This window comes from Staurois parvus, unplaced genomic scaffold, assembly GCF_062004578.1.
Source record: "Staurois parvus isolate SC_StPar_1 unplaced genomic scaffold, SC_StPar_1.0 ptg001583l, whole genome shotgun sequence".
NCBI lineage: Eukaryota > Metazoa > Chordata > Amphibia > Anura > Ranidae > Staurois > Staurois parvus.
This window is the reverse complement of record NW_028319379.1, coordinates 215,890-287,978: the sequence shown is the minus strand read 5'-3', so window position 1 is coordinate 287,978 and position 72,089 is coordinate 215,890. Positions and strand designations below refer to the sequence as shown.

At 48.4% G+C, this 72,089-nt stretch overlaps 2 protein-coding genes and 1 pseudogene across 2 annotated transcripts in view; all 3 read left to right on the top strand.

Moving 5' to 3' along the window:
* The window catches only part of LOC149435218 (V-type proton ATPase catalytic subunit A), a 35,772-nt gene extending 33,954 nt beyond the window's left edge, over positions 1-1,818 (top strand). The window contains exon 8 of the mRNA XM_089662895.1: positions 1-1,818. This exon is cut by the window's left edge and continues 3,622 nt beyond it. The gene's annotated coding sequence lies outside the window, so the exon portion shown is untranslated.
* Positions 1,819-15,176: 13,358 nt separating this feature from the next.
* Positions 15,177-18,898, top strand: LOC149435217 (uncharacterized; annotated as a pseudogene).
* Positions 18,899-46,151: 27,253 nt separating this feature from the next.
* LOC149435216 (cystatin-A1-like) lies at positions 46,152-59,383 on the top strand. Its single transcript, XM_089662892.1, has 3 exons — positions 46,152-46,245; positions 55,741-55,842; positions 59,094-59,383. The coding sequence occupies exons 1-3, from the start codon at positions 46,171-46,173 to the stop codon at positions 59,220-59,222; spliced, it is 306 nt and encodes a 101-aa protein (XP_089519018.1). The 5' UTR covers positions 46,152-46,170; the 3' UTR covers positions 59,223-59,383.
* Positions 59,384-72,089: the final 12,706 nt, after the last annotated feature.

Genomic DNA, 72,089 nt, shown 5'->3' with positions numbered 1-72,089 from the left:
AATTTGCATTTTGTAATTGAATTTGCTGTTTTTCGAGAAAAAAAAATGGCCTGCTATTGTTCCAGGTACATGCTTGCCACATGTAGACTTCTGGACATGTTTGGGACTGTTCTGCTCTACTTCTAGCATGTTCTTCAGCATGCACAGGTGTCTTCAGACAATGCCAGACAAAGCAGACACCCAAAATCCAAAAAGTGTGGGAACGAGGTGCTGGATCACCTGATTAGACCTCTCCCTACACAAAAAGGGCCTCAAGACCGTCTTTGGTAAATACAGGAAGGTATAGGTGCCACAATAAAGGTTTAGGAGTCTAAGTATTCAAGAGGGAAACTTGCCATGCCAAAGGATGAGGAGGTAACAAGTCAACACATTTCAGAGGCTCCAAATTCCCCCTTCATTAGGGCTTCAAGTGCTGAGGCAAAGTGACTGACTTAAGTTGGCCACAGATGGATCGAAATTCGGCCAGTTCAGCAGAGACCAGCCAAATTTGGATCCAACTATGGGCATTCCCACTCGACAGAAGTCGAATTAGCGATTGATGGCTATAGCCTCGAATCTGTTTACTCTGACAGCAGAGAGCCCCACTGCCAGAATACTATTCCCCAGTAGGGAGGATTCCTTCATCCACCTCCACCAAATTATCTATGGCCAGTTTAATGGGTTTATCTCTTCCTCCACTCTTCTCCTTCAACAACCGGTTGGGTGTCCCCAATTGATTCGCCCTCCGTTGACCCATACAAGTCCACCACTTTATTTCATACCAGCTCTTGAAAACCTGATTAAGGAGGAGTTTGTAGCTGCAAACGCATTGGATTGTTACCTTTTGAATCTTCTGTAATAAAAGAAATACTCTTGGATGCCTAACAATTTGGCATGATACTCTGATTTTCCATATATCTTCTTGTATACCCCCAAATGGGCGGACTCACACCTCAAGGGGCCCCCGGGCAATAGAGGATCATGGGGCCCCTGTGTCCTCACCCACACTCAAATCACACCCAAAAAAGCCTATGAAAGGTACCAGGGGCATCTCATGGAGCCCCCTACTGACCCTGGGCCCTCGGGCAGTGCCCGAGTGCCCAAATGGTCAGTCCACCCTGCCCCCAAATCAAGGAAGGTGACTAAAAATATAAGATCAACCAAGTGGACATAACCCAACATTATGTTTACTGCGGATTTTGGTTTTGACTGAAGTTCTTCTAATATCAGGAAGTCATGTGCTAGAACCAATAGTAACCAATTGGATCATTTTTTTAAATCACCGTTCTAATCATAAGCTTCTCTCTGTTTGGCTGATGATATCTATAAACGAGTCCAAACTGTGCGGCTTCTCTTCAGAATCTCTATCCCATCTAAACTCCTTAACTTGACTGTATTTGAGTAAGTGCTTAAGAATTCACTGTAGAAACCCATTTTCCCTGTGTGGATCCATTTGTCATTGTTTATTGTGTCGTAGAATCCTCAACCCTAAAGTGAAATGTTCCTTAAAAAAAAATAATATATCCCTTTGGGGGGCTTATTGATCCTCGATGCAGGTGTGTAAAGAAAACCATGTATTTATTGTACTGTTGCTGGGCCTCCTGCGGGGGAGGCATCGGATAATGCAGCTTCTGGATCATTTCTCTTTGTTTTGGTGTTTTTCTGTTGTAAGTGTTGAGCTTTTTTTTTCACTGTATCATTTTTATTTTTTTTTCTTTTGAGCTGTAAAAGTTATGGAAGGAGAGATTTAAAAATAAAAAAGAGCACTCTGATTTTATGACTTGAAAATTGTGTAAAGTTGTTAAAATTCTTGAAAATAAAATATAAATTTAAATGTAATATTTGTCATTCCTAATGTACTCTGATGTCTTTGTAGGGTATTATTAAAAGCTATACCTACACTATATGGCCAAAATTTTCAGGACATCTGACCATCATACCTACATCGTATGGCCAAAAGTTGGTGGGTATTTGACCATCACACCTGCACTATATGGCCAAAAGATGTTGAACATCTTACCATCAAACCTACACTATATGGCCAAAAGATGGTGGACATCTTACCATCACACCTATATCGTATGGCCAGAAGTTGATGGATATCTGACCATCATACCTACACTATATGGCCAAAAGATGGTGGACATCTTACCATCACACCTACACTATATGGCCAAAAGATGGTGGACATCTTACCATCACACCTATATCGTATGGCCAGAAGTTGATGGATATCTGACCATCATACCTACACTATATGACCAAAAGATGGTGGACATCTTACCATCACACCTACATCGTATGGCCAGAAGTTGATGGATATCTGACCATCACACCTACACTATATGTCCAAAAGATGGTGGACATCTTACCATCACACCTACATCGTATGGCCAGAAGTTGATGGATATCTGACCATCATACCTACATTGTATGGCCAAAGGGGGCTGAATACAAATGCACACCACACTTTTCAGATATTTATTTGTAAAAAATGTTGAAAACAATTTCTCAATTTCCTTTCACTTCACAATTATGGGTCACTTTGTGTCGGTCTATCACATCAAATCCCAAAAAAATACGTTGACATTTTTTGGTTTTAGCATGACAAAATGTGGAACATTTCAAGGGGTATGAATACTTTTTCAAAGCACTGTAAATATGATATACAGATATACTACGATAAATACATATACTATATTACATATGCAACTCACACCTACACACGGGCTATATTGTTATATTTTCTGAACCTCAGGCAATTAACAAAAAAAAAAAAAAAGGAAAAGGTCAAATGTTTTTTTAATTCAAGCTAATGTGTGAAACTTGCTTCAAACTCACTGTTAATAACCCGATTCACTTTCAAGTTGATGGGAGGGAGGGAGAAAGGGAGGGGGGAAGGAAATTGATGGAGGGTGGAAGGAAGGAAGGGGAAGGAATGAATGAAGGAAAGAAAGAAATGGATGGAGGAAGGAAGGAAATGGAAGGAGGAAGGAAATAAGGGAATGGATGAAGGAAAGAAGGGAGGGAGAAAGGAAGAAAGGAATGGGCAGACTCACATGGATGGTCTCCAGCTCACTGGATAAGTCATAAGAATCACAGAACTGCCCGCTGCTCTGTATACAATTTCCCGCCCACACATCCCCTTCTCAGAAACTGCACAGAATGGAGTGTGGGTGGGCAGAGGTGAAGGCAGAGCAGATCCAGCCTCTCTCCTCTCCCATTGGTGCAGAGGATGGGAGGAGGAGCTGGGCACTGTGTGAGAATGCAAGAGAAGATGGACATTTAACAACAGATATGAGGCATTAGAGACCTGGGGGGAGGGCCCAGCCAATCCCCCTAAAATCCGGCCCTGAGGAGCACACGGGGGGGGGGGGGGGGGGAAGAAAGGAAGGGAAATTGACCCCTATAGTGATATCACTGACACCGGCAGGGGTGAACTGAGCAAAGCAAACAGGTACTTGTGGTTGGTAGACAGGCAGAGTGGTTCATTGATGGTCCAGGTACAAGGCAGGCAAGGTTCAGGGTAGTCCAAGTCGGATTTGTAGTCAAAAGGCAGGCAGAGTTCAGGGAGTAGTCAAAATCTGATCAGAGGTTGTCAACAAGGGAATCCAATCTAGCAGAGCAGGGCAGACAAACAGGCAGCTTGGGCACATGTAACAAATGGAGTAATATCACGCAGGAGACTGCAGGCTTGGCTGGCTTATATCAGGTTTGGTCTCCACCCAGAAAGCGGCCACATCAATTGCCTTGCAAGGTGGACAGGCAGGGTGAATGTATCACAGCCAAGACCAGGATGCTGGAATGAGACCAGCAGCTGTGATGGATCAGGAGTGCTTGACTCTCCTGGCAAGGCGACTGTGGTGGTGGGGTCCTTATAGCTGCTTGGATCACTTTTACTTTGAAAGAAATCGCCGGCTGTAGAAAAATGATATCCAATCACTGCTGCAGCCACAGCAATAACTGAGATATCGCCCTTCTCATCTGAGGACATATATGTACATACAACGGATGGGAAGTGGTTAAATATGTATGCCATTGAAATTATTTTGCCTGTCAAGGTTTCGGAAAAGAGCACTGGTTACAGCTTGTAGGAGTTTTAATTTTGCTCTAGGAGGATGCAGAATCTCTGACCTCTGTCTGGACAGTGCTGATTGGCCCTCTGCTGATCACATGCACTCTGCCAAAGAAAAAAAAAAAACTCTAGCAATACACACTAAATTGAGCATGAGCAGAAGGACTCCTAGAGCTCTGTACTATCAGCAGAGGAATTGGGGACAGTAGAAGAAGGGGAGGATGAGAGAAGACAGGATGAAGCAGCCTTTATACACAATGCCGAGGATTAACCCCTTAGGTCCCACAGTGAGTATAACAAGCACGCTTTCCTGCATCTACAAACTGATTCTACTGTTGTGGGTTCAGTAACTCTTTCAGGAGTGGTGAGCTGCAACATTATTATTATTATTATTATACAGGATTTATATTATTATCAGGGGCGGACTGACAACTCATGGGGCCCCCGGGCAATAGGGGATCATGGGGCCCGTGTCCTCGCCCACACTCAAATCACACCAAAAAAAGCCTATGAAAGGTACCAGGGACATCTCATGGGGCCCCTACTGACCCTGGGCCCTCGGGCAGTGCTCGAATGGCCAGTCTGCCCTTGATTTATATTATTATTATACAGGATTTACAGTCAGGTCCATAAATATTGGGACATGGACACAATTCTAACATTTTTGGCTCTATACACCACCACAATGGATTTGAAATGAAACGAACAAGATGTGCTTTAACTGCAGACTGTCAGCTTTAATTTGAGGGTATTTACATCCAAATCAGGTGAACCGTGTAGGAATTACAACAGTTTGCATATGTGCCTCCAACTTGTTAAGGGACCAAAAGTAATGGGACAGAATAATAATCATAAATCAAACTTTCACTTTTTAATACTTGGTTGCAAATCCTTTGCAGTCAATGACAGCCTGAAGTGTGGAACGCATAGACATCACCAGACGCTGGGTTTCATCCCTGGTGATGCTCTGCCAGGCCTCTACTGCAACTGTCTTCAGTTCCTGCTTGTTCTTGGGGCATTTTCCCTTCAGTTTTGTCTTCAGCAAGTGAAATGCTCAATCGGATTCAGGTCAGGTGATTGACTTGGCCATTGCAGAACATTCCACTTCTTTCCCTTAAAAAACTCTTTGGTGTCTTTTGCAGTCTGCTTTGGGTCATTGTCCATCTGCACTGTGAAGCGTCCAATGAGTTGTGAAGCATTTGGCTGAATATGAGCCGATAATATTCCCGAAACACTTCACAATTCATCCGGCTGCTTCTGTCAGCAGTCACATCATCAATAAATACAAGAGAAGCAGTTCCATTGGCAGCCATACATGCCCACGCCATGACACTACCACCACCATGCTTCACTGATGAGGTGGTATGCTTAGGATCATGAGCAGTTCCTTCTCCATCCTCTTCTCTTCCCATCACTCTGGTACAAGTTGATGTCGGTCTCATCTGTCCATAGGATGTTGTTCCAGAACTGTGAAGGCTTTTTTACATGTCGTTTGGCAAACTCTAATCTGGCCTTCCTGTTTTTGAGGCTCACCAATGGTTTACATCTTGTGGTGAACCCTCTGTATTCACTCTGGTGAAGTCTTCTCTTGATTGGTGACTTTGACACACATACACCTACCTCCTGGAGGGTGTTCTTGATCTGGCCAACTGTTGTGAAGGGTGTTTTCTTCACCAGGGAAAGAATTCTTGGGTCATCCACCACAGTTGTTTTCCGTGGTCTTCCGGGTCTTTTGGTGTTGCTGAGCTCACCGGTGCTTTCCTTCTTTTTAAGAATGTTCCAAACAGTTGTTTTGGCCACGCCTAATGTTTTTGCTATCTCTCTGATGGGTTTGTTTTGTTGTTTCAGCCTAATGATGGCTTCACTGATAGTGACAGCTCTTTGGATCTCATCTTGAGAGTTGACAGCAACAGATTCCAAATGCAAATAGCACACTTGAAATGAACTCTGGACCTTTTATCTGCTTATTGTAATTGGGATAATGAGGGAATAACACACACCTGGCCATGGAACAGCTGAGAAGCCAATTGTCCCATTACTTCTGGTCCCTTAACAAGTGGGAGGCACATATGCAAACTGTTGTAATTCCTACACCGTTCACCTGATTTGGATGTAAATACCCTGAAATTAAAGCTGACAGTCTGCAGTTAAAGCACATCTTGTTCGTTTCATTTCAAATCCATTGTGGTGGTGTATAGAGCCAAAAATGTTAGAATTGTGTAGATGTCCCAATATTTATGGACCTGACTGTATATTATTATTATTATTTATTATTATTATTATTATTATACAGGATTTATTATTATTATTATTATTATACAGGATTTATATTATTATTATTTATTATTATTATACAGGATTTATATTATTAATATTATACAGAATTTATATTATTTATTATTATTATTATTATTATTATTATTATACAGGATTTATATATTATTATTATTATACAGGATTTATATATTATTATTATTATACAGGATTTATATATTATTATTATTATACAGGATTTATATAATTATTATTTATTATTATTATACAGGATTTATATATTATTATTATTATACAGGATTTATATATTATTATTATTATACAGGATTTATATATTATTATTATTATACAGGATTTATATATTATTATTATTATACAGGATTTATATTATTATTATTTATTATTATTATACAGAATTTATATTATTTATTATTATTATTATTATTATTATTATTATTATTATTATACAGGATTTTTTATTATTATTATTATTATACAGGATTTATATTATTATTATTATTATTGTTATACAGGATTTATATATTATTGTTATACAGGATTTATATATTATTATTATACAGGATTTATATTATTATTATACAGGATTTATATATTATTATTATTATACAGGATTTATGGCGCCAACAGTTTGCTGAGCGCTTTACAATATAACGGGAGACAATACAGCAACAATACATTTCAATACAAGAGGGATAGGAGGGCCTGATCCTGGGAGCTTACAATCTAGGAGACATTCCATTTTTGCTCTCTAGGTACAGGTTAAGCCAAGAACAATTCTAATAATTCTGTTCATCCAGCAGGACAAAGCATCGTCTCGCCATCAATAAATATCTAAAAAAGAAAAAAAAAAGAAAAAAACAATTTGAGCGTTAGTCAAAAATCTGGAAATTCTCATTATTTTTATAAGCAGAATCCTTTTCTGAGAACCTAAAATTAAACCTTCTTTTTATTTTCTGCCGTTACTTTGTGTTGAAAACAATCTCTCCTCCTGGGGAAATGATCGCAGCGTCGCGAGGAAATACAATCCGGTGTGAAGGCTCATTTACGGCCTGACTGCGTCCAAATGAGATTTTAACCGTCGACCCTGGAGCCGATCTCGCAGCGCTGTGAAACGTCTGGCACCGAAGGGAAGAAATTTTGGCATCCGTGTCGGAGGGGAAGCTGTAAAGATGAAGATCCGTGAAAGGCGCTGATGGCTTGCATGGCTTGTTTCAGAAACGTCCCCGGCTTGAACCCAGGGGCCCCGCGAATTACACCCACACAGATTTCCAAGTGCAGAGTTTATGAAGTTGGATATACGTGTCGGGACAGGAGCCATCGAAGGGAGCTGATACTGAGCCAAATCTGGGCTATGTCATGGGCCGAACTTCTTCCTCATCCATCGAGGGACACAAGAAGTCTTTCAGCTTTCGGTTATACTGCCACCTACAGGAAGAGTGCAAAACGAAAAACTGTAGGCCAGCCGGGATAACTCAACCTACTATCAACGTGTCGGTTTTGCTAGTGTCCTAGACCAGTGGTCTCCAAACTGCAGATGTGGCCCTTTGCTTGCCTTTATATGGCCCTCGGGGCACTTTTCCTCCCACTGATGCCACAGTATTTCTTTCCACCCACCAACAATGGGGCATAATTACTGCTACTGACGTCATCAATGAGGCACTATTTATCCCATTGACACCAACGATGGGGTACAATCCCTCTCACTAACACCATTGATGGGGCACTATTCCTCCCACTGACACCATTGATGAGCCACTATTCCTCCCACTGACACCAATGATGGGGCACTATTCCTCCCACTGACACCATTGATGAGCCACTATTCCTCCCACTGACACCAATGATGGGGCACTATTCCCCCACTGATACCAATGATGGGGCACTATTCCTCCCACTGATACCAATGATGGGGCACTATTCCTCCCACTGACACCAATGATGGGGCACTATTCCTCCCACTGACACCAATGATGGGACACTATTCCCCCACTGACACCAATGATGGGGCACTATTCCCCCAACTGACACCAATGATGGGACACTATTCCCCCCACTGATACCAATGATGGGGCGCTATTCCTCCCACTGATACCAATGATGGGGCACTATTCCTCCCACTGACACCATTGATGAGCCACTATTTCCCCCCACTGACACCATTGATGGGGCACTATTTCTTCCATTGACACCAACGATGGGGTAGTATCCCTCTCACTGACACCATTAATGGGGCACTATTTCCCCCCACTGACACTAACAATAGGACACTTCCTGCCACATACACTAATGATGGGGTACTATTCCTGCCACCGACACCAATGATGGGGTACTATTCCTGCCACCGACACCAGTGATGGTGCACTATTTCCTCCCAATGATGCCAACAATAGGACCCTATTCCTCAAACTGACACCAATGATGGGGTACTATTCCTGCCACCGACACCAATGATGGGACACTTTTTCCTCTCAATGACACCAACAATAGGACCCTATTCCTCAAACTGACACCAATAATGGGGCATTATTTCATCCCAATGGCACCAATAATAGGACCGTATTCCTCAAACTGACACCAATGATGGGGCACTATTCTTCCCACTGACACCAATGATGGGGCACCATTCCTCCCACTGATACCAATGATGGGGCACTATTCCTCCCACTGATACCAATGATGGGGCGCCATTCCTCCCACTGACACCAATGATAGGGCACTATTCCTCCCACTGACACCAATGATGGGGCACTATTCCTCCCACTGATACCAATGATGGGGCACTATTCCTCCCACTGATACCAATGATGGGGCACTATTCCTCCCACTGACACCAATGATGGGGCACTATTCCTCCCACTGACACCAATGATGGGGCACTATTCCTCCCACTGACACCAATGATGGGGCACTATTCCTCCCACTGACACCAATGATGGGGCACTATTCCTCCCACTGACACCAATGATGGGGCACTATTCCTCCCACTGATACCAATGATGGGGCACTATTCCTCCACTGATACCAATGATGTGACACTATTCCTCCCACTGACACCAACGATTGGGCACTATCCCTCCCACTGACACCATTGATGGGGCACTATTCCTCCCACTGACACCAATGATGGGACACTATTCCTCCCACTGACACCAACGATTGGGCACTATCCCTCCCACTGACACCAATGATGGGGCACTATTCCTCCCACTGACACCAATGATGGGACACTATTCCTCCCACTGACACCAACGATTGGGCACTATCCCTCCCACTGACACCATTGATGGGGCACTATTCCCCCCCCACTGACACCAACAAAAGGACACTATTCCTGCCACCGACACCAATGATGGAGCACTATTTCCTCCAAATGACACCAACAATAGGACCAGTGGTGTATTTAGGTGTCGTGCTGCCCTAGGCAACACAAAAATTGGCTCCCCCACACAGAGAGACCCTGACGCCAAGCAGCACCCCCCACCCCACAAAGAGAGCCTGACATTGACCAACAACACCCCAGCCCTCCACCCCCACCCAAGGAAGCCTTCCACTACCACCGCCCCCCATACACTGGCAACACCCCCCCTAACCCTGCGAGAGAGAAGACACTCACCTTCACAGCTCTGGACATCCCCGGGAACAAAAGTCAGGCTCTGCATACACCATCAAGCAGCCCGCAGCCTCTCTCAGATCCCACCTGGTCCCCATGCTGCTTCTTTCATCCCTTCCTTTGGGGGACGGCGCTGCCCCCCTGAAAAATGCCGTTGCCGCCCTAGGCAAATGCCTTGCGGTAAATACACTCCTGAATAGGACCCTATTCCTAAAACTGACACCAATGATGGGGCACTATTTCCTGCCAATGACACCAACAATAGGACCCTATTCCTCAAACTGACAACAATGATGGTGCACTATTCCTGCCACCAACACCAATGATGGGGGACTATTCCTGCCACCGACACCAATGATGGGGGACTATTCCTGCCACCGACACCAATGATGGGGGACTATTCCTGCCACCGACATTAATGATGGGGTAGTATTCCTCCCACTGACACCAACAATAGGACCCTATTCCTCAAACTGACACCAATGATGGGGCACTATTCCTCCCACTGACATCAATAATGGGGCACTATTCGTGCCACCGACACCAATGATGGGGGACTATTCCTGCCACCGACACCAATGATGGGGTACTATTTCCTCCCAATGACACCAAAAATAGGACCCTATTCCTCAAACTGACACCAATGATGGGGCATTATTCCTCCTGCTGACACCAACAATTGGGCACTATTCCTCCTACTCACACCAATGATGGGGCACTAATCCTCCTCCTGACACAATTGGGCACTATTCCTCCTACTCACACCAATGAAGGGGCACTATTTCTGCCCCAAATACCAAAGATGCATTGTTTACTTCCACTGATGCCGGGACAATTTCTGCTCCCAATGGCCGCAGTTCCGGCCCCCCGAAAGTCTGATGGATAGTAAACTGGCCCTATGTTTAGAACGTTTGGAGAGCCCTGTCCTAGATGGTTGGATGTCTTCTCTTCAGCTCTCCTGTGTGGAAGACTAGCGTATTTCTGCTTGCACCTATTTTTTATTCTCTTCAAAATTTCTTCTTCTTCAGTCAGGACTCTTCTCTACACAGGGGCGGACTATTTGGATACTCGGGCACTGCCCAAGGACCCGGGGTCAGTAGGGGGGCCCATGAGATGCCCCTGGTACCTTTTTCATAGGATTTTTTTTAGTTTGGGCAAGGACATAGGGGCCCCCATGATCCCCTATTGCCCGGGGGCCCCATGAGTTGTCAGTCCACCCCTGTCTCTACATCACTGCTGGAATTTGCTTCCTCGGTTGCAGCGATTCTCCGCAGCCATCCTCAGCTTGGCTTTTAGAATGGCCAGACCTCACCTGATGAGACGTGGTGGGGATGGCCTGGAAGTCCCCTTTGGTTCTGGGTTTCACGAAGGACACTTTCCAAATTTTGTTTTGGTAAAAAAGGTTCTTTCCAGGTTCAGGGTCACTGGTGTTACCACAGCTCTTGCCCTATCTCAGACGTTTCGGAGTAAGAACTTGTCCACACATGCAGGCAGGGTTTACAAAAAAGCAGGTGGTTGAGCTATGGTTTTACTGCCTCTTCAACCACCAACCTAATGGGGACACCAGATGTAAAGGGGCCTTCTGATGGGGACACCTGATGTAAGAGGGACTCTTATGGGGACACCAGATGTAAGGGGGCACTCTGATGGGGACACCTGATGTAAGGGGGCACTCTGATGGGGACACCTGATGTAAGGGGGCACTCTGATGGGGACACCTGATGTAAGGGGCACTCTGATGGGGACACCTGATGTAAGAGGGACTCTTATGGGGACACCAGATGTAAGGGGGCACTCTGATGGGGACACCTGATGTAAGGGGGCACTCTGATGGGGACACCTGATGTAAGGGGGCACTCTGATGGAGACATCTGATGTAAGGGGGCACTGTGATAATGTCCACCAGATGTAAGGGGGCACTCTGATAGGGACACCTGATGTAAGAGGGACTCTTATGGGGACAGCAGATGTAAGGGGGCACTCTGATGGGGACACCTGATGTAAGGGGGCACTCTGATGGGGACACCTGATGTAAGGGGGCACTCTGATGGAGACATCTGATGTAAGGGGGCACTGTGATAATGTCCCCTGATATAAGAAAGCACTCTGATGGGGACACCTGATGTAAGGGGCACTTTGATGGGGACACCAGATGTAAGGGGCACTTTGATGGGGACATCTAATGTAAGCGGACTCTCATGGGGACACCAGATGTAAGGGGGCACTCTGATGGGGACATCTGATGTTAGGGGGCACTCTGATGGGGACACCTGATGTAAGGGGGACTCTGATGGGGACATCTGATGTAAGGAGGCACTCTGATGGGGACATCTGATGTAAGAGGGACTCTGATGGGGACACCTGATGTAAGGGGCACTCTGATGAGGACACCAGATGTAAGGGGGCACTCTGAATAGGACATCTGATGTTAGGGGACACTCTGATGGAGACACCTGATGAAAGGGGGCACTCTGATGGAGACATCTGATGTTCGGGGGCACTGTGATGGTGTCCCCTGATATAGGAAAGCACTCTGATGGGGACATCTGATGTAAGGGGGCACTGTGATGGGGACACCAGATGTAAGGGGGCACTGTGATGGTGTCCCCTGATATAAGAAAGCACTCTGATGGGGACACCTGATGTAAGAGGGACTCTGATGGGGACACCAGATGTAAGGGGGCACTCTGAATAGGACATCTGATGTTAGGGGAAACTCTGATAGGGACACCCGATGAAAGGGGGCACTCTGATGGGGACATCTGATGTTCGGGGGCACTGTGATGGTGTCCCCTGATATAGGAAAGCACTCTGATGGGGACATCTGATGTAAGGGGGTACTCTGATGGGGACACCAGATGTAAGGGGGCACTGTGATGGGGACACCAGATGTAAGGGGGCACTGTGATGGGGACACCAGATGTAAGGGGGGCACTGTGATGGTGTCCCCTGATATAAGAAAGCACTCTGATGGGGCCCCTGATGTAAATGGGCACTGTGATGGGGCCCCTGATGTAAAAAAGCACTGTGATGGGGCCCCTGATGTAAGGGGGCACATATTCTGTTTAATCATCTTAATCTAATGACAGCCTAACACATACTAGTGTTTCCCAGGTCATGACACAGTGGGGGGAGATTTACTAAATCTGGAGCACTGTGCATGGGAGCCAATCAGCTTCTAACTTCAGCTTGTTATATTAAGCTTTTGACAATAAAACCTGGAAGCTGATTGGTTTCTCTTCAGAGCTGCACCAGATTTTGTACCATGCAGGTTTAGTAAATAACCCCCCTATGTGACAGACTGACAGTGGCTCACACACGGCGATGACATTCTGCCCCCTGACCTTTTTTACTGCACCCCAGATTAGGAAGGCTAGATCCGGCCCTGCATGATCGACTTCTGTATAACCAGCCTGTCGGGATTTTTCCTGATCGATCAGATCGATGATGGCAGGGAAGTCTCCCAGTTCTCAGAATACAAGAGAACAGAGGGAGGGATTTCCCCATCCACATCGAATATGTGGATGGGGGAATCAGAAAAACGATTCATGTATGCGCTGCCATTGGACATCTGCACACGGGAAATTTCGGTTTCATTTCGGAAGAAATTTTGTTTCGTCATATTCGTTAAGTCGAACCGATTCATTTTCGGGATTTGTTTTGTATCTTCGGCATTCTTTTTTCGTATATTCGTCAGTCTAAGTGCATTCAAAATCTTTTGCAGTTTTTTTAAAGATACATGAAAACTATTTGGAAGGATTCGATATTTGTGGATGGAACGGGATTCCCCTTGTGACAGCAGAATGTAAACAAGTAGGGGCATTAAAAAATATTTTTGAAAAACAGTGTGAGAGGTCCTTCAGGTCTGGAATGGATTTTGAGGGTGAACCGCATGCCCAAAATAAAAAAAAAAAATGCCTGGGGTTCCCCTCCAAATCCATACCAGACCCTTAGATATCGTCATGGCCAAAAATATTGTCGTCCCTCCAGTAATGCCCGTAGCGAAAAAAAGGAAAGGAAAATTAGCGCAGGGCAGGCATGACTAGGCCTAGAGTGGGAAGGAGAATAAGAAAGGGTTAATGATGTGCCAGGGGGGTGTGGAAAAGTATAGCTGGGTGTGCTGGTTGGTGGAGAGAGAGCGTGGGTGGGCTCTGCCGCACCTTAGGGTGGGGTGTCCCGGGGGGGGGGGAGGCATCATTTCGGAGCTGGACGTTGGTGAGTGAGATTCATTCCTTCCCAACGCCAGCATATTGTTAGGGCCTTTTTCCCTGGGGGTCTCGTTGCGGTCTTTGGGGGGCTGTCATGGAGGGCTTGGTGGCCCAGCTGCGTGAGGCGGCAGCCTCTCATGGGATGGACTGGCTGCAGAGCCGGGTCTCTGCCTTCCTGCAGGACCCGGGCGAGTCCCTGGACCCGGGCTTATCGCAGGGCCCGGGCTCATCACCAGAGGGAGGGGGGCGGGTGCGCCCACGTGCTCGGGGGTCTCGGCCTCCGGAGCGCTGTAGTCCGGGCTCCCCTCCCCCAGAGCTCAGCGCCGGGTGTCTGCCTTCCTGCAGGACCCGGGCTTGTCCCAGGACCTGGGTCTTTCACAGGACCCGGCCTCATCACCAGCGGGAGAGGGGCGGGTGCGCCCACGTGCTCGGAGGTCTCGGCCTCCGGAGCGCTGTAGTCCGGGCTCCCCCTCCCCCAGAGCTCAGCGCCGGGTGTCTGCCTTCCTGCAGGACCCGGGCTTGTCCCAGGACCTGGGTCTTTCACAGGACCCGGCCTCATCACCAGCGGGAGAGGGGCGGGTGCGCCCACGTGCTCGGAGGTCTCGGCCTCCGGAGCGCTTTAGTCCGGGCTCCCCCAGAGTTCAGCGCCACACTGGGAGCCCCGTTCGGGACCCTCCGGCCCCGCTGGCAGGGCGCTCCATTGCCTCTGCTCGCGGGGAGGCCGGGAGGAATCCGCAACGGCGGAGCTCGGCGGGCGGGGTCTCGCGGGGAGGAAGCCCCTCCCCTCCCGCCCGCGCGGCTGAGGAAGCAGGATGTCACCGGCTCCTCCACTGACCAGGTGCCTGTCAGGGAGGGAGCCCAATGAGGGAGACGCAGCGCTGCGGCTGCCGGGCTGTCCCCTGCTGCAGCCGGCAGGCCCCATGGGAAGCGTGGAGCGGCGGCTCCGAAGAGCCACAGGCTGGATGAGAGTGCTGCCGGGGGCGTGTCTGGTCGGACCCCAGGGACGTCGATGGGCGTGGCTGGTGCCGGGAGGCGGAGCCAGCAGAGGCACAGCGCTCGAGGATCCGTGGCTCCTGGGACTGGGAGGCCATCCGGCCGTCGAGGGGAGGACGTGAGATCGGAGGGCGAGCTCTGTCGGAACCCGATGCGGGGGCGACAGCTGGCCGCTCGGCATCGCTGGACGTGGGTCGCGCGGCTGATGGGACGTCTCCTGGGCAGCCTGGTGAGTTACCTTTTTCTTCGGCGCTAGGGGACCTGTTGGGGGGCGGGGCCTCGGCGGTGCGGGAGGTCGGCGTTCCCGATTCGGGTCTCGGGGGGGGGGCTCTGCGATTTGATTTCAGGTTTGCGTAACTTGTTGCAGCGCCTTGAGCGGGGCGGTAGTGGGGTCCCTGGGCCTGCTGCGGCGTGGCTCCCGCCGGCTGGTGGGGACGGTTTACAGGTCCGAGTGCAGGACGGGGGGGCCGTGCGGAGATCGGTGGTTTCTCCTCCCTCTGGTTCTGGGCCTGCGGTGGTTGCGGCGGAATCTGATGCTTTGGGTTCCACGGCTTTGGATGGGGGTGCGGGGGTGTCCGGAGCGGTCGGCTTGGCGGACTCGGCCAAGTGCGAGGTATACGTGTGCTTCGAGGGCCCTTTAGGTGCGCACTTGCCATTGGAGGTTCGGGAGCGGATTTGGAGCGGGGAGTATGTGGAGATCTTCACGCTCTTGCCGTTGGAGCGTTTTCCTTTAGAGGGGTTGCGGGTTGACGAGGGCAGGCGGGAGGAAGCGGAGAAGCGGCGTTTTCGCTTTATCCCGCGTACTTTTGCAAATTGGATGCAGGCGTTTGCGATCATGGCCAGTGTTATTGGGGAGAAGGCTCCTGAGCATTGCTCGGCGCTCTTTTGTTACCTTGACGCCATTAGCGAGGCTCACAGGGTTTACGGTGGGACTGCGTGGCTTCGGTATGATGAGCAGTTTCGGCAGTGGCGGGCTGTTCGCCCTTCATTGCGTTGGGACCATAAGGACATTGGCCTTTGGATGCGCCTCATGACTCCAGCGAGGCCTCCTGGTCCGTTTTTTCAGGGGGGGGCCGGTGGTTCATTCTCCCCCGGACAATCGGCCTCAAAGCGTAGGGGCTTCTGTTGGCAGTTCCAGGAAAGCGCTTGTCGTTTCGGAGGGTCCTGCCGTTTTAAGCAAGTGTGTCTCGGTTGCGGCGGCTCCCATCCGTTGTCGCGCTGTTTCAAGCGGGGCAGAGGCCCTTCCGGCGAGCATGCGGGTAAGAGGGACGACACCGGTGAGGGTGGAAAGGATGCAGCCTTTCCTAGATAGATATCCTGATCGGGCAGCCGCTGTGCTGCTGGCGGCAGGGTTTTCGGAGGGTTTCCACATCCCGTGCACTTTGACTTCCGTTCCCCCCTTGGCTCGGACTTTGCGGTCGGCCTTGCGGCATGCGGAGGTTGTTTCGGTTAAGTTGCAAAAAGAAGTGGGGTTAGGTCGTATGGGCGGCCCATTTTCTTGCGCCCCGTTTTCGGATCTGGTGGTTTCCCCCTTGGGGGTGGTGCCCAAGAAGGAGCCGAATTCGTTTCGGTTAATTCATCACCTGTCTTTTCCAAAAGGGGGGTCGGTGAATGACGCTATCGATCCGCAGTCCTGTTCGGTTTCTTACACGTCGTTTGACGCAGCGGTTTTCTGGGTTCGTCGTTATGGGCGTGGTTCGCTTATGGCGAAATCGGATGTTGAGTCCGCATTTCGATTGTTGCCGGTACATCCGGACAGTTTTCGTTTCTTGGGTTGTCATTGGGAGGGCTCGTTTTACGTTGATAAGTGCCTTCCCATGGGGTGTTCCATATCTTGCGCTTTGTTTGAGCAGTTCAGTTCGTTCGTGGAGTGGGTGGTGCGGGATGTTTCCGGGGTCAATTCTGTCATCCACTATTTGGATGATTTTCTTTGCGTGGGTCCGCCAGCTTCCAGAGTGTGCGCAGTTTTGCTGGCCACTTTGCAACACGTTGCTGAACGTTTTGGGATTCCGCTGGCTTTGGACAAGACGGAGGGCCCGGCTTCGGTCATTACTTTCCTGGGTATCGTTTTGGACTCTGATGCTATGGAGTGCCGGCTGCCTGGGGACAAGCTTTTGGCCCTGCAAGGGGAAATTGGTGGGGTGCTCGGCAAGCGAAAAATTCAACTGCGGGCCTTACAGTCGTTGTTGGGTAAACTGAACTTCGCTTGTCGCATCCTGCCAATGGGTCGGGTGTTTTGCCGCCGGTTGGCGGCGGCGACGGCAGGGATTACTTCCCCTTTACATTTTATTCGTTTGACTAGGGAGCATCGGGAGGATTTGCGGATTTGGCACAATTTTTTGACTTCGTTTAACGGACGGGCTTTGTGGATGTCTGGCCCGGTCAGCAATTTTGATTTGGACTTGTGCAGCGGCTTCCGGGGGTTATGGGGCCTTTTTTCAGGGACGGTGGAGTGCGGCTCCGTGGCCTCCTTCCTGGGTGGCGGCGGGTTTCCTTCGTAACCTGGTTCTGTTGGAACTTTTTCCGGTGGTCTTGGCGGTTGAGGTTTGGGGTGCAGATTTTCGGAATCAGAAGGTTCGTTTTCATTGCGAAAATTTGGGGGTGGTTCAGGTCATCAACCGGGTGTCGGCTGCCTCGCGGCCGGTGGTTGGCCTGCTTTGCCATTTAGTGTTGCGTTGCCTGCAGCTGAATGTTTTTATCCATGCGGTGCATCTCCCTGGGGTGGACAACACTTTGGCTGACGCTTTGTCTCGTTTTCAGTGGGACAAATTCCGGGAGTTGGCGCCGGCTGCGGAGCACCGTGGGGTTCCTTGTCCCGACTGGCTGTGGGAGATTGCCTTGGGGTCGTATCCGGCTGGATCCGGCGGTCGGTGAGTGAGGCGACATGGTCTGCGTACTCGACGGTTTGGCGGGAGTGGCTGGACCTGTTACAACAGGTCGATCTTGATCCCTGGGGGCCGGAGGTGCGTGTGGCATTGCTGTACTATTTGGCGAGGAATTTGGAGCGGGGGGTGTCTGCTGCGGCGGTGGATCGGCGGTTGGCTGGTTTGGCCTTCTTTTTTAAGTTACAAGGGTGTCGGGATTTTACCAAAGATTTCTGGGTGCGTCAGGCTATTCGGGGTTACCGTAGGGCTCATCGCAGTAGGGATTCTCGTCGCCCGGTGTCCTTCGAGTTGTTAGGATCTTTATTTACACATTTGCGGTTTGTTTGTTCTTCGGACTTTGAAGTGGGCTTGTTTAGGGCGGCTTTTGCGGTGGCCTTCTTTGGGGCGTTGCGTATTGGGGAGCTTGTTAGTCCATCCAAATCGGTGCTTGGGGGGTTGTTGGTGGATGATGTTGTGTGCTCGGGCGACTGGGTGGAGGTGTTCATCCGTCGGTCTAAGACGGACCGCTGGGGTCGTGGTGCGCGGGTTCGGTTTCTTGCCCTTCCAGGATCACTAGTGTGCCCGGTGCATGCGGTTCGAGAATTTTTGTCCCGGCGTCCGGTGGGGCAGGGGTTCTTTTTGATGCATGCTGATGGGTCCCCGTTAACTCGTTTTCAATTTGTGTCGGTTTTTTCGGAAATGTTTACGGGATGTTGGTTTGGATGCGTCTTTGTATACTTCACACTCGTTTCGTATTGGGGCTGCTACTGAGGCCGCCCGGTGGGGTTTGTCGGATGAGGCGGTAAAACGGATTGGTAGGTGGGATTCGCAGAGATTTCGCCTGTACGTTCGCCCGCATCTGCTGGGGGACTAAGGGTGGTTTCCGGGTTTTTTGGTTGCTGGGGCTGGGGGAGTTTGTCCTGTCTCTGTGATGTTGTTGGTTCTTGTGGTAGTTTTTGTTCTTTTATTTCAGATGGAGCAGTTTGCCTGGTCTGGATCCTGGGGCACTCCTACGTTTTTTGGGGGGCTCGGCGGGCGGATGTGCGGCCTAATGGCCGGCAGCTGGGATTGGCTAGGCAAGCGGCTTGTGTCTGATGGATAGGTGTGCCGGGGATGTTGTGGGGTCGTGTGGTACCTGAGGTGCGGCGTTTTGCATGCCTGGATAGACCGCCGGATGTTTTGGTGATTCATGCGGGTGGCAACGATCTAGGGGTTCGGTCCATGCGGGAGCTGGTGCGGGATGTTAAGCTGGATTTTCATCAATTACGTCGGGATTATCCCGAGATGGTGTTGGTGTGGTCGGACATGGTAGCCCGCACCTCTTGGCGTTTGGCGCGGTCGGTGGAGCGGCTCAATAAGGCTCGGATCAAGGTCAACAAGGAGGTGGGGCGCTTCTTTGTTCGGAATGGGGGGTTGGTGGTCCGGCACGTTGAGTTGGAGGTTGATACTTGGCGGTATCTGCGGAGTGATGGGGTTCATCTCAATGCCGTTGGCACGGATTTATGGGCTCTGGGTTTGCAGGACGGAGTTCAGAGAGCTGTTCGTTTGTGGTGGGGCACGCATGGGTAAGGGATTACCCAGCGTGCTGTGGCGGTTGTTGGTCTTGGAGGCGGTTCTTATCTTGGAGGTACTGATAATGGTGTGGGACCCATCCGTGGTATGGTGTGCCCGGGGACATTCCAGTTAACCAAGGTTTAACTGGAAGGTGGTGGTGCTGCACTGCGGACGGTATGGTTGTCTCCGAGCTGGTTGGTTGCGGCTGGAGGCCTTTGTGTAATATGGTTATCCGCAGGTGCATTTCAGATCATTTTTGTGGGGTGCCTTCGAAGACCAACAACAACAACTCTGTATGTTTCTGTTATAAGGAATGGTTGGTGTTAAAAATGTTTGTTAATAAAAGGCCATGTTGGTTTTTTACTCCAAAATTGGTGTCATGGTTTTTATTTAAGTATAGTAAGGGGGGGATTTGGATGACCCATCTCTGGTGCTCTAGTCAAGTAATGCCCGTAGCGAAAAAAAGGAAAGGAAAATTAGCGCAGGGCAGGCATGACTAGGCCTAGAGTGGGAAGGAGAATAAGAAAGGGTTAATGATGTGCCAGGGGGGTGTGGAAAAGTATAGCTGGGTGTGCTGGTTGGTGGAGAGAGAGCGTGGGTGGGCTCTGCCGCACCTTAGGGTGGGGTGTCCCGGGGGGGGGGGAGGCATCATTTCGGAGCTGGACGTTGGTGAGTGAGATTCCCTCCCGCCCTCCCCTGTTATAGGGAGTTTTGTGTTCCTCTCGGGGGACAGGGGGTTGTTTCGGTCTTAGGCGGTTGTTGGTCTTGGAGGCGGTTCTTATCTTGGAGGTACTGATAATGGTGTGGGACCCATCGGTGGTATGGTGTGCCCAGGGACATTCCAGTTAACCAAGGTTTAACTGGAAGGTGGTGGTGCTGCACTGCGGACGGTATGGTTGTCTCCGAGCTGGTTGGTTGCGGCTGGAGGCCTTTGTGTAATATGGTTGTCCGCAGGTGCATTTCAGATCATTTTTGTGGGGTGCCTTCGAAGACCAACAACAACAACTCTGTATGTTTCTGTTATAAGGAATGGTTGGTGTTAAAAATGTTTGTTAATAAAAGGCCATGTTGGCCATTTACTCCAAAATTGGTGTCATGGTTTTTATTTAAGTATAGTAAGGGGGGGATTTGGATGACCTATCTCTGGTGCTCTAGTCATGCATTTCTGTCCGATATTGCCCCACTTCACCCAGAAAATTGCTGCCATGACAAATGTTTCGGCATTCTCATGTTTATTTCTTTGGTTTGTATTGGTGACACAAAAAAAGTGGAGAAACAAAAAGCCAAATCTGACACATTCCACCCAAAACCCCAAAAACGTACTGAACAAAATTATTGGCACATTTTCAAAATTGTAAGAAATAATTGCACTCCAGGTTTGTGATGTTACTGTAATTTGTCATTAAACTCCCCTATATCCATGACCAGGTGCTGACAACATAGACATCACACCGACAACCAGGGACAATGGTGGAAAATGGCCTCCACCTTTCTGTTGGGTGTCTCTGTGTGCCACATGGAGCATGGAGGAGAGAAAGAGCAGCAAAGAATTGTCTGAGGATTTGAGAACAAAATTTGTGAAAAAGCATGGACAATCTCAAGGCTACAAGTCCATCTCCTGAGATCTTAATGTTCCTGTGTCCACTGTGCACAGCATTGTCAAGAAGTTTACAGCCCATGGCACTGTAGCTGATCTCCCTGGACGTGGACGAAAGAGAAAAATTGATCAAAGATTGCAACAAAGGATTGTTGGAATGGAGGCTAAAGAACCTCAATCAACTTCCAGACAAATTCCAGCTGACCTTCAGGCACCGGGTACAACTGTGTCCACTTACAGTATACATCACCATCTGAATGAAAAGGGACACTATGGTAGGAGACCCAGGAGGACCCCACTGCTGACACAGAAATATGGAGAGAGGCCCAGGAGGACCCCACTGCTGACACAGAAATATGGAGGGAGATCCAGGAGGACCCCATTGCTGACACAGAAATATGATGGGAGACCCAGGAGGACCCCACTGCTGACACAGAAATATGATGGGAGACCCAGGAGGACCCCACCGCTGACACAGAAATATGGTAGGAGGCCCAGGAGGACCCCACCGCTGACACAGAAATATGGTAGGAGGCCCAGGAGGACCCCACCGCTGACACAGCAATATGGTAGGAGGCCCAGGAGGACCCCACCGCTGACACAGAAATATGGTAGGAGGCCCAGGAAGACCCCACCGCTGACACAGAAATATGGTAGGAGACCCAGGAGAACCCCACCGCTGACACAGAAATATGGTAGGAGACCCAGGAGGGCCCCACCGCTGACACAGAAATATGGTAGTAGACCCAGGAGGACCCTACCGCTGACACAGAAATATGGTAGGAGATCCAGGAGGACCCCACCGCTGACACAGAAATATGGTAGGAGGCCCAGGAGGACCCCACCGCTGACACAGAAATATGATAGGAGACCCAGGAGAACCCCACCGCTGACACAGAAATATGGTGGGAGACCCAGGAGGGCCCCACCGCTGACACAGAAATATGGTAGTAGACCCAGGAGGACCCCACCGCTGACACAGAAATATGGTGGGAGACCCAGGAGGGCCCCACCGCTGACACAGAAATATGGTAGTAGACCCAGGAGGACCCCACCGCTGACACAGAAATATGGTAGTAGACCCAGGAGAACCCCACCGCTGACACAGAAATATGGTAGGAGGCCCAGGAGGGCCCCACCGCTGACACAGAAATATGGTAGGAGATCCAGGAGGGCCCCACCGCTGACACAGAAATACAAAAAAGCCAGATTGTAGTTTGCCAAAACTTACCTGAGGAAGGCAAAATGCTTTTGGGAGAATGTGCCGTGGACAGATGGAACAAAATTCCAGCTTTTTGGTAAAGCCCATCATTCTACTGTTTTTAGAAAAGCAATGAGGCCTTCAAAGAAAAGAATCCAGTCCCTCCAGTCACACATGGTGGGGGGGTCACTGGTGGTTTGGGGTTGCTTTGCTGCTTCAGGCACTGGATGTCTTGACCGTGTGAATGGCATTATGGAATCTGAAGACCACCAAAGAATTATGGGGAGCAATGTAGGGCCCGGTGTCAGACAGTTGGGTGTCCATCAGAGGTCATGGGTCTTCCAGCAGGACAATGACCCAAAGCACACGTCAAAGAGCCCCCAGAAATGGTTTCAGACAAAGCGCTGGGGAGGACTGAACTGGCCAGCAATGAGTCCAGATCTCCATCCCATAGAGCTCCTGTGGAGAGATCTCAGACCAGCAGTTGGGAAAAGGAACCTTCCAATCTGAGAGACCCGGAGCAGTTGGTGGAAGAAGAGCGATCCAAAATTCCAGTAGAGAGATGGAAGAAACTCATTGATGGTGACAAGAAGTCATTGATGTCAGTTATTTTTTCCAAGGGGTGTGCGACCAAATATTACATGGAGGGTGCCAATAATTTTGTCCAGTCCAGTATTGAGGTTTTGGGTGAAATGTGTCAGATTTGGCTTTTTGTTTCTCCACTTTTTTGTGTCACTAATACAAACAAAAGAGAGAAACATGAGAATGCGGAAACATTTGTAATTTTAGGATAAATAGGACATTTTTCATGGGACCGTTTAGGAACAATAAACATTTCTACATTTTCTCTATAATAAAGTTTAGGTCCATTTTAAAATTTCCTTCACTTTTTATGAAGCTGAACGTTAAAAGCTAAAATCCACGGATAGTTCTTTGCAGTGAATATTCTTTTATAGTTTGCTGCTCTCTAGTGGTTTGTTTTCACAATTCGTTCATATATTCTGTATATATCCAATCATCAAAATCGCTTAACATGTTCATTTCAGATGCCATATTATTATTATTTTTTTTACTCATTAAAACCATCCTTGGTGATGCTGTCGTGGAGGTCTTGGTTTATACACTTTCTGTTATAGGGTGACAACGCTTTGTCGTGGTCTCCCAGTTGTGCTCTTGTGTTGGTGTCAGTGGGCAGAATAGTGCCTTATCATTGGTGTCGGTGGGAGGAATAGTGCCCCATCATTGGTGTCGGTGGGAGGAATAGTGCCCCATCATTGGTGTCAGTAGGAGGAATAGTGCCCCATCATTGGTGTCAGTGGGAGGAATAGTGCCCCATCATTGGTATCAGTGGGAGGAATAGTGCCCCATCATTGGTGTCAGTAGGAGGAATAGTGCCCCATCATTGGTGTCAGTGGGAGGAATAGTGCCCCATCATTGGTATCAGTGGGAGGAATAGTGCCCCATCATTGGTATCAGTGGGAGGAATAGTGCCCCATCATTGGTGTCAGTGGGCAGAATAGTGCCCCATCATTGGTGTCAGTGGGTGGAATAGTGCCCTATCATTGGTGTCAGTGGGAGGAATAGTGCCCCATCATTGGTATCAGTGGGAGGAATAGTGCCCCATCATTGGTGTCAGTGGGAGGAATAGTGCCCCATCATTGGTGTCAGTGGGAGGAATAGTGCCCCATCATTGGTGTCAGTGGGAGGAATAGTGTCCCATCATTGTACAGCGCTGAGCAAACCCTTTGGCGCTATATAAACTCGTAGTAATAATAATAATAATCATTGGTGTCACTGGGACTAATAGTGCCCCATCATTGGTGTCAGTGGGAGGAATAGTGCCCCATCATTGGTGTCAGTGGGAGGAATAGTGCCCCATCATTGGTGTCAGTGGGAGGAATAGTGCCCCATCATTGGTATCAGTGGGAGGAATCGTGCCCCATCATTGGTATCAGTGGGAGGAATAGTGCCCCATCAGTGGTGTCAGTGGGAGGAATAGTGCCCCATCATTGGTGTCAGTGGGAGGAATAGTGCCCCATCATTGGTGTCAGTGGGAGGAATAGTGCCCCATCATTGGTGTCAGTGGGAGGAATAGTGCCCCATCATTGGTGTCAGTGGGAGGAATAGTGCCCCATCATTGGTGTCAGTGGGATGAATAGTGCCCCATCATTGGTATCAGTGGGAGGAATAGTTACCCATCATTGGTGTCAGTGGGAGGAATAGTGCCCCATCATTGGTGTCAGTAGGAGGAATAGCGCCCTATCATTGATGTCAGTGGGAGGAATAGCGCCCCATCATAGGTGTCAGTGGGAGGAACAGTGCCCTATCAATGGTTTCAGTAGGAGGAATAATGCCCCATTATTGGTGTCAGTGGGAGGAATAGTGCCCTATCATTGGGAGGAATAATACCTCATTATTGGTGTCAGTGGAAGGAATAATGCCCCATTATTGGTGTCAGTGGCAAGAACTATGGTCCTGTGTGGCTGATGGTGGGGAGATTAATGCCCCAAGGGCCAGCTAAAAGCAAGCAAAGGGCTGCATCCAGGCCCCAGGCTGCAGTTTGGAGACCACTGGTTTAAAGTATCATCCAGGACTACAGAATGGAGATGCAAATGGCCTATTAAAAAGACCTCATGGATGTCTGCACCTATTGTTGGTGTCATTGGGAGGAATTGTGCCCAATCATTGGTGTCATTGTGAGGAATTGTGCCTCATCATTGTTGTCATTGGGCCCGATCATTGATGTCATTGGGTCAAATTGTACCCCTTTATTGGTGTCAATGGGGGGAATTATGTCCCATTGTTGGTATCAGTGGATGAAATTATGCCCCTAGGGCCAGATAAAAGCAAGCAAAGGGCAGCATCTGGCCCCCGGGCCGCAGTTTGGAGACCAATGCTTTGAAGCACGGAAATGTAGTTTTCCAGTCACTACATGGTGAGGATGGCCATCTGCGCTCCAATAAATCTATATGTCAGGCTAGAGACTGATTCTACTGGCCTTGCATGAAACAAAATGGGGAGCATTATTGCCTATCATAGGGCAAACGGAGAGTGCTGGACCAATGAAACTTGTCTGTATTGGCTTCCTATCAGGGGCGGACTGACAACTTATGGGGCCTCTGGGCAATAGGGGATCATGGGGCCCCTGAATCCTTGCCACACTCAAACCACACCCAAAAAAGCCTATGAAAGGTACCAGGGTCATCTCATGGGGCCCCCTACTGACCCCAGGCCCTGGGGCAGTGCCCGAGTTCCCAAATGGTCAGTCCACCCCTGCTTCCTATGTATTGAACCAGATGAATGAGGAAACAGTAATATGCTGGTGGTAATAGACCCCCTCACTAGATATGTACAAGCCTTTCCTACCTGCAATCACAGGAATATCACATTTGCAATAATATATGTCAAGAAATTCTTCATTCACTATGGCCGGCCGAAGGGAATTATTCAAATTAAGAATTGACTTCGAGTGCAAACGTGTAGCTCTTGGCTATAAGAAAGGAGAGTGAGAGAAACACTGGCTGCAGCTGCATTCCTATTAGTACTGAACTGGTTAACAGCTACGCATGTCAGCCAGAGGAGGGAACTGCTGAGCAGGAGGAGTTCAATAGATCCAGTCAGGCAGCACTGCATTGTGGGAACTGTAGTGCAGAGGAGTAATCAAGAGCTTTTGACCTGCATTTCCTAGAGAGAGATTTCCAGGGGGAGGGGGAAGGGCTGCATTTTCTCAGGCTGTACAGAACACAGCTTTCTCTTGCCCTGAGGGAGACTGGGGGGTGCACATCCCTGTCCAGTGTGTGTGCCATCACTGCTGTATATCAGAATCCTCAGAGGGATCCGGAGTACTGAATTCAGGGGTTGCGGACAGCCAATCACCTGGGTGCAGAGCAGAGAGTGGATTAATCACTGCGTGCGACCAATGATGAGCTGCAATATCGCTGAGACTGGTGAGCCACTGCTGTAGTGATTTACTATCTGTTGCTAGAAAAATACTGCCCATACAGCCATCTATTATCATTGTTTCCGCCAACCAGACTTGCTGGGATAATTCTCATGTGCACCAATGGTACAATTGGGCCCCAACGCTAGCGGGGCTGAACAGTCAGGACTAGAGACTGTCTCTCTACAGATGCCACACAGAGACCTTTGCTTATAGCCTATGTTAAGAGGTACTTCTCAGGGAACTTTGCACCATGTCCTAGTCTAGCCATCGCACTCTAACCCCCCTGGAGGTATTCCCGAGTGTAGCTCGGGGTAAAGTTTCAGCACCACAAGCGGTAACCCCCCCGAGCTACACTCGGGAATACACTGCAGCGTTGCTCCGGGATCTCTTCTTCACTTACCTTGTCCTGCGCTCCTGCGATGTCCCTCCTGCAGTGTCCCCGGCCATCTCCTCCAGCCGATGCCGGCATCTGTCTTCCGGGTTCCGTTCCCTGCGACGTCAGGACGTACGGGGGATGGAACTGGCGGGAAATTTGAAAATGACAAAAAGTGACATTCACTCAATACACTAAAATCACATAGTATAACATTCCTGTATCAAACCATTTCACATACATTTTGTCCCGAGTGCTTTGTCCGGCGCCCTGCCTGCATTGTTACTGTTCTTTCTGCCTGGAAACTGAGAAACGTCCATGGCGTCCAAAAAGCGTCCCTTTAGGTCAGACGCGGTTTTAGACCGGCTAGAGAACAGCGATAGTAAATCAGAACCACTTGCAGAATTGAGTGATAATGATTGGTGGGGGAAATTCCTCATCAGACACTGAAAACGATTCTGCGACTGAGCTCAGCGATGTGCGAACTTGGCGCTCTATTTCACATTTCAGTGTTTTTGGTTTGATTATATTATTGAATTAAATGTATTATTATCATATTATAATTTTTTATGATTATTTATTGAATTATAATTTATGATTTCGTGTTTCAAATTTTATCCTCCCCGGGATGTTTACTAGACTCTTGTTCGGACATATTTCAGTGAGTTATTCCTAAACATTACAGCCTACAATAAAAAAAATACATATTTCCATGCAAAATAATGTACCACTTTGAGCACAGAAATATGGACATAATCACACCGCTAGGGAGGTTAAGGAACTTCTCTTACTCCAACATGAAAAATATCTTCGAAGGGCCAAAGCTACTTATTACACCCAGGGTAATAGGGCCGGTAGGCTGTTGGCCTCTTTCATTAAAACTAAACAGGCGAAAGCCAAAATCCCTTCTATGATAGACTTTGCTCAGCGATGTGAACTTGGCGCTCTATTTCAAATTTCAGTGTTTTTGGTTTGATTATATTATTGAAATAAATTTATTATTTTTTATATTATTTATTAAATTATAATTTATGATTTCGTGTTTCAGATTTTATCCTCCCCGGGATGTTTACTAGACTCTTGTTCGGACAGATTTCAGTGAGTTATTCCTAAAAATTACAGCCTACAATAAAAAAAACTACACATTTCCATGCAAAAAAAATGTACCACTTTGAGCACAGAAATATGGACATAAGCAGACCTCTAGGGAGGCTACACTACTCATAGTATCACCGATCTCATAGGAGAAGCAGGGAGGGCAGGTGGGTATTCGGGGGGCCACGGTGCGTGTAAGAGCCGGGTCTCCTGTTAAGTGTTGCACCTCTCCAGCCAGTATGGGCTGTGTCACGTTCGTGGAAACCAGCCTGGAACGCAAAAGATGGCCGCCGGGCGGAAGTGACGCCAGGACGAAACGTGGAGCTGCAGGAACGGGGAAGCTTTGCGCTTCTTCATCAGACCTAATTGGCCACTGAGGCAGGCCATTTAAATAGGGGACGGAGGGGGCGGCAAGTGGCTGTATGGGGCGGGTCAGTAACGAAAAAACGGGGGATAAACACGTACATAATTACAGTAACGAAAAAATGTGGGGAAAAAAAAGGAGGAATGGGGAATATTAATAAAATAACAAAACAAAATGAGCAATGTGGATTAATGGTGAATGCTGCGATATGAGGAAAAAGGAGGAGATACTAAACAACAATAATGTGTGGTGCAGAGTCTACGCAATGGCAATTATCAGTGTAGAAAGAAAAATTAAAATGACATATATATATAAAAAATGCATATTAGATATATGCGCAAGAATGCAGCCAGAGAGAAGGAGAAATGATTGCTTTTACAGCCTTTATTGGTGTAAAAGCAATCGGTGTAAAAAAAAAAGAAAAAATCTTCATCACCCTCCACAAGTAGTACAGTGTCACCATGGTGACAGTATACTGCTAGGGTGACAGTATGTAAAAAACAAAACAAAACATAAATAATAATAGAATAACATAACAAAAAATTTAAAAACATTTTTTGAAAAATTATAATTTTTGGTTATAAACTAATTTGTTTTTTTACTAAAAAGATAACGGAATACATTTTGGCCAAGATTTATGATGAAATATTATTTATTTGCAAAATGTTATAAGCAAAACACTTTATTTCAAAATTTTTGGACTTTTTCATTTATATAATAAAATAAAATAGAAAATCCCAGTGGTGAATAAATACCACCAAAATAAAGTTTTATCTGTCTAAAAAAAAATACAAAAAAATTCATATGGGTACAGTGTTGCATGACCGCGCAATTGTCATTCAACGTGTGACAGCGCTGAAAGCTGAAAATTGGCCTGGATAGGAAGGGGGGAAAGTGTCCGGACTGGAGGGGGGGAAAGTGTCCAGACTGGAAGGGGGGGAAAGTGTCCGGACTGGAAGGGGGGGAAAGTGTCCGGACTGAAGGGGGGGAAAGTGTCCGGACTGGAAGGGGGGGAAGTGTCCGGACTGGAAGGGGGGGAAAGTGTCCGGACTGGAAGGGGGGAAAGTGTCCGGACTGGAAGGGGGGGGGAAAGTGTCCGGACTGGAAGGGGGGGAAAGTGTCCGGACTGGAAGGGGGGGAAAGTGTCCGGACTGGAAGGGGGGTAAAGTGTCCGGACTGGAAGGGGGGGAAAGTGTCCGGACTGGAAGGGGGTGAAAGTGTCCGGACTGGAAGGGGGTGAAAGTGTCCGGACAGGAAGGGGGGGGGGGAAGTGTCCGGACTGGAAGCGGGTGAAAGTGTCCAGACTGGAAGGGGGTGAAAGTGTCCGAACTGGAAGGGGGTGAAAGTGTCCGAACTGGAAGGGGGTGAAAGTGTCCGAACTGGAAGGGGGTGAAAGTGTCCGAACTGGAAGGGGGTGAAAGTGTCCGAACTGGAAGGGGGTGAAAGTGTCCGGACTGGAAGGGGGGGAAAGTGTCCGGACTGGAAGGGGGTGAAAGTGTCCAAACAGGAAGGAGGTGAAAGTGTCCGAACTGGAAGGGGGGGAAAGTGTCCGGACTGGAAGGGGGGGAAAGTGTCCGGACTGGAAGGGGGGGAAAGTGTCCGGACTGGAAGGGGGTGAAAGTGTCCAAACAGGAAGGAGGTGAAAGTGTCCAAACAGGAAGGAGGTGAAAGTGTCCGAACTGGAAGGGGGTGAAAGTGTCCGGACTGGAAGGGGGGGAAAGTGTCCGGACTGGAAGGGGGTGAAAGTGTCCAAACAGGAAGGAGGTGAAAGTGTCCGGACTGGAAGTGGTTAAGAAACAATGGTTACATAAAAATATTAAGTAATCAAAGGTCCTCCTGCGCTGTAAATGGAGAAAACTAGCCAATAGCTGCCAACACTCACCAACTGATACCTAGCACAGTGTAAAATAACATAAATAAAATAGTGTAGCGCTCAAAATAAATAAGTGGCCAATTCATAAAGTTTAATGTGATCACAGGATCCCTTCATAATGAACAATAAATAATGAACTTCCAATAAACGACTCCTTTATTTAGACATTCAAGGGTAACCCTTCTCAGGAGGAAGTCACGAGCAGATAGTGACGTAACGCGTAGGTTCGCGAGTCCACAGTTTCCGGTGCGTGGTGACGCACTTCGGCGTGCGACGCCATCTTGCTACACTCAGGAAGTCCCATACGCATGCAGTGTACCCACACATCGGTGAGGAGGGAGGACTGCGGGGAATGTGAGTGTTACCCTTGAATGTCTAAATAAAGGAGTCGTTTATTCTAAATACTACACTTAGAGGTCTTCTCTTTTTTGGCTCACTGGATGAGTGAGCCATTGTCCTTCAGAGACACCTTGGCTGAGTAGGGGAAATAGGAGCCCCATAAAGAGATCCGCTGAAGGAAGGAAGCTGCTGACCTGTATGAATTAAGGATCCAGGGTGATCCTGCAAGCCTGTTGGCCCCTAGGGGTCATTGGGAGGAGGTGAGGAGGCAATTTAGCCACCGTAAGGAGAAGAATCTGGCACAATCACGAATATATTTATAACCACTACACATTGCATGATTACGTTTATCACCAGAAGGACATTATTTGAATTGCTTTTTGATAGAGTGGACACTTGTTTGCACGTTTTTTTTGGCACTATAGCACTTTTATCCTAAAAGGTTTTTATCATCTGATTACTTTCTAATAAGTGTGGAAGCACGATATGCAATTTTTTACACACTGCATTTTTAAACTATTTATTTATATAGTGTGTATATATCTAATATTTAATATGGTTATGTATTTTTAGTTGACATTATTTATATCACCTTTATTATTACTATTAAGGATTTCTGATTATGAAGGGATCCTGTGATCACATTTAACTTTATGAATTGGCCACTTATTTATTTTGAGCGCTACACTATTTTATTTATACATAAAAATATTATATTGCACTCCCATGTATAGAACGGCATCGGTGTTTTCAGCTTGTAAAATTCTAAAAATGGCCGCCATGCACGCCAAGCCTTGTTCTTACTCTGCTTGGACGTTCCCGGACCCGGAAGTGACGTTATGACACTCCGATGTACGTTTCGCCCAGTGGTGTCTTTAGGTAGTGGCGACCGCCATATCTGGGGAGGTTTATATAAGACCTCCTAGTTCCTGATTGGATACCAGTCGGCAGAGACACAGGGGGATAGTTAGATGGCTCCAGGAACATGGCTGATCGTACAGATCGGTCTAGGCATAGTGATTATACTGTCTAGCGGACTGTGCCTGAACCTACCTTCTGTGTGCTCATTTATGCTCAAACCGCCATTTATCCTACAGTGCTCAGCATAAATGAGTACACCCCAACAGATTTGTCAGAAAACCTTTACTCTCCTTTCAGAATCCACATTTTCTACAAAATCCTCCCACAAATGCCGGCCATTGATTGCAAACAAGATTTGTCCATTGGCACAGACAAAAAAGTATTTTTCCTAACAAATTCATCCAAGACCATGTTGCAAAAATGAACACACCCCAATGAAAGTCTTAGAAGCAAAGCTAAATTTTGAACAACCAAATCTTAATTAGCAAGAATTGAACTACAGGTGAGTCTAATCATTCATTAAACAGATGTCCGGCAGACAGTTGATTATAAAAGGGCGTTACTTAACAAAGAAAACCCCGCCCATTTCATGCGGTCAGCGATGGCGCAACATGGAAGAGAAATGTCACAAGGCCCGAGAAAGAAAATAATTTTTTTTACACAAAAAAGGTGAAGGCTACAAGAAGATCAGCAATGCTTTACTTATCAGTCAGAATACTGGAGCAAAAGTGCTAAAAATGTAACAAAGATGGAACTGCAACCATCTCACAGAGAAGTCCAGACCGTCCATGGAAGTTAACACTTTGACAGGAGCGTCTTCTGATGAGAAGGGTTGAAGAATATCACCATGCAAGTTCACTGCAGTTAGCTAAAGAAGTAGAAAGCCAAACTGGGGTGATGGTTTCCCGTGACACAATACAGCGTATACTGCAGAGGAATGGCATGCATGGGTGTCGTCCACGAAGGAAGCCTCTACTAAAGCCTATGCACAAGAAAGCCCACCCAGAATTTGCCAGGCCCGATGCTGCAAAAGAAGAAGACTACCTGGACTCTGTACTCTGGAGTGATGAGACCAAGATAAATGTTTCTGGAACTGATGGCTTCAAAACTGTATGGCGTCACAAAGGTGAGGAGTACAAAGAAAAATGCATGGTGCCTACTGTGAAACATGTTGGTGGCAGTGTCCTTCTGTGGGGCTGCATGAGTGCTGCTGGTGTCGGGGAGTTGAATTTCATTGGCGGTGTCATGAATTCACAGATGTACTGCTGTATATTGACAGAAAAAGATGCTCCCATCACTCCGTGCCCTTGGTCGTCATGCACTTTTCCAACATGACAATGATCCAAAACACACATCTAAGGCCACTGTGGCATTTCTGAAGAAGAACCGGGTGACAGTGATTCAGTGGCCAAGTATGTCTCCTGATCTAAACACCTATGGGGAATTCTGAAGAGACAAGCTGATCATCGCTCTCCATCCAGCCTACAGGCTCTAAAAGAGGTCATTCTTGAAGAATGGAAAAAGATCGATGCTACAATACGTCTCCTACTTGTTCATTCCATGCCTAGAAGACTTACAAAAGCACCAGAAATTATGCAAAAGAGTTACCACCTTATTTTTTTATTTATCACCTTTTTTGAAAATTTTGTTCCCTGTCAAGTTATACAGCCATCACTCCAGCATTGAGAGACCTCCCTGTTCCAGAAGCAGCTCCTGCTTTTCCTGGATATTGTGTTGAGAAACAATAGGCCTCCAAAGAGACTCATTTATGATGCTGCAGGGCATAAGACTTGAAAAGGCGTGACTGCTGCTCATAGAACCGTCTACACCTGTTCCCTTATCCATCTTTTTTTACTGGTGACACCTTGCTTAGTCATGTTTTCTGATGGTGACACCCTATTCCACACACCAATTTAATAATTACATAGTCTGGCTGAAAAAAGACAAAAGTCCATCCAGTTCAACCATTAAAAAAAACCAAAGTTATAATCCTCCACCCACAGTTGATCCAGAGGAAGGCAAAAACCCAGCAAAGCACAACCCAATTTGCTCCAGCAGGGAAAAAATTCCTTCCTGATCCCCCGAGAGGCAATCGGATATTCCCTGGATCAACTTTCCCTATAAATGTTATATCCAGTTATATTCTGTGTATCCAAGAAACAATCCAGGACTTTCCTACAGCAATCCACTGAGCTGGACACAACCAACTCTTGAGGGAGTCTATTCCACATTCTCACAGCTCTTACTGTGAAGCAGGGGCAGACTGACAACTCATGGGGCCCCTGTGTCCTTGCCAAAACTCAAAAAAGCCTATGAAAAAGGTACCAGGGGCATCTCATGGGGCCCCATACTGACCCCGGGCCCTCAGGCAATGCCTGAGATTCCAAATGGTCAGTCCGCCCCTACTGTGAAGAAACCTTTCCATGTTTGGAGATTACATTTCTTTTCCTCCAGACATAAAGAGCGCCCCCTTGTCCTCTGTGATGACCTCAGGGGGAATAACTACACCGAGTTCATTATATGAACCACTGATGTATTTATACATGGAGATCATATCCCCCCCCCTTATGTATTATACATGGTGATCATATCCCCCCTTATGTATTATACATGGTGATCATATCCCCCCTTATGTATTATACATGGAGATCATATCCTCCCCTTATGTATTATACATGGAGATCATATCCTCCCCTTATGTATTATACATGGAGATCATATCCCCCCTTATGTATTATACATGGAGATCATATCCCCCCCTTATGTATTATACATGGAGATCATATCCCCCCTTATGTATTATACATGGTGATCATATCCCCCCTTATGTATTATACATGGAGATCATACCCCCCCTTATGTATTATACATGGCGATCATACCCCCCCTTATGTATTATACATGGAGATCATATCCCCCCCCTTATGTATTATACATGGAGATCATATCCCCCCTTATGCATTATACATGTAGATCATATCCCCCCTTATGTATTATACATGGAGATCATATCCCCCCTTATGTATTATACATGGAGATCATATCCCCCCTTATGTATTATACATGGAGATCATATCCCCCCTTATGTATTATACATGGAGATCATATCCCCCCCCTTATGTATTATACATGGAGATCATATCCCCCTTATGTATTATACATGGAGATCATATCCCCCCTTATGTATTATACATGGAGATCATATCCCCCCTTATGTATTATACATGGAGATCATATCCCCCCTTATGTATTATACATGGAGATCATATCCCCCCTTAATCTCCTCTTCTCAGTAGAGAATAAATTCAGTTCCTCTAATCTTTCCTCATAGCTGAGCTCCTCCATGCCTCTTATCAGTTTGGTTGCCCTTCTCTGTGCTTCCTCAAGTTCCCCAATGTTCTTTTTGTGAACTGGAGCCCAAAACTGAACTGCATATTCCAGATGAGGTATTATTAATGATTTGTACCCGGGGTAAAATGATCTTAATGTTAAGAAAGATGTGTAGGACGTATCCCTTCAGTATATATTATCATTAGAATATTATGTAAAATTGGCCTGTTGCCAACCTACTGTATATGCTTCCACTTGGGAAGACCCAACTACAATTGTAAGTACAAGCTGTACAAGTATGCAATTATATTAATACTGGGAATTATAGCTTTCACTATACATCTGGTGCTCCGACAGAAGACTTGCAGATCTTTTACATAGAAGCCACATCCTGCAACTGGTAAATTATGTAGCGCTACCACTGAAGGAACCACTGGAAATGGCCCAGGTTCTTTTCCCAGTAAACTGCCCCACAGCCAGGCACATGATCACAGTCTGTCAGGGTCCTGTCCACGGCAGAAGTTCTGGAAGATCTGGCATTTCTGCCAGTACTCTGCATGGCCGCAGAAGGTCACATCAGCCTCAGTTTGGTGTCAGACAGCCTTTATAAGGAGGCTCATCACTTCCTCAAGTTGCTGGATGATCTCTATCTCCCCGCGCCCTGTTCCTGTTTCCTGTGACTTTGACCTGCGATTTCCTGTTACCGACTCGTCTTGCTCCTGGACCTGTCTACTCTGCCTTACCCCTGATCTGACCTCGGCCTGGCTTACGGATACTCTCTCTCTCTCTCGCTCCTCTGTGTATGACCTTGGCTATTCCATCTGACTATGTCCGCTCTGATTCCCACCTGGTACCTGACCTTGGCTTGAACTGACTACCCAGTAAACATCCAAATCCAGGAAGGGCTTGCATACCACGCACAGGCGCCTCCTGTCTGCAGACCTATCTCCGTGCACCAGCTGTGCTTCTGAGTGGACCACCAACCAGCACTCCTTTGGGCCTTACTCCCGCTGTCCCACTCTCAGGGGAGTCCGGAACTAAGCCACAAGGGAAGCCCTCTCTCCATTGGCCTCCATCACCAGGTACGTGATACAGTCACTCTTTGTCTCAAAAAAACAGTTTAGGGGTGTTCTTTTTGTTGTTTTTATATTTGGATAACTGGGATAGAGTTGAGGGAATTGAGTTGGATACTTCAAAAAATAATTATGTACAGGTCGAGGACAGGAAACTCCTCCCCGAAAAGCTGAGGCAGAAGTCCTTGCAATAGCAAAGTGTGGACTTGCCTTTGTAGTAGAATCAGGTTTCTTTCTTTAGGGCAACCAGAGCAGAGCCCCTTCACAAAGAACTACAGCAGATTCAATTCTTCAGGACACCACCAAATGTCCCCTTTAGCAAAAACACAGCTGGCTCTCTAGCACAAGAGGGATGGTGGCAACCCAAAAAGTCTCTAAGGTCTTTCACAGCAGTCTGTACTCGCAAATGTCCAGGGACAGTTGGTTGCCTCCTTCCAACATCCATGCAGCACTTTTCTCCAGTCATACCAGCCTAGATCTTCAGATGACAGTCCCTCAGCCAGCTCCAACTTCAGCATCCAGGCCCTCAGGTGCCCAGCTGGGGCCTCAAGAACAGCAAGCACATGGCAGCACTGCCCAAAGGGCAGCAAGCCCTCCAGGCTGGACCTCCCCTCTGCAGGCAAAGACCCAGCAGCTCTGTGTCTCAGCGTATATATACAGACTCCCAGCAACCTTCAGGGACACCCTCCCTAGGATTGGCCAGGGCTGTATAAATATTCATGCTGATATTTGCTTTGCTCCACGCCTATGTTCCTACTGCTCTCTGGAAAAAAGATGAAACAGTCAAACCACTGGCAGATGAAACACTGAGCAAACCTAACTAATCACGTGCAGCCGCACTGAATACAGTGAGCACAACTACATTTACCTAACACAGCAATTACAGCCACTCTGGTTACAGTGAGACAAGCTAAATTTACCTAACAATAAAAAATACAGATCCACTGAACACAGCGAGCAAAGCACTAAATCCTGGGCTTGACAAATCTCAGGTGCCAGGTAGAGCCTGGAGCCTGAACTACACTGCAGCAGTAATCTGGACTTCGTCTTCCCATGTGGCACTCCCCCCCAACCCCCCCCCCTCTTTCTGTGGGTGCAGTGGTCAGGCTGTTCAGTAATTGAGGAGAGAAGAAGAAGCGCCTCTAAGTGCAGCAGACCACGTTAATATATAATAAAAAGTAGGAACACTCACATGGTAGTAGAGTAATAAAAGCATGTAGGGTATTGTGGTGTAGAAACACCATGTGGAACGGCTATCACTGGTGCCTGTATCGTCCGTGTCTCAGTGGTAGGGAGCGTGGTTCAGGAGGGAGACAGATGTGGAGCCGGCAAGCATGTACTCCTAAAGATGGCAGCTGGAACGCAGGCTGAATCGCAACGTCGGCATGGTGTGATGACGTCAGTGACCAAGATGCAATGCGACGCGTTTCGGAGCATGCGCTGGTCTCTAGTGCTGGAAGCGCACTCCTTTCTCAACCAGAGGAGCTTGCCTTTAGTGCCACACGGACCCCCCCCCCTTATCCAAGTCACCCGGACTATTTCTAAATACTACTAGGCTTTTCGGACTTTGGTCAAGTATTTGCGCTGATTATCATTACTTCTGTCCAGTAATTGAGGATGTGGCAGGAGCAGGATCCAGTGCTCGATTGTGGGAAGCGGTGCCCTCCTCTGGCAGGCGGGGCTGTGATGAGCGCTGCATGCCTGCCATTCAGACTGAGGGATTCCCCTTGTTTGCTCTCACTGCCCGCCCACCTCCGACATCTCCTTCCAAGTTTGACACCTGGGTGCCGGGATTGCAGTTATGGGTGCCAGATTCCTCCGGTGAGTGGGCAAGGAGTGTGGGGCAGCTGGCTATTGCTTCAGTTCCTTTTATCCACCCCTCCCCCCCACTAAGAGGGTAACACAGATTTTAGTTAGGTAACAGAATAGATCCAATCTGATTATCCGTGCAGGGGGCACTCTGGTGGGGGCTCTGATGTAAGGGGGCACTCTTATGGGAACCCTGATGTAAAGGGGCACTCTGATGGGAACTCTGATGGGGGCTCTGATGTAAGAGGGACACTGATGGGAAACCTGATATAAGGGGGCACTTTGATGGGGTTCCTGATGTAAGGGGGCATGCTGATGGGAAACCTGATGTAAGGGGGCACTCTGATGAGGGTCCTGATGTAAGAGGGAACTTGGATGGGGGTCCTGATGTAAGGGGGAACTCAGATGGGAACCTTGATGTAAGAGGGCACTTTAATAGGGACATATGATATAAGGGGGCACTCTGATGGGAACCCTGATGTATAGGGGCACTCTGATGGGGGTCCTGATGTAAGGGGGAACTCTGATGGGGGCCCTGATGTAAGGGGGAACTCTGATGGGGGCCCTGATGTAAGGGGGAACTCTGATGGGGGCCCTGATGTAAGGGGGCACTCTAATAGGGCCATCTGATATAATGGGGCACAGGTTCTGTTTAATCACCCTAATACATAGAAGGTCGTGACGCTGTGTAACAGACAGTGACTCGCACAGTGTTGACATCAGATAGGCTAGATCCGGTCATGCTGCCTGGAGTTTAACAACTGGGAACATGAATCCTTCAGGAAATTTTGTACAATGTGTGAAGCATTTACAATATCATTCAATTAACGTTCATTTTCTTCGTCTTTTGGCTTTGCCCAAAACAAAGAGCTGATCCTAACCTGTACAACTCCGGCCTCTCTTGTAGTCTGTCTGCAGTGTGAAGAGCTGGCTCTGCTAGCCTTGTGGTTTTTATCAGCTCATTTGAAAAATATATAAATAGCGCATATACTAAAAAGACTTCAATGTGCAAAATCATAATAAATATCCAATAAATTACCCAAGTACAAAAATCCCCTCCCCCCCCCCAAAAAAAAATATGATAATAATAAGTATACTGGAGTTTATTTACTAAAGCTTGAGAGTGCAAAATCTGGCTCACTGCATAGAAACCAATCGGCTTCCATGTTATATTGCTGATGCCTAATTGAACAAGCTGAGGTTAGAAGCTGATTGGTTTCTATGCAGAAGTGAGCCTGATTTTTCACTCTCCAGCTTTAGTAAATAAACCCCAGTATAAATATCAAAAACTGAGAAATGTACTATTTCCATAGCATTTCAACAATATTTATTGTCAAATTTCAGTTTCAACAAGGGGGCACTCTAATAGGGACATTGGCTGACCCCATCAGAGTGCCCCCTTAGATCAGGTATTTTTGTCAGAGTACCCTCTTGCATCAGGTTTCTGAATCAGAACCCCCCTTACATCAGGTGTCTCCCATCGGCGTGCCCCTTTCCATCAGTTGTCCCCACCACAGTGCCCCTTTCCATCATATGTGCCAAATTAGGGTGACCCTTTTCATTATATTTCCCCATCAGAGAGCCCTTTTCCATCATATATCCCCATCAGAGTGCCCCTTTAATCATATGTGCCCATCAGAGTGCCCCTTTCCATTGTATTTCTCCTTCAGAGTGCCCCTTTCCATCAAATTTTCCTTTCAGACTGCCCCTTTTCATCAGTTGTCTCCACCAGGTTACCCCTCTCCATCATATTTCCCCATCAGAGAGCCCCTCTCCATCATATTTCCCCCATCAGAGTGCCCCTTTCCATCATATTTCCCTTTCAGACTGCCTCTTTCCATCATATTTCCCCATCAGAGTGCCCCTTTTCATCAGTTGTCTCCACCAGAGTGCCCCTCTCCATCGTATTTCCTCATCAGAGTGCCCCTTTCCATCATATTTCCCCATCAGAGTGCCCCTTTCCATCATATGTGCCCAATTAGGAGGGCCCTTTTCATTGTATTTCCCCATGAAAGTGCCCCTTTCCATCATATTTCCCTATCAGAGTTCCCTTTTAATCATATGTGCCCATCAGAGTGCCTCTTTTCATTGTATTTCTCCTTCAGAGTGCCCCTTTCCATCATATTTCCCCATCAGAGTTCCCTTTTCCATCGTATTTCCCTTTCAGAGTGCCCCTTTTCATCAGTTGTCTCCACCAGAGTGCCCCTCTCCATCATATTTCCCCATCAGAGTGCCCCTTTACATCACATGTGCCCATCAGAGTGCCTATTTTCATTAGTTGTCTTCACCAGAGTGCCCCTCTCCATCGTATTTCCCCATCAGAGTGCCCCTTTCCACCCTTTCCATCATATTTCCCCATCAGAGTTCCCCTTTAATCATATGTGCCCATCAGAGTGCCCCTTTCCATTGTATTTCTCCTTCAGAGTGCCCCTTTCCATCATATTTCCCCATCAGAGTGCCCTTTTCCATCGTATTTCCCTTTCAGAGTGCCCCTGTTCATCAGTTGTCTCCACCGGAGTGCCCCTCTCCATCATATTTCCCCATCAGAGTGCCCCTTTACATCACATGTGCCCATCAGAGTGCCCCTTTGCACCATATGTGCCCATCAGAGTGCCCCTTTCCATCATATTTCCCTTTCAGAGTGCCCCTCTTCATCAGTTGTCTCCACCAGAGTGCCCCTCTCCATTGTATTTCCCCATCAGAGTGCCCCTTTTCATCATATTTCCCCCTCAAAGTGCCCCTTTCCATCATATTTCCCCATCAGAGTGCCCCTTTGGATCATATGTGCCCATCAGAGTGCCCCTTTGGATCATATGTGCCCATCAGAGTGCCCCTTTGCACCATATGTACCCATCAGAGTGCCCCTTTGCACCATATGTGCCCATCAGAGTGCCCCTTTGCACCATATGTGCCCATCAGAGTGCCCCTTTGCACCATATGTGCCCATCAGAGTGCCCCCTTAATTCACCTACATGTTCCAATAGGTAAATCAATGAGCAAAATAATAATTAGCGTCCAATAAAGTGTCCAAATAAAGAAATCTAAAAACGTCTTGTGTAAACCAGAAGGTCAAATTGCTCTTTGGATGTAATCATCACTGGACCAAGGATGGAAGGAAGCCAGAACCACCATGCAGCCAATGAAGAACGGCCCTATCTGGATAATGACACTCCAACCGGTCCTATTACTCACCTTATGGTCCTCTTAAATTCTCTGGGCACTCATCATGGCAGCAACATTAAAAAGGGAAAAAGAAGCCTCCCATGGTGTCAAACCATTTTATTATATGTAAAAAATATAGCCAAAATTGCACTTACATCACAGTGGATAAGAATCGCCTTCACAATGTGGTAACCCGGAAGTGTTACTGGCTTCCCAGCGTGTAACTTTCAGGGAACGCATATTCTCCTGTAAGCCCTGCTTGTGGTCATTTAGTGGGTGCACGTGCGCAAGGGCTCATGTGCGCATGAAGCGTGTTGGTGTGTTGGCGCCAGGCGGGCTATTTAAACTGCACTGGTTCCTTGTGTCAGTGCCATTTGGTTTTGTCAGGAGAGGCTTAGAAACCAGAGAAATGCTGCTTGCGGTCGCAGATCGGGTGCACGTGCGCATGTGCGAATGAGCGCGCACACAAATTTGCATTGGCACAAGGCAGGCTATTTAAACTGTACTAGTGCCTGATGTCTCTGCCGTTTGGTCTACATCACGGGTGTCAAACTGGCGGCCCTCCAGCTGCTGCCAAACTACAAGTCCCATGAGGCATTGCAAGACTGACAGTTACAAGCATGACTCCCAAAGGCAGAGGCATGATGGGACTTGGAGGGTCGCCAGTTGGACACCCCTGGTCTACATCGTTCCTGATATCCTGCTATCTGTATTCTGATCTTCCTGTTGCCGACCCGATCCGTTTGACCTCGTTAGTACTCTGCCCGCACCAACCTTTGGCTTGCTTCTGGACTACGTCTCTGTCTTCTCCTACTGCCTGTCTGCCTTGCCGTTGCCATCTCCAGCCTGGACTCTGACCATTCTTCTGCCTGCCACCTTGTACCTGATCTGCCTGCCAGCTTCTGACCTGGCTTGTCTGACCCTGCTATCATCATGACCCTGGTACCCGTCAGTCCACTGTCTTCCTGCCCAGCACCTACAGCCCTGCCTGCATTTGGTACAGATGGACGACGCATCTGCGTCTGGTGTCCTCAGTCCACTAAGCACATGCTACTTACTGCCCGTGATCTGCCAGCCTGCTGTCCTACCATTCAGCACCCACAGGCCTGCCTGCATCCGGAACAGATGGACCACGCATTTGCTTCTGGTGTCCTCAGTCCACTAAGCAGATACTACTTACTGCCCGTGATCTTCCAGCCTGCTGTCCTACCATTCAGCACCCACAGGCCTGCCTGCCTGCATCCGGTACAGATGGACCACGCATCTGCTTCTGGCGTCCACAGCCTGCTGCCTTGCCACTGAGCACCACTCCACACCAGAGCACAGAGTGGCCGGAGTGCCTGGTAAGATTTCTGCTGGTGGATGCTGATGTTTGAGTGGCACGCTGGCAGAAGAACAGGAGAAGGAGACAGGCAGGGTTCAGGTGCAGGCAGCAGGACAAAGGCAAGGTCAGACAGTCCAGGTTGGCAACTAGCAGGCATAATCTCTGAACTCTCCTTTTGGCCTCACATGCAATCTCTGCTCAGATCTTGTTGCCTTACCTCCATACAGGGGCGGACTGACAACTCATGGGGCCCCCGGGCAATAGGGGATCATGGGGCCCCTGTGTCCTTGCCCAAACTCAAAAAAGCCTATGAAAAAGGTACCAGGGGCATCTCATGGGGCCCCCTACTGACCCTGGGACCTCAGGCAGCCCCCGAGTTTCTAAATGGTCAGTCCGCCCCTGCCTCCATATTATCTCCAAAATACTTCGTAAACCACCAACCATCACTTAAAGTTTTTTCAGTATTCGTTACCCTGCTCTTCAAATTCCTCCACTGACTTCTGATTGCCCAATGAATACATTTGAAGATATTAACAACAAACTCATCTCAAACTTTCACCCAAACTGTCCCCTTCACTCCTTCCAAGACCTTCTGTCCTCTAGCTCCCTTGTGTTCTCCTCCCATGCTCATCTCCAGAACCTCTCCATTCCTCTGAAGCTCCCTACCCCAATCGGTCCGACTAGCTCTTACTCTGCCCACTTTTACGTGATTCCTGGATACTCATCTCTTCAGCCTATCCACCTATAACAAATAAACTGGTTTTTTACTTTCTCCATCAGCAAATCCCCCACAGTTATTACCTTTTGGATAATTTGGCTCTACCTTTTAGATTGTACAGCCCTGGCCAAATGTTTCGACACAAATATTAATTTCACAATGTCTTTAGTGTTTTAGATCTTTTCGATTCCCATGGTATACTTAAAAACCTCATCAACCACTCCTTGATCGTATCTCTTTACCATGAGTTTCTGCATAACCGCTCCTGATTGTTCCACAGTTTAGGCAATACCTTAAAACTTGAGCCAGGGTTCAAAATTGCAACTATTAATAGGGACACACCCATTGCAATCTGGCTCTTTAGAAAACACCCATGTTATGATGGCTCCATCTACAATGCCAATAGGAAGATCCAAAAGTTGACTTTGGTGTGGCTGGGAACATTGGAAAATTTACAATTCCATTCTGGATTATCAAGGCTTCCAATATATTCCCACAATCTTTCCTCAGTACAACAATGGACAAGGTTATCAATATCGTGTTTCCAACCAAAGCGGATCCCCTTAGTGGCCTATAAAGTGTACCTTTACATTTCTTTTTACTGATATCTATACAGCCCTGGCCAAAAGTTTGCTGCTTCAATGTTTTTAGATCTTTTTGTCAGATGTTACTATGGTATACTGAAGTATAATTACAAACATTTCAAGCGTCAAAGGCTTTTATTGACAATTACATGAAGTCTATAAAAAGAGTCAATATTTGCAGCGTTGGCCCATCTTTTTCAAGACTTCTGTAATTCACTCTGGGATGCTGTCAATCAACGTCTGGGCCACATCCTGACTGGTGGCAACCTATTCTTGCATAATTGATGCTTTGAGTTTGTCGGATATTGTGGGGGATTTTCTGTTCACCTGCCTCTTGAGGATTGACCACAAGTCCTCAATGGGATTAAGGTCTGAGGAATTTCCTGGCCATGGACCCCAAATTTCGATGTTTTGTTCCCCCAAGCCACTGAGTTGTTTGTGCCTTATGACAAGGTGCTCCATCATGCTGGAAAAGGCATTGTTCACCACCAAACTGTTGGGAGAAGTTGGATGTTTTTGTACTATTCTTTATTCATGGCTGTGTTCTTAGGCAAAATTGTGAATGAGCCCACTGTGACGGGAGTGACTTTGGGTGGGGGGCCCATGGAACACAGCTCACTTTGGAGAGGTGGGGAGACCCCTGTCTCAGCTCCCCAAATCCCTATTATGTGTAAGTCACCCTGTGCCTGTTAGGGGTACAAGGTGGAATGTCCTGATATTGTGTAGACATGTATAGGTGGGGTGGGGGGTTGTTCATTGTTTACTGCCATGTGGTGCAGCCCATTATTCTATTGTGTGTCTTGCTTGGGAGCAAACAAATATGGGATGTGTGTGTTTGTGTATTGGCTTGGTGGGGGTGTCTGCTGATGTCTCTGGTTGCTAGATTTGGTTTGCCACGCCCTGTGTCCTTATGCAGGGAGGTGGGTTGTTCCCTTGAATGTATATATCTTGTATCTGTGTTAAAATACAGCAGTCCATTTCCTGTTTTAATACAAGTCTGGTTCTGTCTCATCATGTATGGTCAGCTGTGGTGTCCGTGGATCTGTGTTCAGACAGGGAAGCGGGAGTCCAACGGAAATACCCTAGTGCAGTCAGGGTTTGGTTCCGTTACACCCACTCCCTTGGCTGAGAAGCAACCCCACACATGAATGGTCTCAGGATGGTTTACTGTTGGCATGACACCGGACTGATGGTAGCGCTCTTCTTCGGACAAGGTTTTCTTCCGGATGCCCCAAACAATCAGAAAGGGGATTCATCAGAGAAAATGACTTTACCCCGGTCCTCAGCAGTCCAATCCCTGGACCTTTTGCAGAATATCCGTCTGTCCCTGACGTTTTTCCTGGAGAGAAGTGGCTTCTTTGCTGCCCTTCTGGACACCAGGCCATCCTCCAAAAGTCTTCTCCTCACTGTGCGTGCCGATGCATCACACCTGCCTGATGCCATTCCTGAGCAAGCTCTGCACTGGTGGTGCCCCGATCCCGCAGCTGAATCAACTGTAGGAGACCTGGCACTTTCTGGACTTTCTTGGCCTTCTTCACAACAATTAAACTTCCCTCCTTGAAGTTCCTGATGGTCTGACAAATGGTGGATTTAGGTGAAATCTTGGTAGCAGCAATATCCTTGCCTGTGAATCCCTGTTTGTGCAAAGCGATGATGACTGCGCCTGTTTCCTTGAAGGTAAATTAATATTTGTGTCATTCTCAAACCTTTTGGCCAGGGCTGTAGGTTCTCACAAACAGGGCCCCCTAAAACCTCTTGTATTGATTTATATTTGTCAGGGTCCGTCATGATCCGCGGCTCGGCGCAATGTGCCCGTTCACGCTAGTGTACGGGCTCTAGGTCCTGGCCGGCCGCGGCTGAGATGAAGTCCGCGCATGCGCACTCGGAGCCGCGAGTGCGCGCCTGGCACCAATGACCAAATATTTAAATCCGCCCTGCGCTGACAGGAATTGCCGAATGGTCTTTCCTGTATCCTGATCCTGTACCTGTGTTTTCTGATTACTGCTGCTGACCCGGATTGACTGACTTGCTGTATTCTCCTGCCCTGACCCTTGGCTTGCCTGACCTCTCTCCTGGATGCCCCCTTATGGATCTGATCTTCTGTTGCTGACCTGGTGTGTGACCCGACCATTCTTTGCCCGCTGCTTTGTACCGCACCGCTCCCACGGCTACCGACTCGGCTTGTCTGACCTCGCTCATCCATCCATCCACCTGGCCTGGGCATATCCACCTCTTCACATCAGACTCTATTCCTGCAGGAGCCCCTGGCGGACTCCTCTACCACGGGTAGGTGTACTCCGGAGCCGCAACCTTGTCTCGGTTTACTCCAAGTCCATCCCCACCATCAGGGGCCCTGGTGAACAAGGGACTTAGACTCTGCCCTCTGGGGGAACCTGTGCCGTGGGTCACTAGAGGGGCAGCTAGACGGTTCTTTATTGTAATTGTACTGTCTCGCTTTAATTTGTAACTTGCTGTGCAAACTGTTGGCGCGATATACTGTAAATCTTGTAGAACAATATAAATATTCAGGTTCTTATCGTGTGGAAATATTAATTATATAGGCACACCTATAGAAGTAGGCTTATGCCAAACTCTTATAAATGATAAAATTCATGAATTTGGTGGGACCATATCCAACTTGTAAAGTGCACAGACCCGGGTGCCACCCTCAAATTTCCCTCCAGGGATCTGCAGGCTGATTGTACCATTATGCTGATTGGGGGGGGGGGGTGCTAAATTAATAAAAAAGACCTTGTTGCATCAGCCACTAGATTCACACCGTGTAATTTCCAAAGTCTACTAACTGGTTTCTCTTGTAGATGCCATGCAGAGTAACCTCATTATTAGACACCCCTGTCCTCCCTGCAATGGTACAGCCTTCACAAATATATATATACGAGCCCACGTACTGTCTGATATACTTAGTCTGTTGAGCTCTGTGCAAAAATGAGTGGAGGAACACCTGGGGGATGGAGTGAACCGAGTGAACTCACTCCTGAGGAACAAGATATTCTTAAGCAGGTAAACAATCGAGTTACTAATCCTAAGGGGAACTGTAAAGTATTTTTTTTGGCTAGATGTTGTGATTTAGTCCTATATCTCCCCCAGGGCCGGTGCTACCACTAGGTGAACTAGGCAGCCGCCTAAGGGACACTGCTACCTAGGGCACAGCCATGGCTGCTGGTTCCCTACGCTCCTCCAGGGCCGGTGCTACCACTAGGTGAACTAGGCAGCCGCCTAAGGGACACTGCCAGCTAGGGCACAGCCATGGCTGCTGGTTCCCTACACTCCGCCATGGCCGGATCTGGGGGTGGAGAAAAGGTTACAGGTCAGGAGAACTGTACACAATGAAGGGGGGGGTAACAATAATTTGTGCTGAGATGAGTGGTTTGTGCTGGGATGGGAAATGGGGATGATGGTGGGGGGGAATTGTGCTAGGAGAAGGAATATATGTGCTAGTAGGAAGGAGGTGTGGGGGGAGGGTTTTTGCTAAAAGGGGGGTGGTTTGGGTAAGGGAGGAGGAGTTTATGCTGGGAAGGGTAATTTGGAGGGGTATTAGCTAGAAAAGGGATTTGGGGGAATGTGTCCTAGGTTGGGGATTGAAGGAAGAAAGAGAATTGGTGCTGGGAGGGGTATTGGGTGGGGGGGGGGGGTAGTTTGTGCTAGGACAGGAGATTAGAGGGATTTGTGTTAGGAGAGGGGATGGGAGGGGGATTTGTACTAAGAGAGGGGATTGGGTTGGGGTGGTGTTGTGCTAGGAGAGGGGATTGAGGGGGATTGTTGTGTTAAGAGGGGGGATTGGGGGGGGTGTTAGGCTAGGAGGGGGGATTGGGGTGGGTTGTGCTAGGGGAGATTTGAGGGGGAGATTTATGCTAGGAGAGTGAAATTGGGGGGGGATTTGTGTTATGAGGGGGGATTGTGCTAAGAGGTGGGTTTGAGAAGGGTTGAGCTAGGAGGGGGGATTTATGCTAGGAGGGGGGATTGGAAGGGGATTTATGCTAGGAGGGGGGATTTGGGTGGGGAGGAAGGATTTGTGTTGTGAAGGGTAATTTGGAGGGGGTTGTGCTAGGAGGAAGGATTTAGGGGGATTTGTGCTAGGAGGGGGGATTTGGGTGGGGAGGAAGGATTTGTGTTGTGAAGGGTAGTTTGGGGGGGGGGAGTATGTGCTAGGAGGAGGGATTTAGGGTGATTTGAGCTAGAAGGCAGGATTGGAAGGGGATTTATGCTAGAAGGGGGGATTTGGGTTTGGATGACGATTTGTGTTGTGAAGGGTAGTTTGGAGGGGGTTGTGCTAGGAGGAGGGATTTAGGGGGATTTGTGCTAGGAGGTGGGATTGGGTGGGGGGATTTATGCTAGGAGGGGGGATTTGGGTTTGGATGAAGGATTTATTTTGTGAAGGGTAATTTGGAGGGGGTTGTGCTAGGAGGCGGGATTGGGGGGGATTTTTCTAGAAGGGGGGATTTGGGGGACATAAATTTGAGGGGAAAAAAAAAAGAAAAAAGTGATATTATGCAGCAAAGTCATATATAAATCCCAGCATGTCAGGTAGTAGAGGTTCCACTCTAGAATTCCAATAGTATAGAGGAGAGCACATAGATCTGCCTGCCTAGTAATCTAAGTAATTCCCTCACCCTCCAGAGGATTCCCCCCCCCCTTCCTGACAAGGCCATTTTTTGCGTTACTTCAATTGAAAATTGTGCGGTCATGCAACACTGTACCGAAATTAAATTTAAGTCCTTTTTTCCCCCTACAAATTGAGCTTTCTTTCAGTGGTATTTGATCGACTGTGCGGTTTTTATTTTTTTGTGCTAGAAAAAAAATAAAACAAAGACCGACAATTTTGAGAAAAAAAACAATATTTTTGACTTTTTGCTATTAAACATGTCCAGTAAAAATATTGAAATAATCAAATTTCATCATAAATTTAAACCAAAATGCATTCTGTGACATTTCTTTGCTAAAAAAAAAAATCCCAACACATGTAAATTAATTGGTTTACGTGAACGTTATAGCGTTTACAAATGGCGGTATATATGCTGGGATTTTAAAAAAAATTTTTTTTTACTAGTAATGGTGGAGATCAGCGACTTATAGCGGGACTGCGGCGGGAATTCTGACACTGGGGAGGAACCGACTTAGTGTCACTAACATCCCCAGTGACACCAATGCAGTGATCAGTGCTAATAAAAAGAACTGACACTGTACTAATGGCACTGGGCAGGAAGGGGTTAATGTGAGGGGCAATCAAAGGGTTAACTGTGTTCTGTGAGTGTTTTACTGTGTGGGCGGTGTCTGTGTGCTTCACTGTAAGCACACTGCTTTGGATGGCTGTGCTGTGTAATGTGCCCGAGCTGACAGGGAGGAGAACTGTTTGTTTACAAACAGTTCTCCCCTTCCCCCCCGTCGGAGATGCTTGGCAATCACCGAGTGCCGGCGAGTAATCACAGGCCAGGACCTGGTGACTGACAGCCGTGTGGGTAGGGCGTACGCGTTCCTCATGCTCGCCCCCTACACAGAAATGCAAAATCATGTATATATATGTGATTTTGCGCACCCGTGCCGCCCTGTAGGAGTATTTCTGCTATAGGGCAGACGGGAAGCGATTAAAAAGGCAGCAGATATAATACATCCTGGAAGGGTAGGGACCGGGCATACAGGGGGGCCCAGACAGCAGAAGGATCGGTGTGGTGTGCGGGTGGGAAGCAATTGCAGAGCAATGTCCTGTACGGCTCTCTGCAGCAGATGAAAACCGGTTCCTCCCCCTCTTCCTTCCCCCAACTTTCAGGGAGAGGCACAGACCAGTGTCGTCAACCAATAGCACTGCTCATCTGGGTGGGAGGGAGTGACTGCTGATAACTTGCTCCGCCTCCCACCACCTCCTTAGTCAATCAGCATTTGTAACCCGCCCCTTACCCAGCCCACCACATTTGAGCAGAAGATGCTGGAGGCTAGATGGAGAGGATGAGTATGAAGAAGGTATGATCCCATTTAGATCAAACACACCACACAGGACAGCGCCACACACAGGACTCTACACAAGAAGCAGCTGATGATCGTCACTAAGAACATGTCACACACATGTCACACACATGTCTCACACGTCTTCCTGCTACAGAAGTCTCATGATCATCAGTGAGTTTTCTCCTTCTGTGTGCAGATTAGACAGTCTCTGACCGTCTCCTGTAGTATGTCTGCAGTCTCTGACCGTCTCCTGTAGTATGTCTGCAGTCTCTGACCAACTCCTGTATCATTTCCGCAGTCTCTGACTGTCTCCTGTAGTATGTCTGCAGTCTCTGACCAACTCCTGTATCATTTCCGCAGTCTCTGACCCTCTCCTGTAGTATGTCTGCAGTCTCTGACCGTCTCCTGTACTATATCCGCAGTCTCTGACCTTCTCCTTTATCATGTCCGCAGTCTCTGACCGTCTCCTGTAGTATGTCTGCAGTCTCTGACCATCTCCTGACGGCCAGTCTTTCACTCCTCAGTAGCTCATTGAGGGGTCAGGTTAGTCTTTCACTCCTCAGTAGCTCATTGAGGGGTCAGGTCAGTCTTTCACTCCTCAGTCTCTCACTCCTCAGTAGCTCATTGAGGGGTCAGGTTAGTCTTTCACTCCTCAGTCTCTCACTCCTCAGTAGCTCATTGAGGGGTCAGGCCAGTCTTTCACTCCTCAGTAGCTCATTGAGGGGTCTGGCCAGTTTTTCACTCCTCAGTAGCTCATTGAGGGGTCAGGCTAGTCTTTCACTCCTTAGTAGCTCATTGAGGGGTCAGGCCAGTCTTTCACTCCTCAGTAGTTTATTTAGGGGTCAGACTAGTCGCTCACTCCTTAGTAGCTGATTGAGGGGTCAGGCCAGTTTTTCACTCCTCAGTAGCTCATTGAGGGGTCAGGCTAGTATTTCACTCCTCAGTAGCTCATTGAGGGGTCAGGCTAGTATTTCACTCCCCAGTAGCCCATTGAGGGGCCAGGTCAGTCTCTCACTCCTCAGTAGCTCATTGAGGGGTCAGGTCAGTCTCTCACTCCTCAGTAGCTCATTGAGGGGTCAGACCAGTCTCTCACTACTCAGTAGCTCATTGAGGGGTCAGACCAGTCTCTCACTCCTCAGTAGCTCATTGAGGGGTCAGACCAGTCTCTCACTCCTCAGTAGCTCATTGAGGGGTCAGGCCAGTCTCTCACTCCTCAGTAGCGCATTGAGGGGTCAGTCCAGTCTTTCACTCCTTAGTAATTTATGGAGGGGTCAGGCCAGTTTTTCACTCCTCAGTAGCTCATTGAGGGGTCAGGCTAGTCTTTCACTCCTCAGTAGCTCATTGAGGGGTCTGGCCAGTCTTTCACTCGTCAGTAGCTCAATGAGGGGTCAGGCTAGTATTTCACTCCTCAGTAGCTCATTGAGGGGTCAGGCTAGTATTTCACTCCTCAGTAGCTCATTGAGGGGTCAGGCTAGTATTTCACTCCTCAGTAGCTCAATGAGGGGTCAGGCCAGTCTCTCACGCCTCAGTAGCTCATTGAGGGGTCAGGCCAGTCTTTCACTCCTCAGTAGCTCATTGAGGGGTCAGGCTAGTATTTCAGTCCTTCGCAGCTCATTGAGGGGTCAGTCCAATCTCTCACTCCTCAGTATCTCATTGAGGGGTCAGGCTATCTTGCCAATTCTCTCAATAATAGGAGCTGAACCCCAAGAATGACCTCAGTTTGGTCAGGAAGCTTGGTCTTGGCCAGGGGGTAACAGCTTTCAATTTCTTGGGATCTGTAGCCACTCCTTCAGCAGAAACAATGCACTCAAGTGACAAAACACTTGTCAAGGGACAACTTCAGTCCCTCCTCATGAAACCTCTTCAAGGGTTCTGCCAAAGACGATGGTGTTATCCAAGTAGACCAACAAGTACATCCCTCTTCTCTTCTGCAGCAGCAGCCTAGGTGGCCAGGAATAGGAGGGCTGTGAGCATGCACCCCCCCCCCTCATTCCTCTATCAAACCAGGCCACATGCCTTTCAACATTAGGGGGTACCTGGCAAGGGGACTTCCCCACCCCTTGTAAAGTCACCTTGTCGTGTTATTGAAGGGACCAACACCTCTTTCTGACCTCTGATGCTCAAAAAAAGAGGGGGGGGGTAATATGGGGGGACTTATGGAGGAATCTGGAGGCCCCCTCCAAGGGGAATAATTATACTTACTGTACTCACTTAATTAATATAATTACTGTCCTCAGAAATTGTTTCACATTAATCACAGCATCCAGCAATGTAATGCACCCCCCGTCGCTAAATCACAGACCACCTCACAGACAGCTGGGGTATTGTAAGTTGACCACAGGGAGCCCCCCCAAAAAATACCTATGCTCCATATATTATATATATGGAAGACTGCAAGCAAACACCCTGGGAAACCTCTTACATGCCTGAGACCCACTCTGTGTACCTTTATATGATACACCCCTCTTCTCATCATATTACTACCCTCTGTTCCCAAATCTCATTTCTCTACCCCTCTGCTCCACCCCACAACCTGTACATCTCCCCCTCACTGCTATCATCTCCCTACTACTGCTCTCTTCACCTCCCCACAATGTCTCTTCCACTCCTCCTTCTCATTTTCCTCTCCTCCGTTCCCAAAATCCATTCACTATATCCCTCTGCCCCTCCCAAACATTTGTATATCGTGTCCTCACTGCTTCCCTCACCCCTCTATGGCACCCACCATCTCCTCCTATTACTCCTCTCTCCCACTGACCCCAACACCTCCACTAGGAGTTTCTCACACTCCTGCACATCCCGCTCCCATGCCACCTTTCTCACCCTTCTCCTCCTCCTAGCCGCAGGGGACATCTCCCCGAATCCTGGCCCTCCACCTCCCTCACCCGCTCAACACCCTCCCACCTCCACGTCCTACTGCAACCCCCGAAACTTAGTATCTGTCCCCCTGCTCCCTAAAATCTCCCCCCCGTTTTCATGTGCACTCCTGAACGCCCGTTCGGTGTGCAACAAGCTTACCGCCATCCACGACCTCTTTGTTTCCCGCTCCCTCAACCTCCTAGCGATCATGGAAACCTGGATCCAGCCCACTGATTCTACCTCCCCTGCTGCACTCTCCTACGGAGGTCTCACCTGGACCCACTCACCCAGGCCTAACGGTCGTAAAGGTGGTGGGGTTGGTCTGCTCCTGTCACCGCAGAGCACCTTCCGAGTCCTCCCAAACCCCCCCTCCCTATCCTTCTCCTCCTTCGAGGCCCACTGCGTCCGACTATTCTCCCCAACCCCCCTGAAGATTGCTGTGATATACCGGCCTCCTGGATCCATACCTCACTTCCTGGATGACTTCTCCTCCTGGCTACCCTTCTTCCTCTCCTCTGAGCTACCCACCATAATTCTTGGGGATTTCAACATCCCTGTCAACCTCGACAACCCGGACACAGCCCGTCTCCTCCACCTAACCTCCTCCTTTGCACTTGCACAGTGCATACAATCCACCACCCACTGTGACGGAAATATCCTGGACCTTGTCTTCTCCAACCGCTGCGCTCCCCACAACCTCACTAACACCCCCTTCCCTCTCTCTGACCACAACCTGATCACCTTCTCTATCTCCTCGTCCTCCAACGCCTACCCCTCCAAATGTCACACTACTACCAGCCGTAACCTCCGCAACCTTAACCCTGCCTCCCTCCACTCCGCAGTTGATCAACTCCACGACCGCATCCTCCACCCGTCCTGCCCCGACTTGGCTTTGACCGCCTACAACAATGCGCTCTCAACAGCCCTTGACTCACTAGCGCCTTTAACCACACGCAACATCAGACCCCGACCGCTCCAGCCCTGGCAGACTGATCACACCAAAACCCTCAAACGACAAAGTCGTGCCCTAGAGCGACTATGGCGCAAAACCAAATCCAAACAAGCCTTCACCCGCTACAAATCTGCCTTCCGCACCTACACCTCCTCCATCCATGCTGCCAAACAGGCCTACTTCTTGACCCTCATCAAGGCCCTCTCCTCCAATCCTCGCCGACTCTTCTCTGCCTTCAACTCTCTACTCTCTCCACCCCCACCTCCACCCAGCACCTCACTCACTGCCCTTGAGATTGCCAATCACTTCAAAAACAAAATTGACACAATTCGCAAGGACATTGCCGCAACTCACACGCCCTCTCAACCTGTCCCCTCTCACACAGCTACCCCCTTATCCCCCCTCCCCCTCGACATAACCCGCAGGGACCTCGTCGCTGCTCAAACTTTCTCCAACCCCCTTCACCCTCACTCAACTACCCCCTCATCACCCCTCTCCCACGGCCCCACCACTGCTCTGACCTCCTCTTCCACCCCACCCTACATCCCTCATACTGAAGCTCCTCCAACACTCCGCACCTTTGACCTTACTACCATCGAGGAAGTCTCCAAGATCCTCTCTGATGCCCGCCTCACCACCTGCCCCCTCGACCCTATCCCCTCACAACTCCTACGACCTTCCTCCTCCTCCATCCTACGCTCCCTCACCCACATCTTCAATCTCTCCCTCTCCTCAGGCACTTTCCCCTCCCCTCTGAAACATGCACACATCACCCCCATACTTAAAAAGCCCTCCCTGGACCCCAATGACCCGAATAACCTCAGACCCATCTCCCTGCTCCCATTTACATCTAAACTCCTCGAGCGCCTAGTCTACACCCGCCTATGCTCTCACCTCAACGACAACAACCTCCTCAATCCCCTACAGTCCGGCTTCCGTCCCCTACATTCCACCGAAACTGCCTTACTCAAACTCTCCAATGACCTGCTAACCGCCAAAGCTAATGGCCACTATTCAGTGCTCCTACTCCTTGACCTCTCTGCGGCCTTTGACACAGTCGACCACCCCCTCCTCCTCAAAAAACTACACTCCCTCGGCCTCAGAGATTCTGCTCTCTCCTGGCTCTCATCCTACCTGTCACAACGCTCCTTCAGCGTTACCTATAATGCTACCACCTCCCCCTCACTCCCCCTCTCTGTTGGGGTCCCTCAAGGCTCTGTCCTCGGGCCCCTTCTCTTCTCCATCTATACCTCCTCCCTTGGCCAACTCATACACTCTCACGGCTTCAACTACCACCTCTATGCCGACGACACACAAATCTATCTCTCAACCCCCCACCTCACCCCCTCGGTCTCCGCCCGAATCACACACCTACTGAGCGACATATCAGACTGGATGTCACTCCACTTCCTTAAATTGAACCTCTCCAAAACCGAGTTTCTTGTCTTCCCCCCAGCCCGGACACCACCCCACATTGATTTCTCCGTCACATCCAACAACGCTACCATCAAACCCGCCCCGCAGGCCAGAGTACTGGGTGTCATTCTGGACTCCAACCTATCCTTCCAGCCCCAAGTCCAATCTTTAACAAACTCGTGCAGACTCCACCTCCGCAACATGCAGACTCCACCTCCGCAACATGCAGACTCCACCTCCGCAACATGCAGACTCCACCTCCGCAACATCGCCAAAATCCGCACGTTCCTTACCCCAGAAACCACTAAACAGCTCATCCACTCCCTCATCATATCACGACTCGACTACTGCAACTCCCTCCTCACTGGCCTGCCTCGCCGCTGGCTATCCCCTCTTCAGTCCATCCTGAACACGGCTGCCAGACTCATTCACCTTTCCAACCGCTCTGTCTCCGCCACCCCCCTCTGCCAATCCCTCCACTGGCCTCCACTCAGTGTCCTCCACCCCCCGTCTGCCAATCCCTCCACTGGCTTCCGATTGCGCAACGGATCAAATTCAAAATCCTAACGCTGACGTACAAAGCTGTCCACCATACTGCCCCGTACTACATCTCTGACCTAATATCCAAGTACCACCCAACACGCACACTCCGCTCCTCACAAGACCTCCTTCTCTCTAGTTCCCTGGTCTCCTCTTCCCATGCCCGCCTCCAGGACTTCTCCAGGGTGTCACCCATCCTCTGGAACTCCCTGCCCCAACCCATCAGATTATCACCTACTCTCCTCTCCTTTAGGCGCACCCTGAAAACCCATCTCTTCAGGGAAGCCTACCCCACCCCCTGCTAACTTGCCGACCTCCTCCACTCTTCCTACCACTCCATCCCCCACAGCTATCTCCTCCTGTGCCACCATCCCCTCCCTCCTAGATTGTAAGCTCGAAAGAGCAGGGCCCTTGATCCCCTCATGTTTTGCATTGTATTGGTATTGTTCTGTCACATGTTCTGTCTCCCTTTGTAATGTACAGCGCTGAGCGAACTATTGGCGCTTTATAAATACTGTATAATAATAATATATATATAAAATTTTTTTTTTTTGACTGCCTGCAGTCCATTTTGGATTTTGTACCCTCAATGTTCTCCAACTCTTCAGATTCTACTGAATACATGGCTTCTGTCCTGAAGTTGCTGTCAGCTGCACTGTGCAGGACCTGCAGTAACTCTCTGGTTAGTCGGCTCCTCTGCTTCAATGACTGTATTACATCTGGTACTTTGAATATGGTTCTAAATTTGGGCCATTCCAAACTTGATGCAGTTTGTTTTTTGCTTTCAGGTGAAAGATCAGTTTATGAAACAGTCCGGGAAAAACCCTTCTAAATTTAAGGGACTCCGTGTCTGTAGACAGGTTGTTGGCGGAACGAACTACTGGTTTGAGGTAATGTTGGTTTTATGCAACGATATTGTCAGTCTAGGGCAGAATTGTGTTCTTACCAGGAGAGGCACATTATGTGCGACATCTACACAGTGGAGGTATGTCAGGCAGGACAACCATGGAGAAGGTCAGTTGTAGGAGGGCAGCTCTTCACACCCCATCAGGCACTGGTGCCTCCTACTCCTCCCTCCATTGCATGCCACGTCCACCCTCTCTTCTCCCCTTTTCAAATGCCCCCCCCCCCACTCTGCTCCTCACCCCACATTCCACGCTGTGGCTCCCTGCTTCTTCCCTCCTTAGATGCTGTTTTCCTGTGTCGCCCCTACTTGTAATGCTGCTGGCCCCCACACCCCCCATTCCAAGCTGTGGTCATTTGCTTCATAATCTCCTTATCCAAAGCTGCTGTCCTCTCCTCTGCTCCTCACCCCACCGGGCAAAGCTGTAGTCCCCAACTCCTCACTACCCCATCCAACGCTATGGTTCCCCTGTTCCTAACTCCCCAATCCATTGTTGCTGTCCCCTGCTACCCATTCCTCCATCCAATGCCACTGCAGTCTGCTCCTTACCCCCCCCTCCAAACTGCAATCAGCTGCTCTTCATGCTTCTATCCATTTCATTCTGCAAACCTCAGATCTTCACTCTACCATTCATCACTGTGTTCCCCCCACTCCTCAGTTACCCATACAGTAGTGGCCCCCCACACCTCGCCCTCCCATCCAAAACCTGGGTTCCTTAAACCTCTGTCTAACAAGGTCAGCTGTCCCCTACCTCCCTACCCTTCATGTCCCCTACCTCTCCTCACCCCTTCATCCAACACTGCGGTCCCCGCCCCTCACCCAACACTGTGTCCCCTGCTCCTCACCCCCTCATCCAACACTGCGGTCCCCGCTCCTCATCCCCTCATCCAACACTATGGTCCCTGCTCCTCATCCCTTCTTCCAACACTGTGTCCCCTGCTCCTCACCCCCTCATCCAACACTGCGGTCCCCGCTCCTCATCCCTTCTTCCAACACTGTGGTCCCCGCTTCTCATCCCTTCATCCAAAACTACGGTCCCCGCTCCTGACTCCTTCATCTAAAACTGGGGCCCCTGCTTCTCACCCCTTCATCCAACACTGCGGTCCCCGCCCCTCACCCAACACTGTGTCCCCCGCTCCTCACCCCCTCATCCAACACTGTGGTCCCCGCTCCTCATCCCTTCTTCCAACACTGTGGTCCCCGCTTCTCATCGCTTCATCCAAAACTACGGTCCCCGCTCCTCACTCCCTCATCTAAAACTGTGGCCCCTGCTCCTCACCCCTTCATCCAACACCGTGGTCCCCGTTCCTCACCCCCTCATCTTACACTGTGGTCCCCGCTCCTTACCCCCTCATCCAACACTGTTGTACCCTCTCCTCATCCACTCGTGCAACACTTTGGTCCCAGCTCCTCATCCCCTCATCCAACACTGTGGTCCCCTCTCCTCACCCCTTCATCCAACACTGTGGTCCCCGCTCCTCACCCCCTCATCTAACACTGTCGTACCCTCTCCTCACCCCCTCATCCAACACTTTGGTCCCAGCTCCTCACCCCCTCATCAAAAGCTTTGGTTCTCCACTCTTCACTACTCTATCCAGCATTGTTGTCCCTCACCCATCACTCCCCACCCCCCACTGCTGTTTTCACTACTCCTTCATAGCACCTCCTTACCACCACCACCACCACCACCACCACAGGTCGTGGCATCTACCCCCACCTTCTCATTCTGCTATCAAATTTCACTCTCCTAAGTTACATTACCTCCCACCAAAGTAACACCCCCTAGGTGCTTCCTGACATCCATCCCTTCTTTCCCAAGCATAGTGCCTTTCTGCCCCCCCCCACCCCACCCCCGAAATAACACCTATTCTCCCTGGTCACAAGGCCTCCCTCCCAGTCCACTGCCCCTCACCCCCTGTCCAACACTGCCATCCTCCACAGCAGGGGCAGACTGACAACTCATGGGGCCCCCGGACAATAGGGGATCATGGGGCCCCTGTGTCCTTGCCCACACTCAAACCACTCCCAAAAAAGCCTATGAAAGGTACCAGGAGCATCTCATGGGGCCCCCTACTGACCCCGGGCCCTCGGGCAGTGCCCAAGTGTCCAAATGGTCAGTCCGCCCCTGCTCCACAGGACACATAGCGCTGATGTATTCCATAGTGCTGTACAGAGAACACTGAGCCAGTCATATCAGTCTCAGTACCAGAGGAGCTTGCACTCTAATGTCCCCTCCCCCCACAGTCACATCAGTCTCTGCACCAGAGGAGCTTACACTCTAATGTCCCCTCCCCCACAGTCACATCAGTCTCTCTACCAGAGAAGCTTACACTCTAATGTCCCCCCACAGTCACATCAGTCTCTGTACCAGAGGAGCTTACACTCTAATGTCCCCTCCCCCACAGTCACATCAGTCTCTGTACCAGAGGAGCTTACACTCTAATGTCCTCTCCCCCGCAGTCCCATCAGTCTCTTTACCAGAGGAGCTTACACTCTAATATCCCCTCCCCCACAGTCACATCAGTCTCTGTACCAGAGGAGCTTACACTCTAATGTCCCCTCCCCCTCAGTCACATCAGTCTCTGCACCAGAGGAGCTTACACTCTAATGTCCCCTCCCCCACAGTCACATCAGTCTCTGCACCAGAGGAGCTTACACCCTAATGTCCCCTCCACAGTCACATCAGTCTCTGTACCAGAGGAGCTTACACTCTAATGTCCCCTCCCCCCACAGTCACATCAGTCTCTGTACCAGAGGAGCTTACACTCTAATGTCCCCTCCCCCACAGTCACATCAGTCTCTGTACCAGAGGAGCTTACACGCTAATATCCCCTCCCCCACAGTCACATCAGTCTCTGCACCAGAGAAGCTTACACTCTAATGTCCCCTCCCCCACAGTCCCATCAGTGTCTGTACCAGAGGAGCTTACACTCTAATGTCCCCTCCCCCACAGTCACTCACTGTCATACATTTATATAGCTCCGTCATACTCCACAGCGCTGCGCATGCAACATTGCATCAGTTACATCAGTTCAGCACCATAGAATGGTACACACTACTGTCTTTGTGTCAGTCCTTGCCCCCCAGGAGCTTGCAATCTAATGTAGGCACCAGAGTATCTCACATCTGTTATTCCTCATATACCTCCCATCAGTATGATTGCTATAATATCAGCGAAAATACAAAATTAATGGCGTCATTTGTTTCTTGTGAACTTTTTTCTGATTTTTTTTTCAGGTTGATATTGGAGAAGACTCTTATTGCCAACTTCAAGTGTTCAATCCTCTGCCTTATGAAAACAAGGAGCCGCAGTTGACGTCTTACAAGCTGAATAAGAAAAAAGGCGATAAACTTGGGGATTGCTAAAATGGGTTGGAGACGTCACCGTGCATGACGGGCGACCCTTCTGTATCCAACTGTGTCCTGCAATCCTCATCTCTCCTCTCTGCACTTCTCTCCAATCCCTCCTCTCACCATATCTTGTATTTCCAATATTGATCCCTGAATAAAATCTTTTGTTATCTGCACGTTGAGCTGGATTTACCATCAGACGCAGCCAAGTAGGTTTCAGCCTATAGGCAGGGGCGTATCTGCCGCGAGGCAAACAAGGCATCTGCCTTGGGTGGCACTTTTCAGGGGGGCGGCACCACCTCCAGGCAGAAGGGACCAGTGCTGTCACTGCAAAGGGCTGTGCTTGGCCGGGGGGGGGGGCGTGCTCGGGCGGGTTTGTGTGTGCTCGGGGGCGAGCATGGGTGAGGAGACAGAGAACCTGCCAGCCAAGGAGCCGGCTGGAGAGGGGGCCGGGCGGCACATAGAGGACCGCGCATTTCTCTCTATGTACCGCCAGTCACCTCCCCTATCCATCTCCTGCATGCTCCCCCACGGCTGCCCCCCTCCCCCCTCTCTTCCCCTCTATTATCTCTCTCTCCTCCTCTCTCTCTCTTCTCTGTCCTTTCTCTCTCCCTCCCTCCTCTCTCATCATTCTCTCTCCCTCCTTCCTTCCTTCCCCCCCTCTCTCTCCCCCTATCTCTTTTCCTCTCTCCTCCCTCTCTCCTCTCCCCTCTCTCTCCCCTCTCTCCTCCACCCCCCCCTCTCTCTATTATCTCTCTCCTCCCCCTCCCTCTCCTCTCTCTCTTCCATCTCTCCTCTCTCTCTCCCTCCCTCCTCTCTCCCCCTCCATCTCTCTCCCTATCTCTTCTCCTCTCTATCTCCCCACTCTCTTCTCTCTCCCCCCTCTCTCTCCCCTCTCTCTCTCTTATTAGTATCAGTGGGAGGAATAGTGCCCCATCATTGGTGTCAGTGGGAGGAATAGTGTCCCATCATTGGTGTCAGTGGGAGGAATAGTGCCCCATCATTGGTGTCAGTGGGAGGAATAGTGTCCCATCATTGGTGTCAGTGGGAGGAATAGTGCCCCATCATTGGTGTCAGTGGGAGGAATAGTGCCCCATCATTGGTGTCAGTGGGAGGAATAGTGTCCCATCATTGGTGTCAGTGGGAGGAATAGTGTCCCATCATTGGTGTCAGTGGGAGGAATAGTGGTCCATCATTGGTGTCAGTGGGAGGAATAGTGCCCCATCATTGGTGTCAGTGGGAGGAATAGTGTCCCATCATTGGTGTCAGTGGGAGGAATAGTGTCCCATCATTGGTATCAGTGGGAGGAATAGTGTCCCATCATTGGTGTCAGTGGGAGGAATAGTGCCCCATCATTGGTGTCAATGGGAGGAGTAGTGCCCCATCATTGGTATCAGTGGGAGGAATAGTGCCCCATCATTGGTGTCAATGGGAGGAGTAGTGCCCCATCATTGGTGTCAATGGGAGGAGTAGTGCCCCATCATTGGTATCAGTGGGAGGAATAGTGCCCCATCATTGGTGTCAGTGGGAGGAATAGTGCCCCATCATTGGTGTCAGTGGGAGGAATAGTGCCCCATCATTGGTATCAGTGGGAGGAATAGTGCCCCATCATTGGTATCAGTGGGAGGAATAGTGCCCCATCATTGGGGTCAGTGGGAGGAATAGTGCCCCATCATTGGGGTCAGTGGGAGGAATAGTGTTCCATCATTGGTGTCAGTGGGAGGAATAGTGCCCCATCATTGGTATCAGTGGGAGGAATAGTGCCCCACCATTGGTGTCAGTGGGAGGAATAGTGCCCCATCATTGGTGTCAGTGGGAGGAATAGTGTCCCATCATTGTTATTAATGGGAGGAATAGTGCCCCATCATTGTTATTAATGGGAGGAATAGTGTCCCATCATTGGTGTCAGTGGGAGGAATAGTGCCCCATCATTGTTATTAATGGGAGGAATAGTGTCCCATCATTGGTGTCAGTGGGAGGAATAGTGCCCCATCATTGGTGTCAGTGGGAGGAATAGTGCCCCATCATTGGTGTCAGTGGGAGGAATAGTGCCCCATCATTGGTGTCAGTGGGAGGAATAGTGCCCCATCATTGGTGTCAGTGGGAGGAATAGTGTCCCATCATTGGTGTCAGTGGGAGGAATAGTGTCCCATCATTGGTATCAGTGGGAGGAATAGTGTCTCATCATTGGTGTCAGTGGGAGGAATAGTGCCCCATCATTGGTGTCAATGGGAGGAGTAGTGCCCCATCATTGGTATCAGTGGGAGGAATAGTGTCCCATCATTGGTGTCAGTGGGAGGAATGGTGCCCCATCATTGGTATCAGTGGGAGGAATAGTGCCCCATCATTGGGGTCAGTGGGAGGAATAGTGCTCCATCATTGGGGTCAGTGGGAGGAATAGTGTCCCATCATTGGGGTCAGTGGGAGGAATAGTGCCCCATCATTGGTGTCAGTGGGAGGAATAGTGTCCCATCATTGGTGTCAGTGGGAGGAATAGTGCCCCATCATTGGGGTCAGTGGGAGGAATAGTTCCCCATCATTGGTGTCAGTGGGAGGAATAGTGCCCCATCATTGGTATCAGTGGGAGGAATAGTGTCCCATCATTGGTGTCAGTGGGAGGAATAGTGCCCCATCATTGTTATTAATGGGGGGAATAGTGTCCCATCATTGGTGTCAGTGGGAGGAATAGTGCCCCATCATTGGTGTCAGTGGGAGGAATAGTGCCCCATCATTGGTGTCAGTGGGAGGAATAGTGCCCCATCATTGGTGTCAGTGGGAGGAATAGTGTCCCATTATTGGTATCAGTGGGAGGAATAGTGCCCCACCATTAGTATCAGTGGGGGGAATAGTGCCCCATCATTGATGTCAGTGTAGGAGGAATAGTGCCCCATCATTGGTATCAGTGGGAGGAATAGTGCCCCATCATTGGTATCAGTGGGAGGAATAGTGCCCCATCATTGGTATCAGTGGGAGGAATAGTGCCCCATCATTGGTGTCAGTGGGGGGAATAGTGCCCCATCATTGGTGTCAGTGGGGGGAATAGTGCCCCATCATTGGTATCAGTGGGAGGAATAGTGTCCCATTATTGGTATCAGTGGGAGGAATAGTGTCCCATCATTGGTGTCAGTGGGAGGAATAGTGCCCCATCATTGATGTCAGTGGGAGGAATAGTGCCCCATCATTGGTATCAGTGGGAGGAATAGTGCCCCATCATTGGGGTCAGTGGGAGGAATAGTGCCCCATCATTGGTGTCAGTGGGAGGAATAGTGCTCCATCATTGGGGTCAGTGGGAGGAATAGTGTCCCATCATTGGGGTCAGTGGGAGGAATAGTGCCCCATCATTGGTGTCAGTGGGAGGAATAGTGTCCCATCATTGGTGTCAGTGGGAGGAATAGTGCCCCATCATTGGGGTCAGTGGGAGGAATAGTTCCCCATCATTGGTGTCAGTGGGAGGAATAGTGCCCCATCATTGTTATTAATGGGAGGAATAGTGTCCCATCATTGGTGTCAGTGGGAGGAATAGTGCCCCATCATTGTTATTAATGGGAGGAATAGTGTCCCATCATTGGTGTCAGTGGGAGGAATAGTGCCCCATCATTGGTGTCAGTGGGAGGAATAGCGCCCCATCATTGGTGTCAGTGGGAGGAATAGCGTCCCATCATTGGTGTCAGTGGGAGGAATAGCGCCCCATCATTGGTGTCAGTGGGAGGAATAGCGCCCCATCATTGGTGTCAGTGGGAGGAATAGTGCCCCATCATTGGTGTCAGTGGGAGGAATAGTGCCCCATCATTGGTGTCAGTGGGAGGAATAGTGCCCCATCATTGGTGTCAGTGGGCGGAATAGTGCCCCATCATTGGTGTCAGTGGGAGGAATAGTGTCCCATCATTGGTATCAGTGGGAGGAATAGTGTCTCATCATTGGTGTCAGTGGGAGGAATAGTGCCCCATCATTGGTATTAGTGGGAGGAATAGTGCCCCATCATTGGTGTCAATGGGAGGAGTAGTGCCCCATCATTGGTATCAGTGGGAGGAATAGTGTCCCATCATTGGTGTCAGTGGGAGGAATGGTGCCCCATCATTGGTATCAGTGGGAGGAATAGTGCCCCATCATTGGTATCAGTGGGAGGAATAGTGTCCCATCATTGGGGTCAGTGGGAGGAATAGTGCCCCATCATTGGTGTCAGTGGGAGGAATAGTGTCCCATCATTGGTGTCAGTGGGAGGAATAGTGCCCCATCATTGGGGTCAGTGGGAGGAATAGTGCCCCATCATTGGGGTCAGTGGGAGGAATAGTGCCCCATCATTGGTATCAGTGGGAGGAATAGTGTCCCATCATTGGTGTCAGTGGGAGGAATAGTGCCCCATCATTGTTATTAATGGGGGGAATAGTGTCCCATCATTGGTGTCAGTGGGAGGAATAGTGCCCCATCATTGGTGTCAGTGGGAGGAATAGTGCCCCATCATTGGTATCAGTGGGAGGAATAGTGTCCCATCATTGGTATCAGTGGGAGGAATAGTGTCCCATTATTGGTATCAGTGGGAGGAATAGTGCCCCATCATTGGTATCAGTGGGAGGAATAGTGCCCCATCATTGGTGTCAGTGGGAGGAATAGTGTCCCATTATTGGTATCAGTGGGAGGAATAGTGCCCCACCATTGGTATCAGTGGGGGGAATAGTGCCCCATCATTGATGTCAGTGTAGGAGGAATAGTGCCCCATCATTGGTATCAGTGGGAGGAATAGTGCCCCACCATTGGTATCAGTGGGGGGAATAGTGCCCCATCATTGATGTCAGTGTAGGAGGAATAGTGTCCCATCATTGGTGTCAGTGGGAGGAATAGTGCCCCATCATTGGTATCAGTGGGAGGAATAGTGCCCCATCATTGGTATCAGTGGGGGGAATAGTGCCCCATCATTGGTGTCAGTGGGGGGAATAGTGCCCCATCATTGGTATCAGTGGGAGGAATAGTGTCCCATCATTGGTATCAGTGGGAGGAATAGTGTCCCATCATTGGTGTCAGTGGGAGGAATAGTGCCCCATCATTGATGTCAGTGGGAGGAATAGTGCCCCATCATTGGTATCAGTGGGAGGAATAGTGCTCCATCATTGGGGTCAGTGGGAAGAATAGTGTCCCATCATTGGGGTCAGTGGGAGGAATAGTGCCCCATCATTGGTGTCAGTGGGAGGAATAGTGTCCCATCATTGGTGTCAGTGGGAGGAATAGTGCCCCATCATTGGGGTCAGTGGGAGGAATAGTTCCCCATCATTGGTGTCAGTGGGAGGAATAGTGCCCCATCATTGGTATCAGTGGGAGGAATAGTGTCCCATCATTGGTGTCAGTGGGAGGAATAGTGCCCCATCATTGTTATTAATGGGGGGAATAGTGTCCCATCATTGGTGTCAGTGGGAGGAATAGTGCCCCATCATTGGTGTCAGTGGGAGGAATAGTGCCCCATCATTGGTATCAGTGGGAGGAATAGTGTCCCATCATTGGTATCAGTGGGAGGAATAGTGTCCCATTATTGGTATCAGTGGGAGGAATAGTGCCCCATCATTGGTGTCAGTGGGAGGAATAGTGTCCCATTATTGGTATCAGTGGGAGGAATAGTGCCCCATCATTGGTATCAGTGGGGGGAATAGTGCCCCATCATTGGTGTCAGTGGGGGGAATAGTGCCCCATCATTGGTATCAGTGGGAGGAATAGTGTCCCATTATTGGTATCAGTGGGAGGAATAGTGTCCCATCATTGGTGTCAGTGGGAGGAATAGTGTCCCATCATTGGTGTCAGTGGGAGGAATAGTGCCCCATCATTGGTGTCAGTGGGAGGAATAGTGCCTCATCATTGGTATCAGTGGGAGGAATAGTGCCCCATCATTGGTATCAGTGGGAGGAATAGTGCCTCATCATTGGTATCAGTGGGAGGAATAGTGCCCCATCATTGGTGTCAGTGGGAGGAATAGTGCCCCATCATTGGTGTCAGTGGGAGGAATAGTGCCCCATCATTGGTGTCAGTGGGAGGAATAGTGCCTCATCATTGGTATCAGTGGGAGGAATAGTGCCCCATCATTGGTGTCAGTGGGAGGAATAGTGCCCCATCATTGGTGTCAGTGGGAGGAATAGTGCCCCATCATTGGTATCAGTGGGAGGAATAGTGCCCCATCATTGGTGTCAGTGGGAGGAATAGTGTCCCATCATTGGTGTCAGTGGGAGGAATAGCGCCCCATCGTTGTCAGTGGGCGGAGCTCTAATAGGAAGAGGTGGGGCCTAAATAGGAAGGGGTGGGGTTTACAGATGAAGGGGTGGATCATAAACAGGAAGGGGTGGGACAAATTTAGATGCGGGGGGGTGTCCGATTTTAGTCTTGCCTAGGGCAACACAAAACCAAAATACACCACCACCTATAGGATCCCACATGGAAGAAAAATATATTTGAAGTGCTACAATTTTAGCCGTATTCAAAATATATTTCAATATATACACACACATACATACATATATACACACTGTATATTGAAATGCGTTTTTATTACAAAATAAATGAAAAATATTTTTTTAAAATACATTTCAAACATACTGTATGACTTTAAAAATACAAATCATTTTTGGAATGTATATTTTTAATATATGTAAAAATATATGTTAAAATGACTTTTGTTATATGTTAAAAAAAATCTGAAGGGTATATTTAAAAAATATATATTTTTAAAAATGTTTTTTTTTAAATATATTCTTCAGATTTTTTTAAACATATTTAAAAAAAGTAATTTTAACATATATTTTTACATATATTAAAAATATGCATTCCAAAAATGTAGATTTGTATTTTTAAAGTCATACAGTATGTTTGAAATGTATTTAAAAAATATATTTTTCATATATTTTGTAATAAAAACACATTTCAAAATACAGTGTATATACTATGTTCATAAATAGCTGAACTGGATGGACTTTTGTCTTTTTTCAGCCAGACTAACTATGTAAGACTAACTATATATATATATATATATATATATATATATATATATATATATATATATATATATATATATATATATATATACAGTCATGGCCGAAATTGTTGGCACCCTTGATATTTTTCCTGAAAATCAAGTATTTCACACAAAAAAGGTATTGCATTAACACATGTTTTGCTATACACATGTTTATTCCCTTTGTATGTATTGGAACAAATATAAAACAGAGGCAGAAAAGCAAATATGACATAATGTCACACAAAACCCCAAAAATGGGCTGGACAAAAGTATTGGCACCCTTAACTTAATATTTGGTTGCACACCCTTTGGAAAACATAACTGAAATCAGTCGCTTCCTATAACCATCAATAAGCTTCTGACACCTCTCACCCGGAATTTTGGACCACTCTTCCTTTGCAAACAGCTCCAGGTCTCTCTTATTGGAAGGACACCTTTTCCCAACAGCAATTTTAAGATCTCTCCACAGGTGTTCAATGGGATTTAGATCTGGGCTCATTGCTGGCCACTTCAGAACTCTCCAGCGCTTCTTTGCCATCCATTTCTGAGTGCTTTTTGACGTATGTTTGGGGTCATTGTCCTGCTGGAAGACCCAGGATCTTGGACGCAAACCCAGCTTTCTGACACTGGGCCCTACAGTGCGACCCAAAATCCTTTGGTAATCCTCAGATTTCATGATGCCTTGCACACAGTCAAGGCACCCAGTGCCAGAGGCAGCAAAACAACCCCAAAACATCATTGAACCTCCACCATATTTTACCGTAGGTACTGTGTTTTGTTCTTTGTAGGCCTCATTCCGTTTTCGGTAAACAGTAGAATGATGTGCTTTACCGAAAAGCTCTATCTTGGTCTCATCTGTCCACAAGACGTTTTCCCAGAAGGCTTTTGGCTTACTCAAGTACATTTTGGCAAACTGTAGTCTTGCTTTTTTATGTCTCTGTGTCAGCAGTGGGGTCCTCCTGGGTCTCCTGCCATAGCGTTTCATTTCATTTAAATGTCGACGGATAGTTCGCGCTGACACTGATGCTCCCTGAGCCTGCAGGACAGCTTGAATGTCTTTGGAACATGTTTGGGGCTGCTTATCCACCATCCGGACTATTCTGCGTTGCAATCTTTCATCAATTTTCCTCATCCGTCCACGACCAGGGAGATTAGCTACAGTGCCATGGGTTGCAAACTTCTTGATAATGTTGCGCACTGTGGACAAAGGCAAATCTAGTTCTCTGGAGATGGACTTGTAACCTTGAGATTGTTGATATTTTGCCACAATTTTGGTTCTCAGGTCCTCAGACAGTTCTCGTCTCCTCTTTCTGTTGTCCATGCTTAGTGTGGCACAGACAGACACACAATGCAAAGGTTAAGTGAACGTCTCTCCTTTTTATCTGCTTTCAGGTGTGATTTCTATATTGCCCACACCTGTTACTTGCCCCAGGTGAGTTTACAGGAGCATCACATGCTTGTAACATTCTTATTTATCCGCAGTTGTGAAAGGGTGCCAATACTTTTGTCCAGCCCATTTTTGGAGGTTTGTGTGACATTATGTCGAATTTGCTTTCTTTCCTCCCTTTTTTTGTTTTGTCCCAATACACACAAAGGGAATAAACATGTGTATAGCAAAACATGTGTTAATGCAATACGTTTCGTGAGAAATACATGATTTCCTGGAGAAATATCAAGGGTGCCAACAATTTCGGCCATGACTGTATATATATATATACAGTCAGGTCCATAAATATTGGGACATCGACACAATTCTAACATTTTTGGCTCTATACACCACCACAATGGATTTGAAATGAAACGAACAAGATGTGCTTTAACTGCAGACTGTCAGCTTTAATTTGAGGGTATTTACATCCAAATCAGGTGAACGGTGTAGGAATTACAACAGTTTACATATTTGCCTCCCACTTGTTAAGGGACCAAAAGTAATGGGACAATTGTCTTCTCAGCTGTTCCATGGCCAGGTGTGTTATTCCCTCATTATCCCAATTACAATGAGCAGATAAAAGGTCCAGAGTTCATTTCAAGTGTGCTATTTGCATTTGGAATCTGTTGCTCTCAACTCTCAAGATGAGATCCAAAGAGCTGTCACTATCAGTGAAGCCATCATTAGGCTGAAAAAACAAAACAAACCCATCAGAGAGATAGCAAAAACATTAGGTGAGGCCAAAACAACTGTTTGGAACATTCTTAAAAAGAAGGAACGCACCGGTGAGCTCAGCAACACCAAAAGACCCGGAAGACCACGGAAAACAACTGTGGTGGAGGACTAAAGAATTCTTTCCCTGGTGAAGAAAACACCCTTCACAACAGTTGGCCAGATCAAGAACACCCTCCAGGAGGTAGGTGTATGTGTGTCAAAGTCACCAATCAAGAGAAGACTTCACCAGAGTGAATACAGAGGGTTCACCACAAGATGGAAACCATTGGTGAGCCTCAAAAACAGGAAGGCCAGATTAGAGTTTGCCAAACGACATCTAAAAAAGCCTTCAAAGTTCTGGAACAACATCCTATGGACAGATGAGACCGACATCAACTTGTACCAGAGTGATGGGAAGAGAAGAGGATGGAGAAGGAACTGCTCATGATCCTAAGCATACCACCTCATCAGTGAAGCATGGTGGTGGTAGTGTCATGGCGTGGGCATGTATGGCTGCCAATGGAACTGCTTCTCTTGTATTTATTGATGATGTGACTGCTGACAGAAGCAGCCGGATGAATTGTGAAGTGTTTCCGGGAATATTATCTGCTCATATTCAGCCAAATGCTTCACAACTCATTGGACGCTTCACAGTGCAGATGGACAATGACCCAAAGCAGACTGCAAAAGCAACCAAAGAGTTTTTTTTAAGGGAAAGAAGTGGAATGTTCTGCAATGGCCAAGTCCATCACCTGACCTGAATCCGATTGAGCATTTCACTTGCTGAAGACAAAACTGAAGGGAAAATGCCCCAAGAACAAGCAGGAACTGAAGACAGTTGCAGTAGAGGCCTGGCAGAGCATCACCAGGGATGAAACCCAGCGTCTGGTGATGTCTATGCGTTCCACACTTCAGGCTGTCATTGACTGCAAAGGATTTGCAACCAAGTATTAAAAAGTGAAAGTTTGATTTATGATTATTATTCTGTCCCATTACTTTTGGTCCCTTAACAAGTGGGAGGCACCTATGCAAACTGTTGTAATTCCTACACCGTTCACCAGATTTGGATGTATATACCCTCAAATTAAAGCTGACAGTCTGCAGTTAAAGCACATCTTGTTCGTTTCATTTCAAATCCATTGCGGTGGTGTATAGAGCCAAAAATGTTAGAATTTTGTCGATGTCCCAATATTTATGGACCTGACTGTATATATATTTTTATTGAAAAATATTGAATATGGCCAAAATTGTAACATTTCAAATACCGTATTTTTTGCTCCATAAGACACACTCCCACCCCTACCCCCAAAAAAGAGGGGAAAATGTCAGTGCGTCTTATGGAACGAATATGGAGCGGCCGGTCCGGTATTTCTGCCACCGCGTCAGAATACCGGGCCTGCCACTCAGCTCTTCTCTGCAGCAGAACCTTACCTGTTCCTTGGTCCAGCGCTGTACAGTCTTCCCGCGCCGGCATCTGTGACAGCCGGGTGCCCACTGCGCATGCGCGAGAAGTGCTGCGCTTTGTGAATGGTCCGGCGTCTTCTGGGACACATGACAGGTCACCATTCACAAAGCGCAAGGCTTCTCGCGCATGCTTACTGGGCACTCGGCTGTCAGCCGGGTGCCCACACTAAAGGGAGGACAACTCCACAGAAGTGGGAACGGGTACCTGTCAAATTCAGGTACCCGCTCCCCCTTCCTCCCCAAAGGTCTGCAGTCTCTGGTCATCTCCTGTACCGTGTCCGCAGTCTCTGGTCGTCTCCTGTACCGTGCCCGCAGTCTCTGGTCGTCCCCTGTACCGTGCTCGCAGTCTCTGGTCATCCCCTGTACCGTGTCCGCAGTCTCTGGTCATCTCCTGTACTATGTCTGCAGTCTCTGGTTATCTCCTGTACTGTCCGCAGTCTCTGGTCATCCCCTGTACCATGTCCGCAGTCTCTGACCATCTCCTGTACTATGTCTGCAGTCTCTGGTTATCTCCTGTACTGTCCGCAGTCTCTGGTCATCCCCTGTACCGTGTCCGCAGTCTCTGGTCATCTCCTGTACCGTGTCCGCAGTCTCTGGTCATCTCCTGTACCGTGTCCGCAGTCTCTGGTCATCTCCTGTACCGTGTCCGCAGTCTCTGGTCATCTCCTGTACTGTGTCCGCAGTCTCTGGTCATCTCCTGTACCGTGTCCGCAGTCTCTGGTCATCTCCTGTATTGTGTCCGCAGTCTCTGGTCATCTCCTGTATTGTGTCCGCAGTCTCTGGTCATCTCCTGTATTGTGTCCGCAGTCTCTGGTCAGAAACTGCGGACATAGTACAGGAGATGACCAGAGACTGCAGACACAGTACATGAGATGACCAGAGACTGCAGACATAGTACAGGAGACGGTCAGAGAATGCAGACATGGTACAGGAGACGGTCAAAGACTGCAGACATGCTACAAGAGACGGTCAGAGACTGCGGACATGGTACAGGAGACGGTCAAAGACTGCAGACTTAGTACAGGAGACGGTCAGGGACTGCAGACATGGTACAGGAGACGGTCAGGGACTGCAGACATAGTACAGGAGACATATAAAAACGTGAATAAGTAGGCGCTAATACAACCATGCATCAAAAAAATTAAAGCAAATCAACTCTCAACATCCACCAAAATGTGAATCCTTTGCCACATTAATGGAATAGGGGTAGACATATTCTCTACGATATCTAACAAATAATATTTAGTAATATTCCTAAATGAAGTGTGATAAACACAATATATATAGTGGCCGTCCCATGAAGATGTAGTTCCGTAGACCAAACAGATGTGCGCTTTCCCCACCTGCAGACAAGAGGCGAATTTCTCACCAGAAACAACTGACCCCGATTAAGGTGGTCAGGTAACGCTTTGGTAAAATGAATATCGAAGACCAGCAATAGGCTCTCGTAGGTAAACCTCCCTGTCGCCAGGAAATCACAGATATTGCCCCCCAGGGGCGGACTGACCATTTGGAAACTCGAGCAATACCCGAGGACCCGGGGTCAGTAGGGGGCCCCATGAGATGCCCCCGATACCTTTTTCATAGGCTTTTTTTGAGTTTCGAGGGTTCCCTTTCTATGTTTCTTGTGAATTTAAAACCATAAACATCGGTATTCATAGAACATAGGAAGTTCTCCAGTTCTTACCTTTCTCCCTCCCAAATAATAAAGATATCATCGATGTACCTTCTGTATATTTTTAATTGGGGCATTTCCTTATGAAAGTTCTCCTCTTCCTCCCATTTAATACGGAAGATATTGGCGACACTCAGAGCATACCTTGCTCCCATTGCTACTCCCTTAATTTGATTGTGAAAATCTCCACTATGCCAGAAGTAACTGTTGGCCATGGCCATCTCTAAGGCTTCTAGCACAAATTCTTTCTGAGGCGATATTAACCATTAGCCGCCCGGCCAATGGCCGTTTGGCGGCTTCAAAAGTGTTGCTGCATTCCGGGTGCACGCCATTTGGCGTGCTCCCGCACATGCGCAGTTTGCGCTAATGCAGAGCGGCGCAGCAGCGCGATCTGTCACCGGCCGTGCACCTCGGACACGGCCGATGACAGATCCAAGTACCGGCTCCCGTTGCTGGTACCATGTGACCTGCTGTGACCAATCACAGCAGGTCACATGACAGTTGTATACAATGGATGGCTTCATTCATGCCATCCATTGTATACTAGTGCCTAGCTGTGAATGGTCACAGCTAATCACATGCACATGTCATGTGATTAGCTGTGACCAA

Excerpts from the sequence above, each read along its gene's own strand:
- LOC149435216 (XM_089662892.1), top strand. The coding sequence starts at position 46,171 with ATGAGTGGAGGAACACCTGGGGGATGGAGTGAACCGAGTGAACTCACT. Across the intron at positions 46,246-55,740 it reads AACAAGATATTCTTAAGCAG|GTGAAAGATCAGTTTATGAA; the intron begins GTAAACAATCGA and ends TTTTGCTTTCAG. Across the intron at positions 55,843-59,093 it reads GAACGAACTACTGGTTTGAG|GTTGATATTGGAGAAGACTC; the intron begins GTAATGTTGGTT and ends TTTTTTTTTCAG.